The 72,089-nt window shown below is 34.2% G+C and overlaps 1 long non-coding RNA gene across 4 annotated transcripts; it reads right to left on the minus strand.

Annotated features, from left to right (window-relative positions):
- Positions 1-16,226: 16,226 nt before the first annotated feature.
- Positions 16,227-48,749, minus strand: LOC128076144 (uncharacterized). 4 transcript variants are annotated; one of them, XR_008204264.1, is made up of 6 exons: positions 48,698-48,749; positions 48,301-48,394; positions 37,934-38,009; positions 37,125-37,210; positions 24,822-24,930; positions 16,227-18,508 (listed from the first exon to the last, which is right to left on the minus strand). It is a non-coding gene; the product is annotated as an uncharacterized LOC128076144 (long non-coding RNA). The 4 variants fall into 4 exon arrangements; XR_008204261.1 differs by having other exon boundaries at positions 37,876-38,009; XR_008204263.1 differs by lacking the exon at positions 37,125-37,210.
- Positions 48,750-72,089: the final 23,340 nt, after the last annotated feature.

Consider the following 72,089-nt stretch of genomic DNA (forward strand, 5'->3'; position numbering starts at 1 on the left):
TTAAGCATTGCGTGTTTGTACTTGAAAAATAATTCAAGGCAAGGATTTACCTTAAAAAATGACCTAATAGTGTTATGGGTAAGGTACTGCAAAATGTATCAAAGCTCCTATTTGTTCAGATAATTACTGATTTTGGCAATAAGTGAATCTAAAGGTTGGTGTTCATTGTTCAAATCACCCTTCCAAAATAATCGAGAACAAGCCAGAATCTTAGGGTAGAATTTTTGATGTAAACAATGCAGAGATATTCGGCAACATCTACAGTTTTTGCCATTTTAGATAAATAGCCTGAGACCTTTGACATATTAGTAGTCATGGAAACAAAAGTAAACATTCAGATAAGACAAAGAATAAAACTGACAACATATGCAGCCAAAATCAAACCTGGGATTGATATCCTTGATTTGCATAGAGAAAGATACAGCACAGAAAGAGACAGATACTTCATTGCTCTTTTATTTGTTGTTTTCAACAGCTCATTCTGTTGTCAGTCAGTAACTCCCTATTGTGGCATTCATGAATAAGAAAAGTCTAGAGCTGGAAGGGACCTTGGAAGGTCATCTGGCCATTTCCCTGGAGATTAGCTTTAACTAAGTTACAGATGTTTGTCTACCCCTTTCCTAAAAGTTGCCAGGAATAGTTAGGAAACTACAAGCTGGTGCTTCAGAATCTTTACTATGAATGCATTCCTTGAAGATATGAATGTCTTACTGCAATTAAACCCCATTATTATTTATCTGTGCAAGAAAAATGTGTTTATGAGAAAAAAATACTCAATGCAATGTTTTGCATTTGAAGACAATTATTGCATTCCTTCATATTTTAAGTGTTATGTGAGAGCTCCCATTACAAAAGAGAAAGTCCAGCAACTGGCCACAAAGGTGATTAAAGGATTGTATGTAAAACGAGTTCAGCTAAGAGAGCTGGGACAATTCACTCTCAAGGAGAAAAGCTCAGATGAATATTGTCAATATGCCTAATCATCTGATGGGGTAGTAAAGGCACCACAGCCAGACCCCCTTGAATGGTGATGGGCAAGAGATCATGGGCACAAACTGAAACACAGGAAACTGTACTCAAACATAACAAAAAGGTTGCTTCATTTTTCAAATTTCTGCTGTGAGAATGTTCAAACAGCCACAGGCTGCCAAGAAAACTTGTGGCGTTGCCAACCTTGGGGGTACACAAAACTCACCTAGAACAACCTGCTGTATGAGTAGGGGCAGTAATAGAGCTTGAAGAGTCCTCTAGGATTCAACTATTTTTTTTTTTAGTTCTTAGCTAGTTGATCGTTTTTATTAGCCTCTGAAATTGTCGCTCTCATTTCACAGAAGAATGCATTATGAGTATTTTTATTAATAATAAAATTTTTATCAGCACCAATTTTGGCTGAGTATAGTCAAAGATATTGCAATTAAAGATAGCCATGAAATTGTTACTTTTTTGATGATCAGTAATATCTGTAATTAATGTTCTGTTCAGATATTAGGTATGACCCAGGCTCACAAAAAAAAAAAAAACAACAAAAACCAACAAGTCACAGCCCAAACAAAAAAATTTCAAGTAGCTGAAAAGCAAGAATTTAACTTCCATTATTAAGTAGTTTCTTGTTAATTTTGCTTAAAGTTTTATATTCCTTTATGCACACCTAATTTTACTGCCAGTTAGAATTGTTGCAATTAATTCTTTAATGCAATATTCTTAGTTACCTTTTAAAATGTGCTTAAATAAAAAGTGAACAAAAACTTCCAGTACCTTAGATTAATGAAATGTATAAACTAAATCAGTATTTCATACTACTGGCAGGCACTACTGTACCCAGGCAGCAGGTCAGGGGAAGCCAATGTTGCTCTGTGCTCAACATGGCCCACAGTACAAGAGATGGACCAAGCTTAAGTGCCAGGGAGGGGATTTGGTGCAGGGCCTTATGGAAAGGTAAGACCAAGGGCATTCACTGCAGTTGTTTACTCCAAGATGAGAATGGCCTTCTACATAAAATAGAATAAACTAGAAGAATCTACTGACAGTCAGCCAAAGAACAGAGAATCTTAGAGAAGACAGAAAGGAGACTACTCTGACATGCACAGCACAACTCAAGAGGTGATAGTGACCATTCACCTCTTGGGCACTGCATGGTAGGGCTGCAGGAAATGGAAAACATGAGCAGCAGAGCCATGGCTTGAAGTGCTCATGTATAACATCTGCTTCTGGAGTTTTGAGAGCTTGTCCAAAGAAGGTCCCGAGTAACTGGAATTTTCTTTTTCATGTTTATAAATATAAATTGCCTGTGCATATATTTATTTAAAATTAAACTTAATATTTAGTTCTGGTTTGAGGAGTCTAAAATGAGGGACCTCTTACAGGTCACCCTGATCTATTTTTCAGCTACATGATCCTTCTTAGTTATTTCTGGAATATTGAAGTCTGTGCTGTTTTTGAGATTTCTCTCCAAATCTGTCATTTTATAGTTCTCTTCCTGTTTTGAAGCATTTGCATAGATATTAGTGCATATCTTATATTCTTTCTAAGCTACATTCTTCCATATCATATCTCACCAGGGCCATTGTATTTAAATATAGCACAATCTTTTTCTTTTAAAAGACTTAAAAATATTTATGCGTACTTCTTTAAAACTTCTCCTCCCCTACTCCTTTATTCCTGATAAAATGAGCAAGAACCATAATTTCAGGTCTTTTTACTTTGCTTTTCAAGTATAATGCATCATTTAGAAAGGAAATATAATTCTAAAACTTGCTGTTGAGGATCATAAAACAGAGAAATAATATGTAGTTCCTTTGCAAGGTTTTTATCTTAGCAGCATTACTAACTGTGACATTTATCCTGCTTAACCTCACCAAACGTACCCTAGGGAAATGTCAACAGAGTCTTATGGTTTTAATACAAATGAATTATCAAAGAGTTTGAATAATGTAATCATCTTAATGTATTCAGATTTTATAATGAACATCTGTTATGGGGATACAGAACGAAAGTGACTGGTTAATGTAACAATTAAATAAACAATTAAATGAAAAAAATTGATAAAATTGATATCACAATTTTAACTATTTAGAGTAATAACAAAGTAATTGTCATTGAATTATTCCTCATTTCCATTATTCTTGGTATATAAAATATTTTTTAAATGGAATTCATATATGCTTTATAGATGCTTGTTATGGGTATAATCCTGTTTACAAAGACAGCTTGTTCCCTGGATAGAAATCTTCTCCCTTGAGTGATGCATATTTGTGTTCTCAAAGTTCCTGCCAAATCTCTCATTTTACATGCCTATGCCAATAATCCTTTTGCAGTGTATTTTCTGTCAACTCCGTTTATTAAGTGGGTTGTTTTCAAACATCCTGCTAGCATACATTATAATAATTCTATTCTCATGAGAATATATTCTCTAATTATTGAGATAGTCTAACAAACGCTTCTGATATTTACTTCCATTATATTTTCTTCTGGCATTATACTTTTTAACCTAAATACAAATTGTGAAAATTTACATCAATGATACATAGCTTTACAGAAAAAACTCTTTTAAACTACATAAGAAAACAATGAATCTTTTTATTAGAGGAAATCATACCATTATTTGCAATTCAGAAAATAAATATTCTTAGTTCTATCAGAGTTTCTGAGTGACATTTCATTCAATTTCCATGCTCTGAGCCTTGTTCATACACTGTAAGCAGTTTGTTCATTTGCTCCTGAAATGCAGAAATTTGAATACATTTTAGGTGCATTTGTCAGCATGTCATCACACATCCATATAGATAGGACATTTTAAGTTCTGAGTATGCAAATCTGGTAGATTGAAATTATACTCTCAGACACCCCTTGCTAGGCTGATTCAAGCCTTGATTCATCTGCTTTTGTCTGATGCCATGTGCTTGACAGCTACCATTTCCTATTCACAATTTGTTAGATACTGGCAATGCAAATACTTCAGAGTAATATTACAAGAAAGCAAAAGTTATCACACGATTAAAGTTCTTAATTACTTCTAGAGTAACTATAGAATTACAGTACCAGAGAGGAGTCAAGTTTTCGAAAGTTTTTTTTACGGCTTTGCTCAGAATTGCAGCTGCAGTTAAACATAGGGTATTTTCTGATGCTACTTTTATTTCCTCACTGAAATCCAATACCTTGATGTAAATAACTGTATTTGTTACGTCATTTCAAGGAGGGTTATATTCCTCAGGATAGTATTCATATCATTTATAGGAAAAAATATCAGCAAAATTGTCACATCTAAACTTTGAAGGAAAATGGGTTTGCGGATGAAAGATTTTCACACTATGCTCAGGTCTTCTTTGAGTTCAGGATTCATTGCTTGCACTCAGAATTCATATTTTACAACTAGTGCTTGAGTAATCACCCATCTCTTTATTTAACAAGAATGAGTCTGGCAACATACTTCCTATCTAGAATCTAGAAATGATGGGATTTTCTCCTCCTTTATAAAAAATTGGTAGTCAAAACACAGCAGATACAGTAGGTAGGTTCAAATCTGATTTAAATTCATATTTCTACTTATTCTAGAGAGTACTTTACCCCAACCCAAGACTCTATCTATTGAAAATACAACACAAGAAAGTGAAGATTCAAGAAATCATAATTAGGCAGAGCGAGTATGATAACTACTTCTGTAAATCACTGGAGAAGGCACTTGGAAGTGAGGAATCCTGGCTTTACTGCTTGCTCACCCTTCAACAGCCAAGGGAATAACTGTGTCTCATACATGTCAACTCTGAAACACAGGCACACAGGCAAGTTTTCTCACAGGCAAAATCAGTCACTTCAGTCAAGAGATAATACAAAAGTTACTGCTGTCAAAATCACAAGAACATATGCATAATTTTCACTCTTGCATTCTCGTTCATCATTATTAAGAAGCATGTTGTGCAACCAAAACAAATTCCTGTGACTCTGAATTCAAGTTGACACTTCACTGTACTTGATTACTATTGAGGACACTTTTACCTGCTGGCTAGCACATAGTTTTCTTTCACTTTACTGCATGGTCATCTCCTTTGCTTACCCAACTGTTAGGTCACAACCCTACCAGACTGAATAACTGAAGCCCTTTCAACCTAAACTGTTTTCCCTAAGGGAAACTTCATTGGAAGGGAAGTACCCCCCTTAGGGAAACTTCCTTTATTTTGTTCTAATATTTGCTTACCTTCCCATTTAAACATGACTTTTCATAAAGAAATTCTTAGCTGTACACCATAGTAATTCTAACAAATTTCCCTAACATCCAAAGGATGCACATAATCTGTACTATTATTATTTTTGCTATATTCCCTCCTTTGATCTTAGTAAATTTTACATGGTCAGTTCTAAGCATAAATTAATAACTACTATTTCTTATGTCCTCCAGCATTAGCAGTCACAAATAAATAATTGCTCAACTTTTTTTCCCCCCATTATTTTTCACTTCCCAAAGATTTCACATGCTCTGTATCCCAGAGTTTCATTTTGCATGCCAGAAACTAAGATTCCTTCCACAAAAATACTATTTTTCCAAATCTTGCTACTGCAGGGCTCCTTAAGTTACCCATTTTCATTTATATTACTATTTTTATGAATCAGCACACTAGATTTCAGTAACATAGAAAATCACAAGTGGTATTACACACTTAGCTTTCACATTCTGTTTACATCTTCTCTTCCACACAACTACTTTAACACATTAAGTCCCATTTTTCTTCTAATCTAATTTCTTTCCCTAATAGTAAACTTCTGAGTAAGGTGCAAGTTTTACCCTGGTGCTCCTGGAATGCTGCTCCCCTCCATCTTCCCTTCTTCCTCAAAACCGGTCTTGAAGTTCATCAAGATTTACGAAGACCTTAAAGGAGACTGCTGTACAGAAAAGACTTTTTTTTTGCTGGAGATGAAAATTTGGCCTGCTAAGTTCTGTACCTTGCTGGAGGAGGAATGGATCTCCAAGATTGTGACAATGACAACTATATCCATTAAAGATGAATTAAATTATTTTAATGCTTGAAAATTAAAAAGAATCCAATATTTTAGGTAATATTTAAAATAATAACTTGGTGATAATATTCAGTATAATGGATTGTAAGATATATATTGAATAATGACAAAATTTAATAAGTCTATCTGCAATAATGAGTCTGTAGCTTTAACTGACATTCAAATCTTGTTTAAACATTAGCCTATTGAACTGTAAGTCTCCCTATTTAATTGAATTTAATGCTAAAATAGAAAAGATATTTTAATTTTAGATGTAACCACTAAAAAAACCTAAATTAAAGTGATAAAATCTGAAATCTCAGGGAATTTAGAACCATAATTTTCCTTAACCCAGTAAAAGAAATAAAGACTATATTAACTGGAAATGATTTTTACTATTGTATTTTACACACTTTCTACTACAATAGGTTTATTTTTTTCCCCTCCTTTCTTGAAAACAGAGATGAATTTACTATCCAAAATCATGGAAGAAGTTGATATGAATTGTCAAAAATATTACAAAGAAGTAATTTGCTTTAGAACTGCCAAGGCCAAAAAAGAGGACAAGCTCGACTACAGACTTTTCATCATTCTTTCAATAAGAGCTAAAAATGAAGATCGAGAGAAGAAATAGGTTTATTTTTCTACAGAGTTTACCTTATAAATATATATTTTTAAACTTAGAGTTAGGCAAAATTCAATATTTTTAACAAGCCCTTCATATAAAAGTATTTGCCACTCTCTAAACTATTCAGCATAATAAAAAGACACATGCTTTTAGGTTGTATGCAAGCTCTTCCTCACAAATAAGGTATCATAGAAAAGCACTCTAAAGAATCAGAATATGTATAAATCACTACTATTCAATAAATGGTCTGGAAAATGTTCTTTAAAATAGAGTACAATTTTTGTACAGTGTTAGATAAAAGAAGGTAAAACATTTGGCAAACCTTTTTCCCCTTTCATTGTCAATAAAGCTGTTTCATTATCATATAATAAGTCACTAATAAGTTCTATGGATATATATATTATTTTCTTAAAAGCAACATCTAAGAAGGCCATGTATTCTGTGTTTTCCACAGAAAGGTTTATTTCATTCCAAGACCTTCTCTTCTCAGTCTCTGTTTGTTGAGTTTTTGTTTGTTTGTTTGTTTGAAAGTATTTTCTAGAATACATGTGAAACATTACAGAAACCTGCTTTACAGCTGAAATCGCTCTGTTCCCCATTTTGATGACCTTTCCCAGTATACCTCAAAATCTAATTAGTCATAGCAACAGTTTTGGATGCAGAATGGCAGACTCTGGTTTTGAAAGTTTTTGTTTATTTGCTGTTTTCATCTCCTAAAACAAACAAACAAACAAATTAAAGCATATTTGTTTACAAGTAGGTAATTCTATTCAGTTATTCTGTTTACCGAAGTCGCTGCACAGCAGTTTGTCTCAACTTTTGATACATTTTTCTTAAAACTAGAAAGGTTAAAATGATAATTAGCCTTTGGGTTCTGTTTTCTTCCTTTTAAAATGGGAATCTGTCAGAAAGATCTAATGTAACTGTTAGATTTGGCACTTTGGAGATTTATAATTGACTTGAATGAAACTCAGACTCTTAAGTCATCAACAGCTCATTCTTACTGGGAAAATTCACTAGTATTAGAGTATTTCAACTCTCCCATAAAACTGGAAAATATTGAAAAGGATTACTGTGTTTTTCTGCATGCAGTGCCTACTAGAAAAGCAAATAAGAAAACCTAACCAATTGACTGACCAAGAAACCACAAAAGAGAGAGAAATCTCCCAAATTCAGTAAGCCTGTGGCTATGTCTATAAGAAGACCAGAAGATCAAGGAAAACCCTTCCTCCCAACACTGAAGTCTTACTTGCTAAAGAATTAATCATAGCTCCTACGTAGAAATAAATTTGTGATATGTACACCCACAAAACTTCTGTAGATTTCAGAGCCTGTTTTTTAAGAACACTGAAGAGTATTTTTCTGATCATCACTAAAATGAAAGCAAATTAAATGTGCATAATTATGTATTCTAATCTAATAAATAATAATTCCCATTCACAACACCAAATGCTCTTTTGTTCCTAAAACTCAAAGTTTGTGAGTCCAGAGAAAAAAAATTCCTTCTCAATTGCTGATGAACAGATCATTAGAAGCAAACTAAGCTTGAAATTAGATTATATACTTTTACAAGAGGCTGTATACCTAAAGAATGCTAAACTAATTGCAGGGGCAAAAATGAGGTAGGCTTTAATTTGTTGAAACACAGGATGAGGCAAACTTCAAGAGACTAAGCTTGAAATGAGAGCCTTTTGTAGTACAAAAACACGATGAGACAGCCTTTCATAGCATTTAAAGCTTCTCCACACTGTATTGTCATTGCAGCCAAAGAGCCCATCATATATGATAATTTTAACACAGTTTTGAATAAGCACCTCAAACAGATCAAAACAAACTTTGAAGTTGCTTTGTAGTCTGCAAATATATTTAGAAATTACTTTGTATCATAAACAATAGCACTCTAAGCACATCAAAAGGAAATGTGTTTGTTATATCGCCTAATGAAAGAAATGTTATTTACTGAGAATAGATTACAACAGTTAGGGTGGATAGAAACATTTATGTAAACAGGAAAATACAGGAATGACTTTGTAAAGCATACTTGTACTACAACATCCATATTGATTACACTTACTGCTGAATTTTCCATTTCACAGCTTTCAGTTCTCTCAATATACTGAAAAAAATGTTTGAGTTGTCTCAGCCCAGGGAACATGGGACTTCTTAAATATTTGAAAATAAGTATTAGACTGCACAAATCTAATAATTTAAGGAAAAAAACTCACAACAAACGTTCTTGATGATGTTATTCACTATAGTCACAAAAGCTGCACTCTGCAGTTAAATGTACAAGTTGGCAGTGAAATATATGTTGCAGAAGATGAACACCTCACAGGTAGTGCACATAAGGAAGGTAAAGCCAAGGAGGACACCAAGGGAGTTAGCATCAAATTAAAATTGTACATATGCTAACCTTATAATCTTTATCACATCTATACAGGGAGGTTTCATTCATTTTAAATCATACAGATCCCAAAACAATAATCCAAAAAGCAGACTGAGTTCCCTCAGAAGCTCAATACTCAGATTATTTTCTCTAAATCTCTAAGGCCATTAGCAGAAAATTGATAAAATGAGAAATATTGCTGAACAAAAAAAAAGTTAACGTAAAACTGTAATTTCATTTATAGATTTTTAAAATATTTTACGCTTTTAATAGCACCAAGACTGAGTCATACTGCATTATACTACTTTGATTCAAATAGTTGACCGCTTTTCATTTACTTAATGGAAAACATTCTTCTTATGTGAACACTATTATCGTTGTTTTTTTCTAGCTTTCATAGTTCAACAATATGTACGTAAACAACACTTCTACTTTTGCCATTTTGGATAATGGTGGATGTTGTTGGATATTCCATCAATCACATTGACAAGTCAAAATCTGCAATTACAGTAGATTACATGCATCAAAGAATAATTACATATTCTCAGTTTGTTGTGTACACACACAACATATTCCAAATGAATGAAAACAAAAATCAAAATAAACATCTCCTCCAAGTTCTTGCAAAATCCTTCCAGTGTAAAACAAATATCTACCAGCAGCAGCACAAAAACTTCAAGGAAGTTCATTTAGCATAACTTTTTAATAGTCATTTGTGAAACATGTTCTCCTCTGTACACACATCCCTGTCCCCAGGGGATATCAAGCTACACAACAGCTTTCTTGCTATACTCAAATATTTCTTTCCTTTTTACTAGGTGGCACTTTAGTATTTTCTCTGATTCTCTCTCCCATCTCAGACAAGAGATGATGGCAAATAACTGTTTCCATAGGCTTGGAAGCAGCTGCTGAAGCTGGCCTGTGCCCAGTCAGTGTAAACCAGGTAGTTTACAGGATTAAGTACATAAATGACTGAAGAAATATCTTTCATCATCAGTGGAGGACTCTATGTGCCCAAACATTTCAGTTTTTTGCTGTCTACTGTTTCCTCTGCTCAACATCTTTAGCCTGGTCTCATTTGTTGATTTTCTCCTTTGAAACAGGGACATCCATGTTTTGAAAACACATAAAAAATTACATAGAAAACATAGAAAGATATAAAAATTAGTAATTTAATTTATAAGTAGATACATTTTTTTCCTAATATTTTCTCTATTTTAGTGCCTTTCTAATCATGAAAACAAACACACAAACATGTCTTTTTTAAAAATAAGATTTATTGGTCAAATATGGATCAACAAAATGCATGTTTGTTCCTTCTGCATCATAGCCCTAGTAATTAAGAGTTGGACAATGTTTAATTAGCTGGTCATGTCCAAACAAGTTCTTACATATGTTTTTTTCTTCAAAGGAACTGTATGAAAATTTTAATACGTCTTTTCACAGACTGAACCTTCCAATTGAAAACAAATGACTTTATTCCTTTTGGAAACATGAATCTTGTCCTAAATCCCATGCAATATAAATAATACCTCCTGGACACAGACAGCTCAAACATGAAAAGCCTAAGCCTTAATCCTCATCCCCAGACAATGCAAGCAACTTCAGAAAGCAAATGTACCATGTGCATGAGAAAGGCTGGTTCTGCACTGAAGTCAGCAATACAGAATTATCATTGAATATTACTGCTGCTGTCATACCAGTTATACCTTGATTTTACAAAATGATAATTGCATTCTCTGACAATGGTGTCTTTTTAACAGAAATACAAGTGCTTTATAAATATGAATTACATTTAAGATACCGAATTAAGCTGAGAAAGTGCTATTTTTACATTTTTCCACATTTATTTACTACTTGGGCTTGGATACAAATGCATGCATACACACAAACTCTTCATGTGACCTAACACTTCTTTTTGAAGAAAAATGTGCTGCATACATTTTCAGCAGGAAGAGCTGAACTTTCAAGTGATTTTAGCATCTGAAAAGCTTTATTAAAACCCCATTAAGGAAAGTAGCAACAATTCCTGACTAACACCATACTGGAAATGAAGAATATTACTGTCTAGATGTGAATTAATCATGTGTAGGGATTTTAGAGATGCTGTAGAAATGCAGGACTTTTTTTGTTGTCGTTTGAGGTTTTTTTTTTTTGTTTGTACTTGGCATGATCTTCCAATGTTTTTCCATTCCATGTCCCATTCTCCAGTAAGACAATGAATAATTTTACTAAAAAAGCAATTACAAATCTGCAATTTCAGCTCTTACATTTCTTTCAATTAGAGAAAGTACCAAGAGCAGAAAACACAGGCAAGCTCCAATTGTTGCTTAGAGTAGGTGAGAACTGTATTAACTGATTTGAAACTCTAAACCTCACCACCTACACCACACGCATCAGCTGCCTAATTAGATTATATGTTTTATAGATGTCAAACATATTTTTATTTCTCCATATGTGTAAGGTCTTTCTCTCTTTTGGTACCATAAACAAGATCAACAAGCATCCATTCAGCAGTTCTCATGTTTCTACTTTCCTAAAAAACAAATTTTAAAAAGCTGATCCAAACACCAGCTTTTGAGAGCAGCTTCCCACACTGTAGGATTAGGTCTATCCCTGTCTCTACCTATGCACCCTGTTTCTCTTCAAGAAGAAATGCAGACATTAGGGTTTACTCCCAGGTCCACACTGCCAATTTTTACCTTAATAGCAATCTGGACTCAAAGTAATTTTCAGAATACAATACAACAGCATTTTAACTGGGAAAGGTAACAATCAATTTCAGAAACGTGCTACCATGAATTCACAGAGTTTTGGATCTTCTAACTTTGTCTTGTCTACTTGTAGCTGAAGTATTTTGTGACAATGTGCTTGTGAATGTATGAATTCTAAACTGTTCTTTTTATTTTTTTCTATATTAAGTATTACTTAAGATGGTGTGACCCTATGTAATACAACATGATCTAGCACTTTCTTTAAAATGATTTGTTAGACAGACCAAAGTAAATGCAGTTACTAGCAAAAATAATTGCTTTTTTTTTTTTCTCCAAATCTTTCACAGAGCTTCTTAAGTTTCAGAGCAAATGGCAGTCCTACTTTTATGTTTTAACATTCCATATTATAGAACAAAAAATAACAGGAAGATAATATTTCAAAATTTTTTTTCTTATGGTGATTTCTTACCATACTGTATGTGGCAATTCAGAGCTTCTAGAATAAAAACGAGATGCTACTTTTGTAAAATCTTTCTGTACAGGCTTACATTTAGTTTAATATATATATATTTAAACGTAGAAAGTAATGTTTCTTAATATGCTGTCATTTTCAAACCTCCCACATTTCTTTGTGGCAATTATGGGCACTCTTTCTAAAGCAGAAAGATCTGCTGCCTGCTTACCACCTATCTCTTCCCCATTTGAGAAAATTGCAAAAACACTGTATACTAAAAATTTAAGTTCTCATCTAGTGATGAGATTCACCTTAAGTGAAGCACTGTTGAAATTAATAATTTCAACTGTTAATATTAAGCAATATTTAAATACAGCAAGAATATTAATATTAAAAAAAGAATATTAGGTCAAGGAAAAACAAGTTCTATAAGTAAGAGAACAAAGCACCAAAAAGCAGAATTCTTAAATAGCAGTAGAACTAAGGAGATTCAGTTTATAAACTAGATTGTTATTAATAAACTAGATTATAAACTAGACTGAATAGCTGTCCTTTTGTTATAACATTACCAGTAATTGAATTTTCCTCACTCTTGTGCTATCACAAGTGATTCCTTGGAATTAATATCTTAAAAGTGGAATTATCTAAATACCACATGAACTTAATCAGTGACCACATCAGAACACCGGACTGAGTTAAAACCTCAAAGTCATGTAGTGCCAGAAAAAGCCAAGCAGTTACAGACCACTCCCATCTTAGATCAAACCTGGGTGCCAGCAGAACAACATGAATGCTGGGGATTTCACGGGGACAACTGAATTGTGTGAACAGTGGATACTGTTAGCAACTGATTGCATTGGGTATCTAAAAATGCAGGTAGAAGATAAAGGACACAAAACCAAAGACTGGCCTGTTACCTGCTACAGAAATATTCCTAAACTTGCTCTTAGGAAATCTGATCTGAGGAAAAATTTTAACAACATAATCCAAAAGCTTGAATGTTATTGTTGCCTGCTCTTTAGCAGTTTATCTGTTATCTAGTTTCTCTATCTATGATTTTCTCTCTCTGTCAGTCATGCCAGACATAAAAAAGCAACAATACCAAACCAGTGTGATAATCCCATAACTAACTACTATCTCAGAAAATAAAGCTGATTTTGGAGGACAGTGAATGCCAGGATGCTCTGACAGCTCTGTTGTGATACTACTGCTACAAACAACACTACAAACATGCAACAAACTTATCAGCACAGCTCCTGATAGGCTATGTCTATTTTACTCTGGAGGTTGCTTAATACACTTCGGTAGATAAGATACTGTTTTTTATTTCCTAAGGCCTCACTTGTATTATGGTAAGCAATTAAATAGATTTATATTTCAAAGTTATAGTTGATTAGATTTCTGAGTAATGTCACAACATTGCACTATGCAAACAAGAACACAGAAATGGTGACAATCTCTTTTATTTAGGATACATTTAATGCAGTCCATCATTTCATTTCTTTAAGATTTGATACCAAACAGACTTCTTATTTATAATTAACTGTTGTCTCCTGTCTTAAAGTATCAAGAAGGTATTGCACGTATCTTTTCCCACACAACTGAAATTTCCTGCTCAGAAATATACCTGCTTTGTAGCAGAGATAGATCTGAAAAACAAGCTTAAGCAGCAATTGGAAACATTAGATTAATCTCCATATACAAGAAAGCAATGATTTGTATTGCACAACTTTTCCTAACACATAAAAAATACACTTTTTAAATTAAATGACCTTGTCAAGCTGAAACATAAATCCACATCATATTTGCCCTACCAGTGTTTCTGTGCACTCATATATGAAGGATATCCTCTCCACTGGCCTTGATGTTAAGTGGCGAAAATCCTAAAGCTTAAATATTTCTTTCATTGCAAAGCTCAAAGTCAATAAGCCTTTCTCTTAACGTGTTATATGGATATACAGTGTTTGTATGGATATTTTATATTATAACTTACATTATTTCAACAAGCAAGACACTGGATATCATCACGCATGCAATATATAAAGAAAATGTTGCACAGTTACTTCTCACATCACATTTCTGCACACAAACATTCAAGAAGCAACTTTCATACAAAAACTGAGTGGAATACTTGGCTCCTTTGTTTCCAGTGGTTACTTCATATTCCACAAACAACACATTTCCTGAGTGAGACCCTTACAAATCTGCACTTGGGATCTCAATTACAAGAGCTGGCTGTTGACTTCAACTTTCTTCTAGCCACTTATTGGTCTATAGCAGGACATTCTTTTTATTTCAACGGTTTTCTTACTTCCTTTACCACCAAATGTTGAAATTCTCTTGGAAATAATAGCAACTATGAGAAAACAGGTTGCCTTTATTTCTGTGCTTACAGAGAACCCCAGATGGCTGCCAACGCAGGACTCTACTTTAGAAACGCCATGTTGCTCTTCCCCATTAAATTGTGTTTGTGCAGATATCGATTTCATCCTTTACAAAATCCTCTAAAATAATGTGCTTATATAGGTGTTTACATTTTTTCTATACTTCTTCCCAAAATCTTTGTAAAGGTTTCTTCCACATTCATGTCAACCTCCAGATTTAGGCATGTCCTTCTTGCCTTCTCTTTATTTGCCAACATACAGATTCTTTTTCATAGGAAAACAGTATTTATTATCACTCAGCTTTTAATATCAGTAAAAGGAGTGTTATGAATATGTTCTTAGATAAATTGTTAAGAGAAAGGTTAAACACATACATCCAAACACCCATTCAAAATGTAATTCTGCTAAGCCACTTGAATTCAACAAATCTATTGTATTAATTTCTCTCTGATATTACTAACAGGCCACTTTACAAGAACTGAAAAACAAGCCTATGAATGGTACAGTAGGAAACACCTCCTATTTTGTTCACATCCCACACTGTTAGCTTTGAGAGTGAACTCTTCAGAAAGATAGGTAAATTTCTGCCATAAAAAGACATATATATATATTTCTGATTATATTTCAGTTTCTAATCAGAGGGAGAGGAGGAAATTACGTGCTCAAGTTCTTAGTGTAGTTTGAAAAGGTATGAAAATCAATTTCTGCTTCCAAAAAATCAAGGTCAATCATGTGCAGAAGCACTGCTCCTGCTTCTTTGATGCTTCCTATGTCTTCTTTTCCATTAAAAAAGCATTACTAGAGGGGGTCTCATCACTACTGTTCACATCTGCCTGTAAAATCCTCTCATTAAAGGGTTACTTAGGTTTACACCGTGTGGAATAAATTATCAAACTTCCTTCAGTCAAAAAATGAACAGGTTCCATGGGAAAATAGATCAGAGTTTCAGGCCTGAGATGTAACCAATTTTGAAGTTTCTTCATCTCTCCTGAAGGAAAATTATGCAGCAGGATTGCATTGGCAGGATTGGCCTACAGTTCAGTATATGATATATAATACTCTTTTTGTGATTAACAGTACTCCTATAAAGCATAGAATTCACATTATTATCTAATGATGTGCTTTAGTTTTCTGTGGTAATATTTTATAATTAAAATAGCACTTCCTTCAAGGTAACAAGCCAACGGTAGGGAAACTAAATTATTTATTTTTTCCCCTGAATGATGCTCTCTACTACAGCTATTCTCAAAATATAAACAAACACAAATATTGAACAAAGATTTTTTATCTGCATTATACAAACATTAATTCTATGTGTGGTATAAATATAGGGAAACTCCAGTATATGCAATTAATTCTTTTAAACAATAAAACAACTGTAACTCATCCAAGTTAAAAGCCATATCATGAATATTAATTGCCTAAAGAATGACAGCAAAGCAGGTTTTATGCTCAAGGTTGAGAGTTAAGATATGCATAAATTGGTGGTGCCGTTCCATGACGCATATTGAATTTACAGAACAAGACTCAGTGGTCCACACTTAATTCACTAGCATAGAGCTGTACTCTTCATAAGTGGATTCTCACAACAGGAAAAATAAGCTATCAAATCAAATAAGTAATTTGATTACTAAATAATTTTAAGCTATGAGATATTTCAAAGTTCTGAGCATTTCAAATTCACTGAGCATTTTATTTTCATGTGTTTTTATCAAACTTGAGATGACTTTAAGTTGAATAAGAGAACGCTTTTTATCTTTCAAACTTTTACAATCATGCCATCAGATTCAAAAAGCTCCTATTAAAAAAAATATAATTAGAAAAACATTCCAGCCAATTGAGCTTATTTTATAATTATTTACATAATTAAGGTTCCCAAAAGTATTTCAGTAATTAATTAGCAGGGAACATGTTGTAAAGGGTATTAGATATGGGGTAGTCTCTTTTTTTTCCTGATACACTATAGGTTATTTGTTCCTAAAATTGAGAGGAATGCCAGATAAAAACTGGTAATTATATGTCTACAACAAACATACACACAAACTAACAAGCTACCAAAAAAACCCCAACAAACAGATTTCAGACACATATCAGTTATTCTTCAAAATACACAGAATTGTACACATGTTAAAAACTCTGGAATTGCTTACTTGAAACTGATGTTAGTACTAGATAAAAGCCTCTACTGGCCTGTGGTATTTCAGACACTGAAGGAAGATGACCTGTACAATACTGTCTGAAAATTACCTGCTGATAAGCAGCAAACTTATATCAGAAGTAAATTAGACAGAAGAAAATTCAGAAGTAGAATAGTCAAAGAGACCCACTAAAGATAAAGCTGTACAGGATGTGAGCAAGACATTAGGAAGATGCAAAAGTTCTTACTCTGCAAACTGCCAGTGCCATCAAAAAGAGCTGAAGTTTTGACAGTAGTTGCTTTTAGGGGACATAATGCTTTGATGATTATGAAGAAGAAAGAATACCTGAAGAAATGATACGCACTGAACATAACACAGAAATTTTGATTAGAGATTATAAGAAATGAAAGATTTTTATCAAAAAGTCACTAGTCTTGAATTATAAGGTAGCCTGTGGTAATAGGTGTTGAACACTTCATGTTGTGTCCACAGCTAGATCCTAAAGGAATTTGTCAGTAATAATTTCACCAGACCAACCATGCCAAGTCTCACCAGTTAGCAACCCAAGCTGGTTTTGTCTGAAATCTGGCTCAAATCCAGGACAGTGTCCCTCCAGGATAAGGCCAGTGGAGCTCCATCCATACAAATGAGTTTTGTGAAGGGTTACACAAGGCTGCAATCATTCTGAAATCAAAGACTGACTGAACAGACTTTCTGTCAAATTTCTTCCAAAGATCAAGTATATCATGAAAGCTTCCTTCACTTTTCACAGATTAAAATCAGATTGAGCTCACAGATTAAGATCACAAACTAGCCTTCAATCCTTCTCTGAGTGCAAGCTGTAGCAATGCTTTTGTATGTGTAGTAATGCACTCACTGGAGCCTTGTAAATGCAAACCGCAACCTGCTCTGGGAAAAAGATGTCACTCATACATCGAGAAATCACAGTAGAAACTAGTGACGTTTTTAACAAGTGATATAGGAAGCAGAGCACAGTGCTACTGAAATTTGAAGGCAAATTAATCCTAGAGTATTCTTGGATAGCTATGTGTTTTCACATCCCCTTTGCCTGCCTCTTCTTTTTGAATTTTGTCTTTCTTTGTCCAGCGATTTTGGCATAGTTGGTCTTGATTTTCTCAGAGAGAAAACCACTATTTACTATTATTTACTTATTTACTATTACTTAGCTATTAATAAGTACTATTATTATTAATAAAGCACCAATATTTACTTATTAAGCCTTAGCTCCATGAAAATAATCCTTAATCTGACACCAATGCAAATGAAAACAGAAGTGAGTAAGCAGTGAAATGTGTTATCTTAACATCTCTGACTTTGGCCACTGCCTCCTCTGTTTCACTGTCACTGTTTTTGAGAACCCTTTAAAACTACAAGCACAGGCCCAGAGAGGAAAATAGACAATCTAGAAAGGAGAAGCATGACTCCCTCAGGCAGAACGTAAAATGTGTCCTTTTCTTTTTTGAGAAACATAATTTATTCACAGACAAAACTAATTAGATACTTTTTAACAGAAACTTTTACTTCTTTTCTTTGAGAATAAAAGCCATGCACTCTGTTTGCAAAGCTGTCATAATGTTTCACTAAAGCCAAAGGAAACTTGAGTCTTTAAGAAGCTCTTTCAGGCAGGGAGAGTTAGGCACTAGGTCTAAGAATTACTAAATGGCTCCTGTTGGAGCTTCTCATGACAAACTGCTCTGGAGAACAACTGAGGGTTCAGAGAGGAATCGAAGAATCTGTCTGACAAAATGCTTCTAAGTGGAAGAATGAAGGACAAGATGAACATTCGCTGTATTTCCTAGAAGGCAAAAATTCCTCAGTCAGGTAAAGCTTCTACCACAGCCATTTCTGGCAAGACTAACAGCACAAAGCACAACAAATATTAAAAAATGAATGCACTTATTTTTGGTTGAAGAGAATGAAATTATGAAATTAGAAAACTACAAGTGAAACCATTCTTAGTGGGATTTTAAAAGGATCCAGAAGACCGTTGTTCTTCACTGTATCTCACAGAAGTCAACTGTTCCTTCCATTGTAATGCACTGAGGGATAATCCATGTGTAGCTGAGGATTCTGGCACTAGGACAGGGGATGGAAATCTATTTTAGCATCAGCTATTGAATGTGAAATAATAAGCATTATGGAAATGCTGGGATAAGGACAGCAGATGTCAGCCTTCCAAACATTCAGAATGGAATCAGACACTACCTAATAAGAAGTTAAGCTTTAGGGAAATAAAATCAGGAAAGAAAAACATTCTGGAAGACAAAAGAAAAATATTTGCTGAATCATTATAATTTTTCTATTCATCATATTCTGCTGTAAGATATTCAGAATACATTTTATAGCAAAGAAATCATGAAGTGCTGATGTCTCCTTTAACAGAAATAAATTGTGGGTAGTTATTTAAATTTGACAGATAAAAGCTGAGTGATTAATTATCAACTCATTTCAAAATGTACATTTTACAATAAAACAGCTGACCTGGGATCAGTCTGCATTCCTTGAAGATCTGCCCTGAATCTGATTCTGAGAAGTGAATAAATCATTATTCTGCCAACTTTCAGGCATTCAACATGCCTAAGAGATAGTGCACTTTGGAAGGCTTCCCATAAGACTTCTGAAATTAATTTCCAAAATAGTTAAACTAAGAAATTCTGAATTTGGAAAACACAGGCTTTAAATGTGGATAATTCACAAGGAATCACATTGGTCTGCTTTCTATGAAGATGAAAATGAAAAGTCCACATTTACTGGGAAAAGAATGAGATTGTTATAAATGGAAGCCAAATTTTCTATAAGATAACTAAAAACAAAAACAAAAAAAAAAAAGATGATATGAAGAAAATTGTTCTTCGTCTTAATATGAGTTTATCCCATATGTATTATTAAACACAGTATTTGGAAGACTAGAATGAAAGCTTAAGGTATGTTCAAGATTGCGTACTGGGATAATTAGAAAACACTATAACTTGAAGAAAATGGAAAGAGTCTACCTATGAGCATATATTACCCCTTACATCATTACACCTTTTCTTCCATAATCTCCAGTCAAGCTGTATTGCTCTCTTCAAGGTATTTCATAGTATAATTCAGTAACCAACTAAACTTTTCGACGGATTACAGTGCTACTAATTCTGCTTTGTATGAAATGTAATATTAGATACATATCACTCTCTAATATATGCCTCCTATTTTGTTAGGTTGCTCCATGATGTGAAAGGCAGATGTTGATGGTATGGCAGTAGAGATTCAACCTTCCCGCAAATATTCCATTACATTTTGTTGCCATCCGACAGATGGCAGCAGAGGGGCAGTCTGACAGAATAGTGTCTGATGGGGAAGTATATCTGAAGCAAAAGTGTGTCACTGAATGCCTCCTCAAGGAAAAGCTTGTCGTTGTTAGTCATCAACATTTGCTGAACATTTCTGGAGATCAAGCAGGTGTGAGCACAGCAAGGCGGTGGTTGGTGCATTTCAGCAATAGTGATAGCAGGATACCTCCACTGGTGCAGATTTTTATAAGTGTGGCATGTAGGCTTATTTATTGCTGTCAAAAATGCATAGCTAATGATGGTGACTACATAAAGTAGTGTTTTGTAGCTGAGAATTCGGTCTATCAAATTGTGTTATTGTGTTTTTTATATCTGTTGTAATTTCCACAGAAATAAAAAGGAGGAATTACTTCCAGAGCAACCTACATGCATCATCACTGCAGTACTACAACATAAAAATGGTTCTTTGCATCTTGGAAATAATTTAAAATTAAATAAAAATCACTAAATTTCCAAGAATCATATCGGTTGGACAGAAAACTTACAAAACTCAAGTCTTTTTTTTTTTTAACCAGCAATTAAGATTTGTTGTTTATAAATTATTAATGTGCTGATTTCTTTAAATTACTCCATTTTTTTCTTTTTATGATATGGATTTCATAACTAAAGCTAGAATAGGGCATACTACTAAGATGTAACCAAAATTTTATGAAAATAATCTTAACTTTGAAAAAGATTAACTACCAAATTTATGGTTCATGTCGGCAACTAAGTGTTTACTGTAAAAGGAACACACTGGTATTAGCACAGTAGTTCCTGTTTTCTGTGGGTTTGGCAACCCTAGCAAACAATCTGGACTCAAATAAATCCAGGGTACGTATATTCTTTTTGAAAACGTATGATCTGAAGGCAAGTCTCCTAATATTTGTGCTCAATCCTTTTGTATGGCAGCCTTCCTTAAGGAAATAGGCCTTTCTTAATATCAAAATTAATCAATTTCTGCACTCTGTTGTACAGTTCTTTTTAAGTATTGTATCTGTCATCTTTATGTTAAGGTCAGGATCAAGAAAACTGAAACATCACTAAGAATTCTTGTATTAGGACCTCCTGAGACTTCAAGATAATAGAGACTAGTTTTGTAGCTTTACTTTACTGTGAAATTCAGACTTGACTACTAGAAAAGTTCAAGAAACAGTAGGAGGCAGTTTTAAAGATACACAATGTCCCTGTGAGATAAAGACATTTCTGAAAGAATTAAGAAGCATGAACTAAGAAGTCCAAAATAAGAACAGTAATAAAAATACTGCCCAGTCAAAAAATAAAAAAATACTAAAATCCTAAGCATCATAAATAGCTGAAATAGAGCATCCTCTTATTGCGAAGAAATCAAAGAACATAACGATTTCTGATGTTAAAGCCTGTTAAAGTAACTTCTGAGTTGAAGCTGTACAGGGTTTCTGCCATACGTTTATCTTTGACAGATACAATCTCCAGGTCTTATTATCATCTTAGGGTTCCTTAAACTTCCTGGAAAAAAGTCAGAAAGGAAAGCTTTCATGAAGAAGCTAAATCCATTTGGGGAGTTTCTTAACTCTGAATCTGCAAAGATCAAAGTTTCTTTCATACTGTTTTCATTCCTAGTCAGCTACAATGCTTAGACTGAAAGATGATATGCTGCTGAATTAATATGTCCCTTTGTGAGCACAACTGAAGTTATGTCATTTGAACACTTTATTAAATAGGGAGATAACCTAAAATACTTCAGTTTATTATCTAAAGCACACTACGTCTGAAATGAAAGGATTATTTTCTACTACTCCTATACACCACAAAGGAGCTAATTACATCTTATTTGTAGTTCAAGATTTATCTGTATATTTATTTGTTTTCCTTTAGTATTTTTGGTTTTGTCTACCCCACCCAGCATACCCACAGCCCTGGAAGGACTATAAAAATCCAAAAGCAGGATTGCATGCTTCATATATTGTCCCACTGATGTGTAAACATCCCAGTATTATCAGAATAAATTTAAAATAACTGCTTCCAGCTTTCCAAACTCAAAATCTATACAGAGTTTTATTAATGATTTATCATATTTTTATATATTTTAGTATAGCATTAAGTCTCTTACGACCTTAATTCATGCAAACATTTTTACATAACATAGTTTAGCTTTATCTGAAGGAAACATTTAAAAATACAAGTTTTTAAATGAAAAACTGAATATTATTGTCACTTTGTCTATCAAAGTGAAATGAAATTAAGCATACTGATAGGCCTTGAGTGGTAGGAAAGAGAGTAAAGGAATGGAAATTAAGTTCTGTTGCTTCCAGCTTTCTACTCATGGAAGAAAATTTGAGAAACTAGTGTAGATAGAGGCTATATTTTTCTTGGAAGTACTGTCCTGTTCACTCAATAGAAGGGTTATATTGCTACATTTACTGTAGGAGGTAAGCCTAACATTTAAGTCATTAAAGAAAAAGGGTCAATTTGATAAGATTAAAGATGTGAAGTCTGATAGTAAGCATTTAGTTTTTCATCCACTAGATATTATTTTATATAGCAACAATTCCTTTCAAAGAATTACTTCTCTTTGTATTCCAATGTTGCAGTTGCATCCGAATTAAGATCAAGATTATTGTCCCATCATATTAAAAGATATGCAGGCACAAACTCAGCTACCTTTTATGTCATATTCTGAAAAATTACTGTTCCAAAAGTTGATTTTTCCATCACCATATTCTGAAATGGGATTTATATTTCACTTCTAATATGCTATGAAATGCTCTTCAATCTTCATAGAAATTTGACACCTTTTAACCAGATTCTATAAGTAAACTGTACAAATTGTTCTCTTATCACCAATTATTCATAATTAATTTAATCAAATTTGTTAGGGACAAAGAGCAAGCATCCCCTCAAACCTTTCCCCTTGTTGAGTGTAGCTAGTAGTCGGAGCAGTTTATGCACTGTTCGCATGTTCAGGTCTCTCTTGAGATACACAGTAAAGCAAATTACTGCAATTGTATCAGCGATGAGAGCACATTTTCCTCCTTAACTTTGCCATCTACTATATTACTCCTAAGTGAAATAAGCAATAGAGAAGATCTGACAAAAGTTAGATACCTCAATTTTTGAATGAGTTTGAATATACATGTGCAAAAGGACATCAGTAATTTTCTCACATTTCCCTAATCTTCCCTGATGGATTCAGGCCATGCTTTTCATTTACTCCAGATGTGATACCCGAACTGTCAGCTATGTTTCAGCTTTTCCTTTAATCTTTCCCTGGAGCAAATAATAAAAGATTAGTAATTGACAGTGGTTGCTAGGCTAAGGGTAATGCTTATTTTAAACATGGGAAGCAAGAGCTGTATTCTTTGAAGGGATAATTTGTGGGAGGCCAGAAAATTGGATTTCTTTGTTATCTGTTGTGTAAATGACAAAGATATTCAGTGTCCTTATAATGTCAAGGCAAGTTTAATTAAAAATTTACTACCTAATTTGGAGGTGGGGAAAGAGGAAGAAAGGGAGAAAATGAAGTCATGTTTACAGGTAATTTAGAAACTTCACAGGAAGCATATAATGATAATGAAGGCTACAAAAATATGTGAAAGGATACAGCTGTACATAAATGTACAGTCAAGATTTGAAACATTCAGACAATATTTGAAAGGAAAACTTATCCATTTTGATCAGAAGGTAAGCCTATACAGTCTTTTATCAACTAGACATTAATGACCTTATTACTTTAAAGGTCTAGAACTGCAAATGAGAGAAAATACTTAGAACAACAAGCTTCCTTAGAAAGAAATTTCAACAACCACATCCATACTAAAGCTATCTGCACAGACATGAATTTCACTTTAACTGTGAAGTCACTTAATTACACAGCATACTACCACGCCAAATAACATGACACTTTTTCTACATTTACATGGAGAGTTCATCTTTGTTTCCTTTGAAATGTGAGGGAGATTACATAGAAAACATTAATATTTTCGGACAGGTGCTGTTATAAGCAGCACAGCTGAGCTTGATTCTACTACACTATGTAGACATTCATTAACTACCCAAATTGGATACAGGAAATTTGAATTGAAATGTTAATGAAAAATTTCATTGGTATGGCTCAAACTTAGAAATGCTTTGGCTGGAATGCTGCTACTAATAGTAGACAACAAAACATGGATTTGCAAAAATAAGGTACACAGTTGATGTTAAGATCAACAGATTTTGAAAATGAAAGTACAGTAAGAATTGTGTGGGTTTTTTTAATGATAAAGTTTCTCATAAAGTCAATTATATAGAAACTGCTATTATATTCCTTTTTCTTATTGCTGCTGTTTATTAATTTGGTTTAAGTTATGCAGATATTTCTATATCTTTCTATAAAACAGACATTTGTATAGATATTTAAGGCAAAAACTACTCATACAGCAGATGTTAATGATTACTGACAGCAAAAATGGAAATATGCTACAATCTTTACATGCACTACTTGTGGATGCATTTCTGGAATATGCGAAGTACCAGGCCTTACCACCTGGGAGCATAGTCAACTGTGTCACTATCCTCTTGAGTTAAATTTGAATCTCTGTATAATTTATCTTTGTATAATTTAACCTTTCTATTAGTAGTGTCTACCATCTTATCTTGGTCACATAACCACTCTTCATGCAACTGAGGAAATATTTACTGCAAAATAAGAAAGCAGAATACAATCCACTGCTGAGATCTTTTGTAGATTACACAGATGACAAGCACCATAGTAAAATTGAAATGAACAAGTAACCTTGGAAACCAAAAAGATAAAATTGGCTTCAAAATTCCTACCTTATTCTGTTTATAAACATTATAGCTTCATAGAAAAATGCTTCAGGTATTGACCCGATTCAATACCGAGGAACCTCATCAGAATCATCTGAATTTGGCCTGTGACTTTCTGAAGATGCAAAATGACAGTTTACAAATTAGATTCAAACACTATTTGGGTAAGAAATATACTGCTATGAACTTCATACATACCGTTCTTGAAGCCAAGCATGCAAGGAAGAAGACTTACTGTATTAAAATGTATAGATGTATCTTTGGATGTATTAATTAAAACTTCCATCTAGTTTCACAGTCATTTTCAATTCCACTGTCAATGACTGAAAGCCCAGTTTTCTACCTCACACAGTACACCACTGGTCAACGAGGAGACTCGGTAGCTTTTGAAATAAAGTGACCAGTCTCAATCTGAAAGCAGTATTCATAGAGTTGTGTTGTGTACTTGTAGTAGATAGATATGTGTATTCTGTGATCTCTTATTAATAGATAGAATTACGGTATCACTAAGAATATGTAAAGACAACAGTACTGTTAAAATTTAGGAGAAGACAACATGCTGAAAAGTAATGATTTCTTACTTTAAACAGTCTCATTTTCAAAAACATTTGGTACTTGTAGTTACAAAAGCTCTTTCAGTTTTGTATCTGATTAAAAAAAAAAGTTATTCTAAGTTAAGCCCCAGAATAAGTAGGAAATGGGATGGTATCTTTCTATAAGTATTGCTATAATGGTATCAGGTTCAATCAATTCAGAATGGAGCTCAACAATACACACAGACTGGTGAGCTAGATTTGACTAAAAGCCTGAATTAAGTAACTACCTGCTTCACTATTTGTGAAAGAATCTAAAGGTCATGTAACTCAGCAGTGGGATAAATTTTCCCAGGGCAGGTAAGTGGAACAATAAAATGCTTTTTATGGTTACAAATCAGCTGATAATTTGAATATTTGAACCTTTAAGAGTGGATAAAGTGTTACAGCTGGATAATTCACGAGCTTTTACAAAGAGTGAAGGAAACACAGGAACATTTTCATAGTGACTCAGAGTCTACAGACCGATGAATCAATGTAGTACATCAGAAAAAGAAACAGCTAGAATTCATGTAACCAGATATATTAATCCCTAAATTAAATGGAAACCATTGATCAAGTTGGCAAATATCTGAAATTATCAATAACTGTAGAGTAAGACGAAAAATAAATTAGAATAAAATTATGTATCAAGCATATTCAAAAATCAGTGCTTTATTTTATTCCTTTTATATATTTACAGATATATTTACTATTTCTCTAAAATTATTTTTAGTTTCCTAAAAAAAAAAAATAATATATATATATATATATATATATATATATATATATATATATATATATATACCTGGACCTATGCTAGATATGATCAATAGTTTCTGATGTTACATCCAAAAAAGAACATGGAGCATGTCTGAGTCACAGGTTGCTCCACAATATAGTGATATATTAATTAATATGTTGTCAGGATATTCTTTCAGGAAAGGAGAAATTAAATTTTTTTTTCTTGTTTTATGACAACTCCTTCTAAGTGGCACCTAAGCCACTTTCTTCTATACATTGAAATGACAAAAGATGCAGGAGATGTAAAAAAAAAAAAAAAAAGTTGTACTAGACAGGACATGCGTATGGGAATGGGTATTCTGTAATTGAAGTTCACTTGTAAAAATTATCTTTCTAAAATGTGAGAAGGGCTGCAGCCTATTTTTGCTACACAGGGTTTGCAACAGGATGAAGCCCCTACAGCAGGGCTGCTGTGTACTCACACCCAGTCTGTCTGAAGCACTCACAGCAACTACAAAGCTGGGAAACAGATTGAGTAAAATAGGTCAAAATATTTAAGAGAGCAAAGGAAGTTACTGGTCACACACGGAAGTTTCCGCATGTGACTGCCTGACTGACAAATAATTCATGTGTTGCACAGCAAAATCTCAGACTTGGCAGGCCAAAAGGAGACTAAGAAGGCTTTCCTACAGAATGAAACAACATCAACAGGAAGAGGATGCTCCCAAGACAGCTAGATACGTGAAGACAGTGAGAGACCCCCTCACTAAAAGAACTAAAAAGTGAATCAGCTGCAGTTCTGACAAACCCATGGGCCATGAGGTAGAGCTAATTTATTTTAAACTTAAAAACAAACAAACAAACCCCCCACTAAAAATAGATATCACAAACTAAAACTGAGATGTTATGTGTTCTCACTGAAATTTATAACTTGAAGTTACTGTGAAGGTACAGGAAAAGCATGTTAAAACTCCATAGTTCAGTTGGTTAAAATTCCCATATCTAATGAAAAGAACTGTAAATCTGGAGCGCAAAGACTACAGCTTCACTTAGCCATGACAAGAAAAAAAGGAGTCTATGTGCTAACATCTGTGAAATACAGAGTAATTCTAACTGTCCAACAAATGACTCACTGAAAGAGGCAGTAAACGATAAAATTATGTTTTGGCAGCCTGAATTAATTTGCATCCTTTTGCTTTCCCAAATATAGAAAACTATTTCCTTTCTGCAAAAATAAAACACTGCAGTGGTTATCTGGACTTAGGGGTTCTGGCAGATGAAAAATGTAGCATGAGCCAGTTCAGTGCTCTTGCAGCCCAGAAGGTATCCAGGGCCATCAGAAGAGGGATGGCAGCAGAGTGAGGGAGGTGATTCTCTCTCTACTCTGCTCTTATGAGGCTGCATCTGGAGAACTGCATCTAAGTCAAGGGTCCCCAACACAGGAAATGTGTCAGGCTTTTGGAGAAAGTCCAGAGAAGGCCACAGTACTGGAGCATCTCTCCTATGAAAACATGCTGAAGGAGCTGGACTTGTTCAGTCTGGAGAAGAGAAGGCTCCAGGGAGATCTCATTATGACCTTCCAACATTCAAAGGAAGAATTAAAAACTTTAAATCAACATCAGGGCACTAACTAAAGAATGATTACATTTAAGAATAACATGCAAAGCATGTACAGATACTGGTCCTTCTTAATGAATCATCTGTAAGTTTTGCATATAAAGCTGGAGAGTAAGGAATTCTCCATCCCTCAAAACATGGAGACTACTAAGAGGACAATAACAAATCATAGATTTTTCTGATATTAAAACAGATATTGTATAATCAATGGATATCAAGATGTTACAATATAATTAAGAGAGTTAGGCAAAGTGGACAATGATAACAAAAGAGAATAAAATGGGAGGCTTACCCTTCAGCTGGGCTCACCACAAAACACCAATAGAGGTGATCTCCAGAAGAGATCCTTCCCCACTGGCAGCCAGCTCTTGAATAGGTCTAGGAGGGCTGGAGCCTGACTCCACCCCTTCCGGCAGCACAGGTGAATTGCCTTCACCTGTGCTCCTCTGCCTGACTCATGGCTTGCCTCAGGTGATCAATCAGAGGTTCAGGCCGTGACTCAGTAGTTCCCATACACTGATATTAAAACAGCTAGCCTTTCTGATCAAGCACATTCTTTTGCAACAATAGCAAATATATTTCTTCAGTGCAAATGTTATAGCACCGTACAATATAGCATCTATTCTAAAATAATATATTGTTATAAATTTCTTATAGGCTATAATTTTAAACAGGAAGTGTTTGAAAAACATCAATTGTTTCACATGAATAACTCAGTTTTGAAAATGGCATTTTATCGTCTTCCCCCACCCCCACAAGTTCAAATACCACATATACAGGAATAGAAAGACCTGTTTGATTTTCATGCTAGCCCAGGGATTGCTCGTAAGGCTTCTGAGCAAGATGTAAAAAGCTAAATTATAAGGAATGATTGGTTTGAATCAACTGCAAATTTTGAACAAAGAAAGTTATTTTTAAGGACCAAGATCAGTGAGACATCTCATAGTTTAAAAGACTGCATGACATACTGGATAGCTACACAAGGCATAGATTTTCAACCCCCACAAAAAAAAGTTTTGTGTTGAATATCAAAATGTGCCACTGTAATTTATTCCTTCCCATGCATTTAAAGATCACTGGTAATAGCAAAGTATATGACCAGTACATACACCATTCAATTTTTCAATTCACCAGTATTTACAAGTACTAATTCACAACAGATGAAGATTTGTATTAATTCACCTGCTAGGACTAATTGCTTCTGTTGTATGCCCCCCTTCAAATTCCTTTTGTAAAAAATTATCCTGGGAGACATTCTTTAAGAACATCAGGTTAAAAATACAATGACTACCTCAAATTGCTACAATTCATCAGAAGGTGTTTTATTTACACCAGTAATTAACTTATAACCTAGCCAGGACAGATGAGACTGACTAAGAGGACTGGAGTACAATGTACAACCATGACAAAGCACTCTGGAGGTCAGCCAGTTTTCCCAGTTAACACTGATAGGACAAGTAGTAATAAATGGCCTTAAATTGTGCCATGGGAGGTTTGGTTTGGATATTAGGAAAAATCTCTCTGAAAGATTGGCAAGGCATTGGAATAGGTTGCCCAGGGAGATGGTGGAGACAGTTCCTGGAGGTTTTCAAGAAAAGAATAGATGTCATACTGAGTGGCATGGTCTAAAGCAGTCATGGGTTGATGGTTGGACTAGTTGGGCTAGATGACCCTATTGGTCTTTCCAACCTTAGTGATTCCATGGTTCTAAATTTCTAACTAAAGACTTCACATGGCAATACTGACCCTTCCAGTTTCCATCTACTACTCCCCAAGAGAGGTGCTGAATTTGGGGCTGCTCACTGGGAATATTTTTAAAGCATTTTGAAGATTACATCATAAAACATGGCAATAATATAGTGCAGAAGAACATGAAAGTAGAAGAAACTTTAGATTACTCAATCAGAATTCAATTTCTTTTGATGGAAGATGACGAAGTATGTGTTCTGTATTTCAGAATGTGCAGATGAAAGTGTCTGCAGTCCAGTTTGATTATAAACACATAAAAACATGTTGCTTCTTTCTTGAAAATATCCTGACTGTGAGTATTTATGTAGATTCTGCATCTCGACTGTAATTAAGATAACCATAAAAAAAAGGCTGTCCTTTGAGAGGGCAAGATGACAAGAGAGTCAAGAGAATAATGACAATAAGCGTTAGCATCTTTCACTTTGATAGAAGGCAAATTAGTTCTGTTCAAAGAATGTCTTGGTAATCATGATGATAAAATACAGGTAAAAGTTGTATACAATATTAACAGATGGACAAACATCTCCCTTCTGACCACTCTCCCCCAAAAACAACAACAAACAGTCTGAGGAAATTAAGAAATTTAGAAATAGAGGAGCTGTATTGCTATTAACCCTATGATTCTTTAATAGAAAAAAACTACTGTTTTCTGTTTTTTTTTTTTTTTTTTTTTTTTTTTTTTTTTTTTTTTGATGTTACTTTATTTCATCTTGAAGATTATTTTTCTACTGTCAAAGTAATCTTATCTTGAATCAGTTATTTGTTTTCAGTACTGTCTTATCACTTCGTATTACCTTTAAACATGAATATGCATGTGTGTTATTTATCTACATCAAATGCTTTAACATGCTTTCATCAGAAAGCCTTGTGAGTTTTTCAAAGTTCTTTGTTACAAGGTTGTCAGAATGGTAACTCTTTCATATAGCAAAGTCTTTACAAAGTTAATATCTTTAGTATAATGAAGTTTTGATGATGAAAGATAAAATCCCTGAAGGTTTAGAATCTTGAAAGTATTTTCAAAGAAATATTCTTCTGTTCCTCACTGCAATTATTAGGAATACACACCAGATAAGAAGAACACTCTGCTAAAATTTTTAACCAGACATAAAGCCATCTTGTTTCAGAATATATTCTCATTTTACTATTATTTAAGGAGTTTTATTGTTGTTTTCTAGTGACAGAAAGAATAAGTTGAAATCACTTCATTTATGTTGTGCCCAGATGTGTGTTAAGCCTTAAATGAACAATCATTTGGCCTATAAATCACTTATTAGATACAAAGCGGAAACAAAGAAGAGAGTTCCTGAATAAACCAAATTAATTAAAACTCAGTTGAGTGAGATACCTGCCTAAACTGCATAATGATAGAAATGAATATCTTACAGAAACTTTTATGTATATTCTGTGGGAGAAGAAAGAAAACACAGTACCGATAGAAGTAAAGTTCATTGCTGGTATTTGACTTTACAGAGTGACAGAATAAGGTCCTTCTTCACTGATTCAGAAATATGTATAGGGGATTCTATACGGGGAATTGCATTTGGTGCAATGGAAATCCTTTCTGAGATGTAAGACTCTCAAATCAACACAACTTTGTGTGGATATTTGATGGCTCCAATTTTACCTTTTTGCCTTAAGGCGTTTTCTATCATGCTTATTATTAATACATGCTATTGTAAAACAAGATTAGCTTCAGTTAATTTCATTGCAGCAAGATATGAGCATCTTCTAGTAGAAATTTTTCTACAACATCCTGAGGAAGTTACTCAAATTCAGAAATAATCTCTAGAATTATCCCATTCATTCTGAAAAATACTAATTATTTTTTAACAAAGGACTAGTCAGATATTATGATGATGGCTACTAATCAACAATAAAGAGATCTTTAGTCATAGCAGATGACTGCATAAATTGTTTCTCAGATGAAATTTTAAAAATGCATTTCCTTATATAAAGGCTGAACAATGAATATGTTTACTTCACTTTTTCAGTATAACTTCAACTGAGTGGTTAAAAAAAACCAACCAACCAAACAACAACAACAACAAAAAAACAACAACAAAGCACATAAACAATTTGGTAATGGAAACTGGTGTGCAGTTCTAACCAGTAAGGATTTTAAGCCTGTTAACATGTCAGAACACAAGCAATAGTGGTAAAACCAGCAAAAACTTGAAAATGAACACAATTTACAGACACGTTTCCATGATCTGCTTGCCTCCAATAATGAAACAGAGCTCTATGATCCAAGAAGTCTCAATGCACACCTTGTCCTTTATTAACTTGTATTTATTCAGGCATACCCTTCTAAAAGGAGCTGAGAATCAACAAACAGAAAGTGGAGTGGTACAAAATGCCCATAGCCAGGTTAAAAAAAAGAAATGAAAACCTGTGTAATTTATGGGTATCTAGGGAAATCACAGCTCAAGTTCTAAGCTAAAATATAACAATTTAATTTGAAATACCACTTGTGCAGTTTCAGGTGGTAAAAAGGCAAATTTTGCATTTTTTCATTATTTGGCTTCACAAATTATACCTACTTGTATAATGGGAATGGGATAATTATACAGAACAAACATGTTCAAAAGAATTCTGAAGTCTTTATGAGATACTAGCTTTTTCAGAGAAATTTGCAAACTAGCTCTGTACAGGATCTTTAATTAGACAGCTGCACAGTCCTAGATAGGTGTATATGTAGTACATCAGTGTGCAAATTGTTTTTATATGTTGAAGTACCTGTTTTTCTTTAACCATCTCAAAGACATGAAGCTTTTGAGGCTCTACATAATGCTACTAATAGATGCTTGATAGCATCAGTGAACTGTACTGTATTTCATATTTTTCATACATTTCATATGCATAAGAAATTGAGAATCAGAAATAAGATTTTGACCAGCTGACAACTAACAGAGGGAAAGAGGTGGTGACAGCTCCAGCTGTTCATTTCTTACGTGCTATTTAAGTGAATGTCAGTTTGCAATGAAAAAAATGTGGAAATGAAGTCATTCTACATCTATTCCATTAACTAAAATTACAATTTCATTACTTCACTGGATTTATCCTAATTAAGAAAGTAGATAATTGATTATCTTATTTCACCTTTTGGTTAATGCTTTTATTTTTCACCATAACTTTATTTTCTGTGTTCCTAATTTTTCTGTGAAGATAGTTAATAGCAACAACAAGAAAAAAAAAAGTACAACCTCAATTCATAAAGCATCTTCAGTAAGCCACAGAAATACTTAAGGATCTGAATTTTCAAGCTTTGCTCTTTAGATTTTAAAGGAGTGTCCAAAAATTGACTCAAGTAACCCTTCTCTGCATACTATTAATAAAACCCCGTAGTGATAATTTTTCTTCAGTTAGATATTTCAGTCCACATGTTCCTTTCTCTGGGTACATCAGAAGTGAGGGAGATCACCGACATCTCCACTTTCCTCTCAGGTGCAGTGAATTTTTCTTCATAATATTATAATAAATATTTAGTATTTTGAGAACATACTTCCAGAAAATAGTACATCACAAGATCTTAAGAACAGATGCAAGAGTTCTTATGTTTACTAACTTTTAAGAATCAGTTACCTAACTAGGTCTTGAATATCACCATTTTTTAGATCCTTTGCATTTTAAAGGTACAGCTTAAACTATGTGGACAAAGATTTGGCTCCTCTCAATCTCTCACATTGTGTACTTTCCAGTGAATCATACATAACCAAGATACATCCAGAAAGCATTACTTTTTATTCCATATTCATTCTTAATTTCATGTTGAGAATCTGATGAGATACAGATCTGAATTTCTACAATATGACCTTTCATGTATTTGATTTACTAAAGCCTTGTATGTGATAGTTCACATTTGCACGCTTTGTTTTATATGGATGACATTTTCTCTCTGAACATTAATCTGCCATTTTATTGTCTACCAACTACTTTCAATATGTTTCATAGATAGAGCAATTTTGACTTGTCACAGAAAGAAAACTGTTCGGCAAAAATTTAGCTCCAGTAAAGAACACAGGTTTTAGGTTTGTTTTTTTTTCCCCCTTCTGAGAGTATAGATTTACATTAAGCCTCTTATCATTTTTTAAATAGAACACATAACACTTTTATAGATTGCTTTTCTCCCGGGCCTTTCATATAGCACTGCATCTCATCAGTAGCCTCTAAGGTATTATTTATAGAAATACACCTTAAAGAAATTATTATGCAACCCTATTGTTAAAATCACGCAATCTCTGTGAATCAATGCACATGAACCAACTCCTCAGCCATATTTGTTACTTCTCACAGTACATGGCTTTTATCTGCCCAGAAAAAAACCCACACAGTAAAATCAAAGACTAAGCTCCAGATGATAATTCCTTTTGCATCATCACTAGCAAGAACACTGAGCTATTGCAGAATAAATGATGATGCCAGCAGGTCATCCAACAGTTCTTGTCTTTCAGAAAAAGTGCTGCAAAGCCATACCCAGCCACTGCTGTCAGTGCATGGGGCATATGAGACCAATGGGAAACCCACTGACATCAGCACTAAGGCATCTGCCAGTGGGAATAAGCATGTTTCCTATTACAATGAGCTTCTGATTGTATCCTTCTGGTTCTCTGCTCATACATCACTGATAGCTACAGATAGCTCTTTTTTCAGAATTTCAGATTCTTAAGGCAAATCATTAATCTCCGCTATAGCTGTGCTGCTTAATTACTCCACAACATGCAGCCAAAAGTTTGGTGTTTTTTTGCCAAAATTAAAAATAAAATGAAGACTATTGAAATACTACATTAATAGCACCTATTATTTTGGTCTAGTAGTCTTCCCGTTTTTAAAACAAGGGTGGACAAAGTTTAACAAAATATCTGTAAAAAACATTTGAAATTCACTATAGAACATTTATTTTTAGTATAATTAAGATGTTTTTTTTCTACAATATATTATGAATATTTTAAAAAGCTACCTTCAGTGTGCTACCAAGCTTGAAAACTAAAATGCTCAGCATCTTAAGGCATCTTGACTCCTCTGCCCTTAACAGATTTGCATGAAAACCAGCATAAAATGTACATTTCCCTGCACACTAAGTACCAAGCCAAACGACTCCCCAGAGCTCAGCATTCTTTCTGTTACCTCAGTTGCCAAATTTCTATTAAAAGTTACTACAAAAAGGCCAGAAGGAAAGTTTCAAACTGTGGCTAATCTATATCCCACGTAATCACACATTATAGTAAATAAATATGATCGATGAACAGGCTTCTTATTCTAATAATGGAGTTACAGAATATAGAAGAGGTGAATTAGAAGATATCATCACTATAATAAAAGAAAAACATGAAATCCATGAAAAGAAGGAAAAACTGGTTTTAAAGTTCTCCTGAAATATTTTCAGCTTGCTACTTTGGAGAGATGGTACTAAAAATTTATTGAGGAGGCAAGGTTCATCCCTGGTGCATTTGGGTCTGAAACTGCCAAAGTGCCCAGGAGAGCTGCAACTTGTCCCAAGAGCCTTTCCCTGTACCTCTGAAACTCTCATTTCTGATTGACTGACAACAGCATTGCTGCTGTTTTATATTATTAAAAACATTAACTACAGCAATGAACTATGCCATCTTAGAAAGCTCTATAATCCAAAGTTTTACTTCTTAAGAAAATCAGTTTAAAGTCCTGCAATTGCAATAAGCTAAAATAAGAAAAAGTCGTCTTTAATACTGAATTGAATAAAAAAAATTTTGGCGTGAGAATTCCCTTCACCTCTCTGGCCTTACTATTCATCCATTAAACACAAAAAACTCCAACAATAGAAACACGATGAAGATATACGCAGTTGAAGTCACTGCCTAAATGACAGTAGAGGACTGTATTTTTTACTTTTCTTATTTAACAAGTCTGTCCTTTAGTGTCAAGAGAATGGAAATTATTATCTTGCTTCCTGCTGAACATACATCTTGGTGTCCTCATGTTCATCACCAGTTTTCAAAATTAAGTGCTAAATTTTCATCCGTGTGAAACACCCAGCTGTTGGATGAGGAAAATTGCTTTTCAAATCCATGGAGAAGCAAATTCCAAGCTCAAGAATAGAGAACTACAAATGGAGACTTGTACTGAAACAAAAATATTTTAAATAAAACACAGCAAAGGAGATAAACCCTTCTATTTTCCTACACCTCTTTCTACTCAAAGCCATGCAATACAATGCCAATGCCAGTAACTGCTTAACTGAAAAATATTTACACTATGCCTAACTCCCTAAACATTCATCATGCCACAAAGCCACAAAAAGAAGGTATAAGGTCTGGCAGCACTGCTCTTGCCACCACAGAACTAGATTTTCGATATACACTTTCTTCAGCATTGATGGTGACAATATACATGAATTTTCATTCAGCTCCATAGACGTTTCAGGAATGTCAGGATATTTATCAAAACAAGGCACTGGCAAGGCTAAAAAAAACCCGTAATATTTTCAGTAGAAATAGCAAAATTAAATAAGAGTGTGTTCAGATCAGGTGGCTTAAACAGAGAAAATGTGAGAAGTAACTTCTGAGAAGTGAGGAAAAAAAAGTGGAAAAAAATCTGTCCGATTCTAAGGAACTGCATGTCAGATGCTTTATACCTGGAAAACATACGATTAGATAGAAATACGGTTGAGAAAGTTCATTATACATATGTGTGTGTGCATGTGCGTATAAAGATGAAAAAGAAATACTGCCAAACATGTAAAAGGACTGATAGTGACATTTGCGGATTTTTCAGCATTCCTCTAGAGATAATGGCTCAAAAATGTGATTCTGACTTTCTTTTTTGTGAGTGTGGTTGACAGAATTTTTTTCCATTGAGGAAAAAAAGTCTCTAGCTCACCATGATGAGCTGCAATATTATGCAGGAAATGAGCTGGTAAGGCTGCATGATTTAGGGTATCTTGCCCAGCTAATAGAGAGTCTCCTGCCAGAGGCAACAAATTTCACAGGGAAATATTGACAACAACTACAAATGTCACCACTGACTTTGAACTACCTGCAGCCTGGGGATGAGCCATCTGAGCACCATTCCCTTACAGAAAGAGGAACCATCCTATCTGCTGCTTTTCAGCAACTCTCTTCCACCACCTCCACCCCAGTGCATGGGAACTTCCATCAGTAAAATCAGCAGCATTTCTGTGCTCTTCAGTGTAAGCAATTCCTCTTGTAAATACCCATCACTGTAAAACCATCCTTTAATGGATTAGGAAATACAAAAAGCACATGGACCTGAGTAGAAATCTTGGGCATCAGGGCTGTTTCCAAATCAGAAAGTGTGTGATTTTTTTTTTTCCCCCCCCCATTTCCCTCTATGCTTTTTGCACTGTTGCTTTTGAGTAGGGCGACCAGTTGCTGCAGGCACACTTTTTTATTTTTTTTTAAATTTCCCAGATGGCACTGTATTGCTCATGTAGCTCTGCAAAATTACAGTGTACACTATTTTGCTTCTCCAAAACTCCGGAAACAGACTTGTAAAAAAACCAAAGTATTTCAGATTTCCTGACCATGAATTTTCACTATGTAAACTCCTTTCACTCTTTACACACTATGCATGTGGATATGCATGTAAGTATCCCCAGTATCCCCACATTTCCCCACTCCCCAGTCTACCCCACCTTTTATGGTCCTCGAGACCAGCAGCAAATATCACTGTTACCCTCTGTTGTGATGAAAGTTTCAGAATGTCCATTAGCATTTAGCACTGAAACATGACAGAATAAGGGCCAGTTGTTCTAAAGGTTATTCAAGAAACATAAAGACATTCAGAAGATTTTATATTCAAAAGTACGGGATGGGGGGGAAGGGCTGTTATAATTGCTTAATCAGCAACACTTTAATTTCCCTGCAATAGCTGATACAGCTGAATTAGTGAAATGATCTTTATTCAAAGATCATTCTAGCAACTTAGAGTGATTAAACTTCTGTGTGCTCGTCTATTACTTCTGTATTCCCATTTATTTTTACTGAAATCCTAAAAAAAATTACAGCCAAAAATATAGCTGTTTTATTCCTCATAATAATCTAGATTGATTTTCCCACTATAATATTTAAATGCATTTCATTTCCTAAGGCATTAAATGCAGTTTACAGTTAGTTGCAATAGAGTGCCTCACATCAAAAATGTTGGGTACTTAGCTGAGACAAAAAGATTGTGGTTTATCTGTGTAATTATTTTCTATTTTCTCTCTTTCCTGCTCTAATTCAGCTTATATATACACATAGGAAATGTGATGACAACTGAAAGCATGCAATGTTATTAATCCATTGATTTTCACACATATATGTCTAGAATTCAGTAATAATATAATAATACTGATCTTTCATAAATAACTGGATTTAGAATAGGCCAGTGCATTAAAACCTTACCTGGAGAAATCCTACCAGCCAACTGATTTGATTTTTCCCCTCAGCCTGTCATACTTACAGGAGCTCGGGGACAATAGTTGGGAAGCTCAGCACAAAGTAATTCCAACAGCCTAAAATTCTGGGTCTGGATTGTGCTAAAAAAAGTACAAAGTATCACACAAGTAGGTGTCATCGCATTCTGAGGTTCAAAACAGTTCTGCTTCTTATTCAGGTAATTCAAAGATCAGTACTCCATGAGGACATTGCATTTCCAAAAGATAGAAAAAGGAATGAGATTTATTGTTGTGCATTCTGAAACCGAAATGTAAAGAATTATTCACAAAATTTATATCGAATTCTGAATGTGAACACTGCCTGGTTTATGGGATCAAACACCAGCTTTGTTGAAAAACGCTTTACATGATATGAAAAACCAAAAAGAGATGTTTCCTTGTAATTACAAGGTCAGACCGGACAGGCTCTGAGCAACCTGATCGAGACATTCCTGTTCATTGCTGGGGGGTTGGACTGGATGACCTTTCAAGGTCCCTTCCAATTCAAGTGATTATTTGATTCTATGATTACCTAATCTCACAACAGCTGTGTTCCTTATAGTTGGACCAATTATTCATATGAATTTTATAAACTATTGCATTTGAGTTTCATTTCTGCTATGCAAAACAATGTCAGCGTAATAATTACATGGAAAGGAAGATGTCACAACTTTTAACGTGAGCATATGCTCTGAAACACCTTTTAGAAGTGCCACAGTTCTTTAAAAGAAATGAAATTTGCACAACAGTAGCATTATTTTTCTTCAAAAAAGAGCATGCTCTTCTAATATTAAGAATTTCCTAATTAACATACGTTAAAGATGTAAAAGTGTCCAGTTTTTTTTTCCTCTGTTCCTATGAAGTGCCTGGCACATTGCATTTAGAATAAATTATAAAGGGTCGGCATTTTAATGTGATCCTTTACGCTGAATTATTTACAAAGTTCTTGAAGTCTACATAACACAAGGGTTAATATTATTAGAAAAATTAATCTACATTATATTAAAATAAAATAACAACCAGATTTTATATTGTAAAAAAACTGGAAGGAGAAAAAGCCTTCAAAAGGAGAAAAAAATTGCTTAGAAAATTTAACAAAACTAGTTTGCTCTCAAGAGCTCTGTTACAGAAAGCAGCAACACCAATGAAGGAAAAAAAAACATTTTTTATGCTCCTGTACTCTGAAGGTCACCACCATACTGACCAGCTGGCATCTTCTTACACAGAAAGAAAGAAAAGGGAAGAAAGAAGTACTTTACCCTTTACATTTGTAATGATGCTCTGTTTGTTACAAGACTTAAACACTTTTTTCTGTGATATAAGCATAAGCATCAGGTTGGCTGAGACGTTTGAGATTTTCCTCATACTTTTTGGTTACTCACTAATTACTTCAGTGAAAGGCTCCCTGACATCTATTATGTTCCAAGAGCAAGTAATGGCCTGGATGTATAATAATTAGAGAAAAAAAAAGTGTGGGCTTGAAATAGGTATTTTAAGCATTGCTATTTATTCGGTCCTCTTCATTGCAGAAAAGACTTTATTTATTTAAAACATACACTGTGAGAAAGCTTTTCAAGAGTTATATCCTCCACTTGTTAGCTAACACATGTCCACTGAGATGGTATTCACACTGTCAATGATCACAATCCTTTTCACTATAAAGCAGAATATGTAATGTAAGCCACCCCTGAAGGAAACGTAACCTGCTTCACCTTATTTTAAGAGGAAACAGAAACATCCACAAATAACCCATATGTCTAGAAAAGAAACATGCATGACTTAAGTAGTAACAGTTGTACCCTGTTATACATGCTGGCCCACATCTTCTGTAATTCACAAACTACCACTTAATTTAGACTACTATAATTCTAATAATATCTATCATCTTTAGCAAGACAATGTGCAAAATAACCCATAAATTCTAGCATGGACTTGTGAGGAGAACAAAATCTACCAGATTCCTGTTCTATGAGTTCATAATCCAAAACAATTTGTACTCTTACTGAACATAAACTGACTGACGTCTCCTCCATGGGAAAGTAAATAAATTCATCTGAAAGAGGTCTTGATCTCCTAGTGTCATCTTTCATAGGTAGAACAGTACTGCTCAGAAAATATGTTCTGTAAGACATGCTGCCTCTATATAACCTGTACCTTCCTTTCTAGGTTGGACTGTCCCTGGCTAAGTGTTGGAAAAAATGACCTCAAGCAACAGCGCCACCGGGATTTATCATCACTTGACTAAGATCTAATAAAATTTCTATCTAAGGCAAATTTTCATTAATTTTATGGCCCCTAGAAGATTAATATAACGCATACAACTTTTAAGCTTACACCTATACTTGCTGAGCTAAATCTTTAATTCTAGCCCAAATCAGCCAGGCACTGAAAGAGATACTTTATTTTTGAGCACTTAATTCTACCGACATTGATGGTGCTGCATAGGTGCTTTTAACATCAGGGGCCTCCTCCAGGGTTTTGTGGGATTTACATTCAGCTGTGCTTAGTGCCTTTAAGATCTCTTTTCTCCTGATTGTGTGTGTTTGTATATAAAGAAAAAAAAATGTTGAGCTAAAATATCTTACATGTAAAATTAAATTAAAAATATGAAAAACTTTCTTGCCTTTCTGAAAGTATAGTGTTGGTGTTGTGAAGTTGCTGGATACTTTCTCCTTGTACTTTCCAGTTGATACAACCTAGACTTTACTTCTGAAGTAATCAGCTTTTAATTAAACCAATGAGTTTTTCATATTACCCTAATGCATGTAATAATTGTTATGATTCTATTATTTTCTTTGTTAAATATATTTGTAGTTTTAAATGACAGGAAATCAAGCCAGTAATTTGTAAAGATGTGTGAATAAGGAAATTGCTCTATTCATACATTCATAATGAACAGGGAGATAACATAATAATGCTTTGTATTCTCACACCCTCTAACAAGAAAAGAAAAAGAAAGCAAAGGAGCTGGCCTGGATAATTTCCTGCAACCCTTCCTTTGTTCTCCAGTCTTTTTATAAGTATTTATTTGAGGTATGCAAAGAAAAAAAATCATCCAAACCAAGCTTTGAACAGTGCTTTAGTGACACAGCTTCGAAGAACAAGAAGAAGCTCATTCATTAGAATAAAAAGCTGGAAAGATGCCAGCGCACAACCAAGCACATTACTGCAGTCATTCAGTACAACATCATACCAGTACTGCTCCATTTCAAATACCACAACTGAAATATATACAAACGTAAGTTGTTCCAGCCTTAAACTACACCTTATGTCAAGATCTCCTGTTATGTCACCACTATAAATAAAAACCATTCTGGACATTTTACCATTCAATAAACTCACTGTCTAGTTAAATAGAGAGGAAGCAAAGGACACAGACGTTACTGAGAAAATAATTCAATTGCTTTTTTCCTTTGATTTTTCAGACTTCAGAGTTAGACCTGTCAAAGGACAAGGAAGTAAGGAGAGAGCCTAGTGATGCTGGCACTGGCTTCTCACCCTTCTCAGCTCCAGAGCAGGCTGCATACCTACCATCAAAGAAAGGGTTCAGCTGTTCCACTGTCCTAAGGTACTTTCTGCCTCATTTTCCACAGATCCCTGAAACTCCACTGAAAGGATTGTTTTAGAGGAGGAATGGGAATAATAAAAAAGAGAAAAAAAAAAAAATCACTTTTTGGTAAGCAGTTTTGTCAAATATTTGAAGCCTAGTTGTCAGAGATTTTATAACGGCATATTGCTATCCAGCCCAAGTTCCTTGAATTTTTCCTCTCTGTTCATGAATAAACTTTAATGCTCAAGCACTGCTACTAATTATGTATAAAATTCTGAGCAGCAGACACACAAACACATATCCATGCCAATTTGCTCACTTCAAGTTATCTTTTAAATTCTGTTAAAATCTCTATTTGAATGTGAAGAAATTTTTGAAAGATCCTACATTAAAGGGATAAGATTATAAATCAGTTTTATTACAGAATCACAGAACGGTTGAAATGGGGAGCAGGGTCCATTTAGTCCAGGCCCCCTGCTCAACAAGGGACACCAATAGCAGGGTGCCCCAGGGTCAAATTCATCTCCCCGTTTCTAGAGTGAAAACTCCTTGTCTAGAGGTACCTTGAACAAACAAACCAGCAAGTTCAAGGATTTTACTATTAGTTTAGCTAGCAGAGTGAAGTAAAAAAAAAAAAAAAAAAGTTTGGTTTTTCTACATCTTCATTTTTTCCCTGTATTTCTTTCTCTATCCTACAGTGAAAAAAATGCAAGGAAATACACTGCTGATATTGTGATAGCTATCGCCATATTTTTACTTTAATTAAAACGGTCTTTTCTTGTATGCTAATATCTTTAGCTTCTCTTAAGTTTCACCTACGTAAACAATTTTTCCACTTAGCATAGTAAATATAAGGTGGTATGTTTGACCTTAGCAAAAGTAACTAAAAAGTACAATAGAAATACACTACATGTTATGAAGTCAAGAGATATTTATTCATAAAACTGTTATTAAAATCATCATTTTCCTTTATACTTTATTTGGAAATTACATGTTCTCTGGCAACATATTAGCCCTCCTTTGGCAAGTGCTGCATATTTTCTGCTTTAAGACTGCAGCAGTAAGATCCATACCCAACTTGTCCTGAAATATCCCTTGAGTGTTCAAAGTATGATGTAGCCACAGGCATAAACTGTACCGATACAGTTTATTTACTTTCTTGGAGGTCTTAGAAAAGACAAGGATGTCCCAGTAGACACTTGAAGTCAGCACAACCATTTAAACTGTTGGTGACTTACTTTAATCAAATATTTCATTCTTGAATTCAATTTCAGAACCCAAAAAAGTCAGCACCGTGAGCCTCATCAACAAGCTGGCCGAAGCGTTCAAAACCCTACGTAGATAAAATGAGCACTACCACTGAGCCAGTATATTCAAATGTAAAAAAAAAATCTTCTGAAGATTACAAGCTAGCAAATACTTTACAGGTGAGCTTAAGTTTAATATTTGACTAAATTCACTGATCTATGGCTACTGTTATATTTTGTATATTTTGTTACATTTTTTTTATTAATACTTTGTCAAGTATTGGCCCTTGACATCATAAACTTACAGATTTTGTATTTCTAAGTATTTAGATAGTTGTCCTTACTTCAGTAGCTCAATATTTCCACACAATATAAAAATCCTCCATAACTACCTTGTCAACTAAGAGAACAGATAGATTTCAAGAGTATTTATTCTATACAGAACCCACAGTCAACACTGACTGGACCTAATGACTTCACAAAGCATTGTGCAAAAATCTTGCAAAAATACCAGCTTGGCATATGAACTAGAGATGCTTTTTCTAAAGATCAGGTTGTACCGTACGGTCACTCAGGAAGGACTGACACTGCTTTGCATATGACCATCCTACATTTATCTGTGGTACAGCAACAGGCTGAGTTGCAAGCTAAATCCCACAGGCAACCATTTTTTCAACAGTGCACAGAGATGAACTTGTGGTCAGAACCACAAATGTAAACAGCTGAGACATTTGAAGCTGTTTATGAAAATACATTCCAAATTTACAGCACATTTATCTAATGCCTATCATTTTGAAACACAGGTTGGCACTTGGCTTCAGTTAAGGCAGCAGCGTTAAAAAAAAAAAAAATATTGCCCCACCCAGTAAGGACAGGGAACTTTCCCAGCAGTGGCAATGCTTGGGACCCCCCATATGCCACCTGAAAAATGGAGGAGGTGATGGCAAGATCTCTTCTTCCTGCTTGAGCTGTCTCTGCAGACCCAGAAAAGCTGAGGTTTTATGCCTTTATCGTTATTGCTACATTGTAAAATAAGTTTAAAAATTCACATCACATTAGGACAGAATCATTTCTGATAACTGATCCGAATACAGAAGAGCTACACCAGCACAGGGTTGAAGAGAGTTTATAAATCTTGTTTTGACTGAAATGCTCTTGTCCACTGATAGATATTCAGGACTAACTCCTGCAGGAAATAAGACCTGAGATTCTTGTCATTATACACAGAGTGAAAGCAAAATGTTCAGATCGAGTTTAGTATTCTCTGTGCTCCTTTATAGGAGGGACAGAATTAAAAGGGATTAAGGCCCAGCAGCAAACTAAGAACATCTGCCTATTTATTACTTCTATAGTGAAATCCCTCTTACCTGCTCTGGACATAATTAAATTTCTGGTATCCTAGAGATACCAATATAAATATCTTTTCCTATTGTTGAGTTAGTTGGCTGGTGATCCACACACAAGCCTATACCTCTAAGTACATCTTATTCATCTTCACATTTGAATTCACCACTTTCAATCATTGAGGACATACCTCAATTTACAAGCAATATTTCCTTTTACATATGGATTTTTTAATATATTTCATTTTATAGCTTTACAAAAGTCATTTAGATTTCCATATTAATCGTGTTCTGTTCCCAGCAGCAATTCCCATAAGCAGGAGTCTACTGGCGGCCCACTTTAAATAACAGAACTCAAATTCTTATGTCCAATCCTGTAATAAAGCAAACAGAGAATAGCTTCAGTTGAAAGGTTTTTTAAAGACCACCTACATCAAATCCCCTGCTGTGGGCTGGTTGCCCCCACTAGATTAGGTTCCCCAGGGCCTCATCCACCATGGCTTCATGTGCCACCAGCTTTGTAGCATCCGCAGCTTTCCAGGCAGCCTGTCCCAGTGTCTAACTTCCAAGTAAATAATTCCTTCCTAACCTAAATCTCACCTCTATTAGTTTAAAACCATTCCTTCTTGTTCTAACTCCAGACGACCATGTAAAAAGATCCCCATCATGCCTCAAATACTGAAAGGATCCAGAGCCTTCTCTTCTTCAGGCCAAATCAGTCCATCCCCCCCAGTCTTTCTCCAAGCAAATAAATTCAAAGCTTAATAAAGGTTTATTGGTCTAGAACTAGAACTCGCATTCTGCAGCATCTACACTCAGTCTGAAATGTGCAGTGTTTAACATTTCTTAAACTTCGTAACAACTTACACACAAAGGAACTACAGCCTTGTATGTTTTCTTCTTGCTAGTGTTCTGTTACTCCAGATACAAAGTGGTATCTCATAGCTAATTTATCTAATTTCTCTCTCAGCTTCCTTGTATCTATATTTATATCCAGAGTCCTACTTCAGCTAGTCACTTAAATGGTAAAAGGTAAGTAAAACATATATGCAGATATATTATGTAAGTTGCATCTGTAGTGCCATTGGGGCATGAACCCACAACAGAGAAAAATCATCACTTAGTTTAGTCGTTGCATATTCTCTCCTCATGTTATCAATCCTACATAACAGGAAACTAGCACTACTCAAGAAATATTTCCATCTCTTGCTTTCCTATATCCCAAGAGATCTTTACATTTTAACTTATTATTAGTAGAACCAGACTATATTTCTTACATTGCAAACAAACATAGAATCACAGAATCAGTTTGGTTGGAAAAGATCTTCAAGATTATCAAACCCAAGCATCATCTAACACAAGTCCATTGCTAAATCATGTCCTTAATCTACACTCTTGAAGACCTATCCCTTGAATACCTCCAGGGATAGTGACTGTTCTACCTCCTTGTGCAGCCTGTTCCAATGCCTAGCATCAATTCTGTGAAATTCTATGCAGTCAATTCCAACTGGGGTTGCATCAGCTTTTCAATAATTTAAAAAACAGACACATATTTAATACAGTTCTAGTCAGAAAAGCACTGTTATTTTAATGGTAGGCACCAAACAAAAGTAGTTTATAGCTAACTTACAATCAAGACGTATTATAATTCCTGGAGTTTCAACAGGTGTATGAATCAACATCATGGAAATCACATAGGATAGTATGTATTTGTCAGCATATATACTGAAACGCAGCATCATCTTTTACCAGCTCCATCCTATGGCAATCATAATAGTAACCTATTACTTCACTGACTTCTCTCAGTGTTAGCCCACGACAACGTACATTTTTCACGCCTGATGATTCATTGCAGAAATGTCAGAGTATGTGGAAAGACTATGTTTACAAAAAGCCACACTGACTGGATCATGAATCATAACTACATTTCTGCAGAAGAAAGAATTGTGTTAGATTTAAAGATAGACTAAAACCAAGGCTTTCCTTTGTTCTAACTGCTTTCTCATCAGCTTGGATTATACTGTTAAGATGAAAACTACAAAACTTGATAAGCAACGTCAAAAATACAATACAAACAGATCCTCTCTCTGTGGAAAGCATTCTAATTTTTGCAGTGGTAAGCATCTTTGGAGGTAGTCTTGCCAAAATAAGAAGTCTGGTTTGTGATTTGTTCTGAGAAGGATTTCCTCACTAGAAATTTTTTCTAATATGTGAAAGGTACTTTATTTGCATTTCCATACCATTACAATCAAAACAAATCTTTACTAAAATACATTTTAACTGCAAAACTGCTAAGAAATTCAAATTTCCAAATTTGAAATGTAGAAACAATCTATTTCATCACTTATCTTGCCTTAATTCCTGTAATTTTCAATGATTTCTGATGTAATGTCTACAGGAGAGCTGAACTAAATGAACAACATCTTCCTACTAAAGGGCAGTTCTAGGCCTTAAAATTATTATTTCTCAAATGAAAATAGCTCTCTGCATATATATAAAGAAAAAACCCTGAAAACTACATTTTTAAAGCCCAGTTCTTTAGAACTCACTGCTAATACTATGAATGAAAACAGGATGTCTACACCAAGGTTACAAATAAAATACAAGTCTGTTAGATTTGTTTGCAGTATTTTGTAGATCTGTACCACTTTACAACCGTCAGGTTGGTTACGAGAATGCAATGGATAACAGGCATATTCATCACCAGACAAACTGATGAGTGTACTTAGGTTAATATCCTGCTCCATCTCCTACAGTACATTTGTGAGAGAACCAAGAGAAAGAACTCTTACTATATATAACATAATGAACAGAATGCATGGACTATATCACATCCACTAAAATATCCTATGCACTTTTCCTACAGTGTCAACATTAAACATATGCTTACTTGAAGTGCAGTCATGAACTTTTTTTTAAAAAAAAGAAAAAAAAAACAAACAACAGAAGTCCCAACATAGCGTCTAACAGAATGAAGATTGCTAACAGGCATTACGGGTACTGCAGAGAGAAAATGAGTTTGGAATAACCAGAAGAGGGCAGCATTTTACCATGTTTTAAAAACTGTAGCAGCTTCACTTCCTAAAGCTGAGACACTAACAGGCATACTTTTTTGAATGCTAATTTTGTTCAAAGATGACCTACATTCGTTAAAAATTTCCCTTTGTTAATGCGCAATATATCACCTTGCTAGTTAGGCATTTTAGAAAGTTCTCTGTAAGCTAATTGCTAATAACAGGTGATAGTGTTTGCAAAAGCAAAGGAACTTATCACTATGAATCCAACCACTGCTTCCATTTTACTTTGGTAAGAATGAAATTTCTATAGAGAAGCAGCAGAAACAGTACTTAAGCTTGAAAACAGACCTGAAATAAAGCAACAGATCTGAATGCACCAAAGATTATTAGCCAGCTATTATGCACTAGGACCATATATACTAAGTATCACAACAATTATACTGAAATACTTCTGTGAAATGCTACCTAAATTCTGCTTATGTACTCCTAGGAAACAAGAGATTTGAGTTCATAAATAACACATCTCCTTATATTTATTATAAGCTGCATGAAAAGGTGTTGAAATAAGCTTTGTTAATCATTGATAAAAGGATTGTCAAGAAGCAACAGAATCTCGAAGAACGGTTTAGAGAAGCAATAATATCTGACATATTTTTCTGAAGATAAACATCTATCAGTCTCCTAAGCTTTTTAAAGACTGCATCCACTGTTGTGCTCCTGTATGAGAATGTTCATTAAGCATCTCTGGAAAAATATCTCATCTCATTTTCTTTGCCCGATTCACGTGCTCATAGCTGTATCACAATAGGAATACATTTAGCAAAAAAATATTTCAGCAATTGTAGTAAATAAATTTATAATAACCGTGTCACAGATTACTCACAGTACTTCAACACTCTTGTAGAAACTCTAAGAAAAATTAGACTTCATTAAAAAAGGCATTACTTGTAAGATTCTGCCATAAACATATGGCCATTTTGCCCAGTAGAAAGCATTAAAAAAAGTGGTGAAAACATAAACTGATGCTTTGCCTTACTATTCTGGAACAGGGCTGGCAATGTGACGCACTAGAAGACTTAGTCCTAGTCACTACCCTCCTTAGCACCTAAAAGTAATTTTAATCTGTCAGTCAAGAGGAAATCAGAAATGAAAAACTGGGATATCCTTAGGCAAGAATATTAACTTTAGTGTTAATATTCAATTTAAAAAACTAATTAAGCTAAATAAATAACGTACCTCAAATACAGCTTTTGCAAATGCTAACTTTAGATATGTAATCCCTTAAACACTGTCTTCTCCAATTTCTTCATATTGCTCAGATGAGGAATGGCTCCAAGACAAGGTAGGAAAAAATAGTTTCTGTTAAGATATATTACGTATCCAGAAGGTAGCCCTAAATAAATTTCTAACTTTATAATGGAAGGCTTTGAATGCGTGTCTGTGCTAACAATATACGACTACATGCTTTTCAGGAAGAATATTGAGTACTTTTTCTGAATCTTTTTCTAGGGTAAACTATGGTGAACTGTGTAATCAATGAATTGACAGATATTATAATTAAGAAATATACAGGAAAGTTAAGCTAAACAGGTTATCTAAAAAGAATATAAAAAAGAATGGATAGAAAGCTTACCCTTGTACTGGGTCACTGAGAAGACTCCAAGAGAAATAATCTCCAAAAAAAAAAAAACCCACACACCTTTACCCCCAAGTAATTAGCTCTTAAATGGGGTCTAGGAGAGGTGGAGGCAGGCTCCACCCTTTCCAGTAGCACAGGAGAATTGTCTTCACCTGTGCTCCCAGGTCTGACTCATTGCTTGCCCCAGGTGGTCAATCAGAGGTTCAGGCCATGATTCAGCAGTTCCCATAAGACTAAAAGTAACGCCTCCTATTTTATTATGTTGGCCTATGATGTCAGAGGAGGATGTTGGTAGGATGGCAGTAGAGGTTGAGTCTTTCCACCAACATCTCACTACATTCTGTTGCCATGCAACAAATGGCAGCAGAGGGGCAGTCCGAGAAATTGTTGGAAGTGTGTATGAAGCCAAGGGATGGAACTGGATTCCTCCATGCAGAAAAAATGGCACTCACTGTCATTCATTAATGTTTGCAGAATATTTTTGGAGGCCAAATAGTGGATGTGAGCACAGTGTGGCAGTGGGTGGTGCGTTTCAGCAGTGGTGATGGCAACAGTGGATAACTAGCACTGGTACAGATTTTTACAAGCATGGCATGCAGGCCATGGTGTTTTGTAGCCAATAGTTTGGTCTATCAAACAGTGTTATTATGCTTTTTGCATCTGTTGCCACTTCTATGGAAAGAAATAGGAGGCATTACTTTCAGAACAATGTATGTATTTGTGAATAGAAAGTACAATAAAGCTGCAGAGAAAATCAAAGTTCTATATCTTTGCCATTCAAATTTGTAGTCTATTTTTCAGAAGCAATCAGTTCTGTATCAAACAGCTTCACATCAAACTAATGAAGAGACTGCAAGATGAGAACAAGCATAATGTCTATGGGGAATATTTCACATTAATATTATATTTACTTAGACCCTACACCTACCTCACTTTTATCTCTGCCTGCTCACTGTTTCTAGAACTTTTAAAATTCATTGCATTAAAAAAGCCCACCTGATTTTTTTTTTCTTCAGAAATTATTTGGCTTTTCTATACAACAGAGATGGAAAACCATTATAAAAACATAGCATTAGTCTGTTTAAACACAACACTAATATCTTGTTAGCTGACTGTCATAATATTTAAGTACATTCACTCCTTCTTGGCATTAGATGAAAAAAAATTATACATCAGCCCATGACGTATATCATATGCCATCTGCAAACCACAGCATAATGCATTTGTATTTTCCTTAGACAATAAATTAAGAATCTCTGAGTCAGACTATATGGCCTCACAGCCCAGTTCGCTCCTGAAATGGCAGAGAAGTAACAACAGGGACCTGAGCTCATGAACTCAGGCTGTGCCCATGGAACTTTCCAGGCCCATTCTCAAGAGCTAACCAGCAGAACTTGCCTCCTCCTTCCATCCCAGCAAAACGGATGAAAGTTTAAGGTGTTTCAAGTCCAAACCTCACCAGAAGTTAGGCACCAGTATCTTCTGCTTAGCTTCTTTACTATTCCTGCCTTCTCCACACAATGACTTTACCTCTGTTTTCTCAGCATGTTTGGAATTTCCTTCTTCATATTGCTCTTCCAAAGGTAAAATTGGAGTCTGAAGTCTCTTTTGTCCCTTCATACCTAAACAGTTTCCTTTAAGGCCCAAATGACTGTAAAAGTGTTCAGAATCAATTTTTGCAGTGCCTGCTGGGAAAATCTCCAGAAAGATGGACTGGCAGAGGGTGAGTTGCACACAACCAAGTGCACTTATGTCAGCAGAGGCTGACACAATCCTTTATGTGATTTCTGTAGAGAACAACATGGCTCTGCTGGTGAGCGTCCTGTAACAGCTTGCCCAAGGCTCTTTTACATCTTTTTTTTTTAAAAAAAAAAAAAAAAAAACTTAATATTTAAGCAATTTTAAGGTAAATGGAATCCATTATTAGTTTTGTTTGGGCTTTTTTTTTTTTAAAGTTTATTTGACCAAGTTATCCACTATGAATCACTTTACTTTCTTCTGACATTCATCTTTAAGATGCTTCTTCTCTAATCAAATAACCAGCAAAGACACAAATCTTAGAATAACCACAGACACTGAAAATAAAACTAATTAAAGCAGAAATACAATTGGAACATGAGGTAACACATAATGCAAATTATAAGCTGTTACTTTTTCTACACACGTGCAAAAGACTAAATTTTTAGAAAAACAGAAAAAACACCATTCTGTATAGCATTTCTTTTTAGCAGTGCATTCATAGTAAGGAATAATTAATTGTTTCAAGAAGCAAAAACTTAAAAGTAATGAAGATGTGACATTCTTTTTACTTTTTTTTTTTTTTTTTTTTTTTTTAGTTTTGTCTGCTGAAGAGTTATTTTTATTGAGAAACAACCATCCGATATTTCCATTACAGTAAAACATGATATTAAAAACTTCTTTGTAATTCAAAAACATTGATCTTTACAGACAGGTGGTCTTGGAAGATACGAATTTATCTTATGATTCCATATTTGGAAGCAAGGTAGAAACAGGTGGTTTCCATAACGAACTACCTTATTATCTATTATTCATTTATTCTATGCCAAAATACTTACATCTATCATTTGCTTGGTTTGTGGTATCCTTGCACATTATAAATTTCTGCTAACAATACGGTTCTCTCCTATTTCATGTAGAAGAAAAGCTGTGCGCTGCTTTTTGTATGTAAAACAGATCTACATAATATAAATAAGAAACTAGATCTGTTCATTTTTTGACTATATTTAAACTTATTTCGCAAAGCTTTAAGAAGTATCAGATAGTCTTGAATGTTGTCAATGTACTGTGACAAATAAAAAATCCTTTCCATTCAGTTCCAGTCACGAAACCACTTCAGACACTTAGCAGCCAGAGAACTCATTATCACAGTATTTAATAGCTACATTAATGCTATGTGATGACTGGCCTGGGCCAGCAGTTCCAGTGCCATTTGAGGGTTATTCCCAGAAGACAGATTTTATAAAGGGCTCAGTTGGGATGAAATAGGAAAATACTGCTCCTATGGACCCACGGGCAAGTTTGAAAATGGAAACTAAAGGATCGGAGAGGGATGTACATACAAATTCCAAGGGCCTGTACTGCCAATAACCATGACATGGTTCTGTATTGGAAATGTGCTGATTTTACCCATTGGCACTGAGAATTCAGTATATGGTAAAAGCCTATTTATTACTGTTGACAAAAGCATTTTCTGACCTAGTTTTTTCTTGTTAATTGCAATTTCTTTTATATTTTAGTTTAGTTCCAATTTGATAGCATAAAATTTATAATTTTGTCACAGCAATGATTAAAATAGGGCCATTTTAGTTCTTAATGCACCTCTTGCTAGAGGCAGCATATATACTTTTTTCATATTTTACTTATTTTATTTTTGATGTGCCTGGTAGCTATTATGGTTAGAATTAAAAAAATTAAATGTTAAGCAGGGAGCGAGGATAAAAAGCAGCTTAATTAAAATAAAGGAAAGAAAACAGTATTTTAAGATGATTATAGATTCTAGTAGGTTTATAAATTATGATATAACTGGTAATTACATCTGCTATAAGCTCTTGGTTAGAGTTAAAATCTATTGAAAAAAGCCCTGTGGCTCTACACTGAAATACAGTGCAATTCCCAGTTACCCCAGGAAAAAACAGGAAGTTTAAAGGCATATCATATACATGTTTTGTTTTGTTTTTAAAATCAGTTGTTCTGCCCAAGAATGATATACCTCGGAACACAAAGTTACCACAAAACTCAAAGCATAAGAAGCAGATTAAAAAAGATATAAAACACTTTCTAGTTTTTCATTTCACTGCTAAAATGACTCCTAAAAGCACAAGAAACAGAAATAAAACCCTGCAACATTAATAAGAATCAGTTAATGGGATCTCATCTCATTAAAAATATTCTAGATCATGCACATCGTTCTAGATTCCTATTTGCAGAAGTGCAGTATTTATCAGGGCTTGTAGTTTCCCATTTTCAAGCACCACAAGAACACCAAATCTGCATCATCTATGATTTTCATACTACGAATTGTCTCTGTTTGAATGAGTTTTATTTGGGATAAATTAACAAGAGACTCTGAAGTCAATGTGGCAAATAAACATTCTTTTCTCACCAATATTGCATGGTAGGAAATTGTTGTCAGATGGCTTTTTACTGTAGTATCAGTTTTTAAATCTTTAATGATATTACCCTTACAAGCATCCTGTAAAACTGCGAAGTGTTATCTATTCCATTTGAGTAACTGAGATACTAAAACCTAAATGACTTAGAGAAAACCTGGTGAAAAAAAAGGCTTAAGCTGAAAATTCTTAAGCCCCAGTCTAGTGGCATACTCACCATGTTTTTGCTGAGAAATGTGATAAAATAAAATAAAATAATAAAGAAAAATCAATAAAGGCTTAGGTTTGCCAGATAAAATACAATAGCTTGAAAGTCCACTGACAAGAATTCAGGGCACAATGCCAAGATTTTTAAACTACTTTGAGTGGATCACTTAATAGCATGAAAACAACATAATAAGGAGAAAATTAGACATCTGCTTTAGGTATGGCAGTGAGATATGTCCTCAAGGACTTCACTTGTATTTCTCCTGGTACTAAGTGCACACACTGAATTCCTGACCCCATTAACTTGAAGATGAAGCTCCCTTTATTTCAAAGGAACTGCAGGTTCACCCAAACTCAGGCTGGGGTGATATACTTAACAGAAAACTCAGAACTCATCAGCAAATGCATATCTCAGTGATGTGAGATGGTCTCTGCTGCTAGTTATAAATGCTAAAAAGTGAGAAAGTTTGACCACTAAAAATTTGGGCTCCACAAAGGCCCCTAATGCAATATTGAAAACATAGAGTGGCAAACTTTTGAGGAAACAGCAGATAAACTAAATGTGCAGTTCTAGAGACATTAATTCATCTCTACAAAATTTAGCCAATCTTTCCCAATAGGTTTATTAAAAATATATTTTCATATTAAAAATGCATATATTTATACAAGGCTGCTACAGTTTTTTGTTCAGAAGTTTACTTTTCATTTCAAACCACTCTGGCATTAAGAAATAACTTACGTTGAAAGTAGTTAAGAGAAAACAATTGTTTTATTTCAACTAAATATTTCAAGTTATTCCCAAATACTTCTTTCTGGTTTGTGTTTCACTGCTAATCTTTAGCTTATGAAGCCAAAAAAATCAATTTTCAGACTTGCTTTTTACAAAAAGATCATGCAAAAGATGGTATATACATAGCTTGTAAATCTAGAACATCAGCAGGAAATGACATGATGAGTAGCTTCTGCCATGTTAGATAGGAAACAAGGTCAGCTAACTTTCAGAAGCGAGGTGAAAAGAATAGGTACTTTTTCACTGAGGAAAGATGCATTAGACTTATTGCTGTTAAGAGGAAAATCAGCCAGTAATATTATGGAAGAAAATGTAGTCTAGATAATTTAACTTCTCTTTTTGTGCGTGAGCACCGTGGATTAGAGGATTGGCTCTCTTGCTTACATTTTTAGCACTGGTTGCTGACAGTATCTTTTGTAAAAAAAAAAATAATCCTGTAACTACAGTAATACTATTGACAAATGTATTATGTACCTTTTGAATTCTCACAGTATACCTTTGTTCCCTTTTGGATAAAAACATCTGGTGTCTTCTAGACCATTATAGTAACCTAATAATTGTTCAGAACTAGTAACTAGAGACTACAATGATGTCTATTTCACATATCGTTAGTAAATAAAAATTTCATAATCATTGGTTTTCTGCAACTAGTAAGTTTTTTGTGTTTATGTTTCTGGGTGTTTTTTGTTGTTTGTTTTTTAAAATGTAACACTCGGGTTGTAATTAGTTTAGATTTAATTAATTTTAATTTATAGCTATTCATAACCATTTCCACTTAGACTAGGAACTATGAATCAATTTGCAAGAATAACAAATCTCTTTTATTTAAATTTATATTCATACATATATATGTACCTTTATTACACAGTAGCATTATGTTAAGGAAAGAACAAACCAATTGGAGTCATTTTCGTTAGAGAGAAGATGACAATTACACATGAACTGAATCCCCCACAGTATAAAAAGAGTATTAGTAATAGCTTAATGCACAAGCTGTGTAATGATTAAAGATAAAATCTGAAAGAGTATAAGAATTTGCTATCCTATAATCCTCTCTACTAATTCCTGTATCCATGTAATATTACAAATTACTTGCAGAGAATGAGCCAGGATTGATTGCTCATCACGTCTTCAGATAGAAGAATAAGCTGTCGGCAAAAGTAGTTAGTAGATGGCCAATTCTGAGCAGATAAAATTCACATGAAGTATAGTTTAGCTGCAGACTGCCTTGTCACAAAATGTGATGGACACAAAACATTAACCTCTCTGTTCTCTAGCTCAAAGCCTGTAAATGGGAGGTAAACCCACTGGGGGCTACTGTATAAACCAGAGTTACCTCTGGCTCAGGAAATCTCTGCTCCACAAATTCTTACATGTCCCTTGACATCCACTTTTGGCCACTGTCAGAATCTAGTACAATCACTTTTTTGCTTTCCTTAGGCTCAAGCAACACATTTATATTGAGGAATCAATCATGTATATGTACTCACTTATGACAACCTCGTAAAATGGTCTCTTTTCTTAAATTATTTCCAACCTTTGCTTCAGGACTACAATGTATGCCAGAAAAGTCAGAAACTATCTTTATAGGATCAAAAAAAGTTACCTAGAATAGAATATTTCAGTTGGAAGAGATCTACCTGGATCATCAAGTCCAACTCCACCTTCAGGGCTAACTCAAAGCTAAAGTGTATTACTGAAGGCATCATTTATATGCCTGTTCAACACTGAAGGCATGGGGCATCTTCATCCTCACAGGGAATATGTTTTTCCTAATGTCCAATCTGAACTTCACCTGGTACAGCTTTGTGCTGATCCTGCATGCACTATCCTCAGTTCTCCAGGAGCAGAGACCAGCATCTCCCTCACCACTTCTCTTCATAAGGAAGTTTCAAAGAGCAATGAAGACACTTCCTTTACTGCAGATAAGTGTCCTCAGCCTGTCCATATTTCTTCAGTCAGATATTTCATTTAACATATCACAGACTTAGTCAAAACACAGTTGAATTCCAAAAGGTGCCCTAACCAAACTAACGCTGTGTGTGTTAGCTTGATGCATTACACTGCATTTCATCTGGTTACATTGCAGCTAGATCTCTGCACTTGATTGGTTATTATAGAAAACACAGAACAGCATTTAGACTTCTAACATGCTGTTGCTATGGCCTACTTTAAGAAAGCATAACGCATCAGCCAAGGCACATTCTGACCTCCTGTAACAGCCAGCTATTTTAGACCCAGACAAACAATGACATACAAATTTATAACGTTGGTTGTAGTTTTTTGTTTGTTCGTTTTGCTTTTTTTTTTTCTTTTTTCTTTTTGAAGTACAGCTTCATTTCAATTACTGTGAAGGTGTCCAACTAACAGTGTAGACAGCGGTTTACACACTTCCCCTTTTTATAAACTCCCCTAAGATTTTTTAAGCGTATTCATATACTTGAAATGAATTGTACTTATTAACTTATTTTTTGTCAGTTAGCTTTTGAGGACTTACAGAAGTAGACTACTACTGCAGAGTTGAAAAAATCACCATATAAACTGTGTGGAATCAGGCTATATAGCCCAAGCATTTTTGCAAAACGTGGATTCACTAAAGTTTGTAGATAGATATGGATATGAAGGGATCCAAATACATATAGCATTATCTAAATATTTTTATGATATCTTAAGTGACAAGGCAATTGCAATGTCATTTAAACAACATTAGAATAAGTACTTAAAAGTAAAAAAAAAAAAAGAACAAAGAACCTTAAGACGTTCTCAAAGATATGAGTATATAGATGCTTATTACATATGTAAGCTACAGTGCCATACATTCTTGCTACCGATGTCAGCAGCACATGTTTGTATTTGATTTATCTGCACCAGGATGATACATGAAGTTAACAACCATTGGAGTAAAAGTTCAGCTATCCTATTTTGTTATGACTGCTGATACTTATTAACAAGCAGAGCCCTGACACCCTCTTACATCACAATTATAAGCACAGGATAAAGCTGATTTTCTGTCTTATATCACATTTACAACTTAAATTTCATAGTTCTTGCCACAGTTGAAAAGGTTGACATTCTGCTTGCCTCAAAGTGAGGCAAAGAGTAAGCACATATCCAGTTTTCTATTTTAAAGAAAAACAATGTGACATTTAGTCAGATGGTAAGAACAAGCTTAAGAATAATTAGTCTGTATGCCACATTTCATTCAGGTGCTCTGTCTAGAAAAAAATAATAGGATAAGTACAATCATCAGCCTGCTGACTTACAATTCATGTTTTTCAGCTATTAAAAAGGGTCAACACTTGATTTTCTCATTCATCATGAAATTTTAAGTTCATCTTACTTAAAATGTTAAAGCAAAGCACTACAAAAGCTTGATTTAGAATTAACCTTGAAGACAAAAACAGTACTTTTTACAAAACTGCCCTGTCACTTTTTGATCAATGCCATTCTGCATTCTAACTAAATAAACTGAACGTCAGCATTACACATATATGATGAGTATGAATTTCTAAAATAAAAAATAAAAAAGATTTATAAATGACCAGCTATTGTTGACAATTCAGTTTTCTCTATTGGTTCTTCTTTCTAGCAAAAGAGTCCAAATTAGCTTTATTGCTATTTTAACATATTATTTTTATACACTCAGACTTGCCTAATACAGAAAATAGCTTTATAGAAAAATAAATTTATTTTCAAAAGTAAACCATCAAATTAGATATTCTCTTTCTGGTTTTGCATATCCTTTACACAATTTCTCACTTATTTCCCAAGATTTATAACATGTTTTGCAATAAACTGTGTTAGCCCAGAACATATTTTCAACTGTTTCATGGAACATGCATTACACTTCTCCATTAAACCTTCCTTTATACAGGAAAATATTCCTTTTCAAATCTGGCCAGGCTTTCAAATCATTTACTAACTTAAGTTTATATCACCATGCACACAACTTTCACTAAAGAGTGTATTAAACAATCCTCACAGCTTCTTTCTGCATTCATTTAGGTAAAAAATCACTGGTTATTTGTCAAAATTTGTCTTTGCATATTTTTCGTTGTATGCTTCGGGTTAAGATTCTTTTTGAGATCTTGAAAAACAAGCAAACAAACAAAAAAAAAAACCAAGGGAAAAAAAGAAAAAGAAAACAAGGTTCCTATGTCCTAAACATCTACAAAAGTCATTGGGCTGGTTTTGTATGAAATAGAGTTAGCTTTCTTCATAGTAGCTCATCTAGTGATATGCTTTGGATGTGTGATGAAAACTTCATTGATAACACACCACTGTTTTACTTGTTGCCTAGCAGCTCTTACACCAAGTCAAGCACTTTTCTGGCAGACATTCAGATGCACTGTACTTACATGATATCAACAAACAGAAATTATTGCTTCAGTCCAGTCTGAAAGTACTGATAAACTTGAAAGACACAATGAAATCTCCAAGCTATTTCAGTGATGAAATATAAGCAAAAGAAAACTCTAATGTAGAATATTAACTTTGTAATTCCAATGCATTATTTTCCTGTACATAGAAAATTAAAACCATTAAGATCAGGCTAATATATCTGGACACTGATTTCTAATGCTGTAGTAAATCATAGCTTCAATGACTATAAGGAGAGCTGAAAAGTTAGAAAAACACTTTTTTCTTTGCAGTCCATAAAAATTTCAGATTGCAATTTAAACACAAATTTTTCATTGATGTTTATTGATTGCACCTAGGTTTAAAGATTGTGATTTAATGTCTTTTCTACAGCGCTGTAAATGTAAATTTATCACAGTTATTTTATTGGCTATCTCAGTTAAGGTTAACAGCTTATTTTATGAGGACTTGGATGAAAGTAAAAACATTAGATATTAGAATGCATGCCATACAACGTAGTTATACAAGCCATTATTTTAATATATTCTGAACACTGTATGCCATCATTTACAGTAGCATTTCTGAAACAACCCGGGTAGGCATTCCTAGAAACTGAGTTTGAATGTAAGTTCCTCTCAAATCATTTGGGGTGGAAATGAGGTAGAGAGGAATGGTGTACTGACTGCAAATTTTACATAATCATCTACAGTCATCTAAAAACTCTTTAAAGAATGTATTTGTTTTATAATTGCTTTTTATTCTTCTAGGCCAAAAGTACTTTTTCAATGTGCTCAAACTTCAATAGAGGATACATTTGAGTAAAGTAAAGGTATCAGTGTAATAAGGCATACGGTAATGTAGTTAGACTGGAAGAATTGTTTAGCTGTACTTGAGAGATGAAGTGGCTCTAAACAATATCTATGTTGCTTTAGTGAAGTATGAAAAATGTGGATAATTGAGGAGCTGACAAATATATCCATTCAAAGTTAATACCAAGACCAGATAAAAAAGCTAAAAAAATAGGAGGTCATTTTCATAGCATTTTCTTTAACTTTGATTCCATGGTAAAACTAATTGAACAACTCACAGATTTGAAATCAAGTTTATTTTTCTTTCAATTTATTATCTTCCTAATTATTCATTTAATAAGTTTCCGGGAAAAAAAAAAGAAAAAAAGAATAAGATGAAATCTTAAGAATGAAAAACTTGCTAGATATGTTTTATTAAAAAAGCAATTTCTGTGGTTTTAAAAAGAAAAGGTGTAAACTTCGACACGTTCTACAGTTTTTATGAGGCAAGTTAACCTCAGAGAGACAGGAAATAGAAGCAAAAAGCCTAATTTTAAGAAATCTACCAACAATCTTATCTCCCAAAATAGACACACGATAATTAATCTGGTATAAACACCCAATCTTTTGTTAATATCAACTACAAGTTACATAATTGGCCGATTTTCTGAACTGAATGTACAACTGGCATTCTGAATTTAATGTCCAATTCTACTCACTGATATACAGATTAACACACTCAAATTAAACAGATTTGAAGCCATAAGTACCAATTAATGTACAGGATAAGTTCATTTACGAAGCATGTCATTCAATTCACAAGTAAATATGTGCCAAACAGGATTGTGCTAATTCGATAGACCATATTTTAAAAGTCTTATTTACTGTGCTTTGCTAATCTGACTGCCTTGAAATATTACACTTTATTAAAATCTCATCATCTCATTAATAGGAGTAAAATATTTGTCAGGTTACGTACATTGAATGTGGTTTGTTTAATCGCTAATCACCAATGCAGTTTATTTGTAAACCAGTAATTGTGCTTTAAAACATAAGAATAATGTTCCAAAATTGAAGGTTTGTAGTATAAGTAGAGTAATATAAATCCCAACACGTCCAAGAAATAATAGGAGAAGTAATGTAATTTAAGATTCACATAGGGTGAAAAGTTACCATTCTCGATTGTGAACACTTGCTTGGATGTGGAAGATGGCAAAAGTCAAGAGAACTAACTGAAACTGAACAAACATGACATATACAAATTAACTGCATTTAAGACTAGGAAGATTTGTTCTGACACAGTGACCTTTTAAAACTGTCAATAGAGAATTAAGATTGCACTTTTACAGATGTGTCAACATCTATACAACAAGTTATTAGTCACTGTATTTCAAGTTATAAGATATCATTTAAGGGGAGGTTATATTTATATATTTTATAAAAATGAAAAATATAGCCAATCTTTAAAATAATGAGGATTCCTACACTGGGAATAATTGCTGGACAGAACTTCTTGCACAACAGCATTCCTTGTCCTGAATTAAACTTTCAGTTCACTGCACTGTCTGCAGAAACGCACTTAAACATATTCACACTAATAACATCACATCATATTGCATGACATCAGAGGTTATTACATGCGTAAGAATTTAGATGAAGTAAAATACTATAATCCACTTGTTTATTTTTAAACAGATGGGTTTCGATTTCTGGAGAATCTTGTCTCAGTATTTTTCATCTAAGTTTGAAGTATTTGCTATATACTGAAAAAAACATGAGCTAGACCACATAACGATATGAAATAGTGTGAAAGAACAGATGGAAGATACAAAGTGGAAAAAAAGCAATTCTTTATCACCTGGAATGTTCCTGTTATGGAAGAGGAAGCAAAGCTGGTGCTTGTTATTTGAAATTACCTAATTAAGTCTTCTTTCCTGTCATTTATGCAGATGATTCTGATATTACTAGTGAATGGCCATACCTTAACATAAACTAAGCACTAATCCTTCTGCTCTTCCATTTTCTTGCCTTGATACCATTCAGGATTTGATTCCATACTGGAAGCCTTTTAGACCTAAAAGTGGAAACATCCTTAAAAGTAAAGAAAACCTGTAAATTTTTTTGGAAACGAACCATTGTGTTTGATAAAGCAAATTATTCAAGAAACAATTTGACAGAAAAGGGAAACAGAACATAACTAATTTTAAAAATCTGCATGAGCCAGACTCAAGGTAAGAAGATGATTGAAGGCTGTTCAGAGTACCATGGGAGACTGGCTGCTTGAGAGTCAATACAAATTACTTTGTTTTCCTAACATGGAATTTTTTGTTAAAATCAGAAAGCTAAGCTTTTTATAGTGCAGTACTCCATTGTGTCGCCCTGAGCAATTGCTGGGTTTGCTGTAATAGTTCAAGAGCCCTTGTAATTATAAACCTGCATGTTATCATTAACACGCCACATATTTGGAATAAGTTTACAAAGTAAAAACCAAAAGCAAGCTCACTGCTACTGGAGGGGGAAAGGATACCCCCAGAAGTCATTCCTGAATGTAAGGTGTTTTAGTCCAGAACTGCTCTCTTTCTCCAAATGAGTCTGAGAAGGTATAGAGAATACAAATTAAATAATTACAGGGCAGGCTGTTGTTGCTCAACAATACACAATCACTTGCCTGCAGCCTCATCTCAAAAAGCAAAAGCCTGACAGTGGCAAGACTATAAAAGAAAGTCTACTTGGTGCTACTGGATTTCTGGCATTTAAAACAATGCCTTAACATCTGTATAAGAGCAGTAACAAGAATAAAGAGAATATTCCTTCAGGTGTAAGCATCTGTCAGAGGTAGAAACTTATGGTAGATAGTATAGTACTATAGTATTATAAATCATAAAATGTTATATTTGTTTGGTTTTAGCTTCCTAGGTAAGTCCTGTGTGCTTTGTTAGAAAGGAGGTTTCTAGGCTGCATAGAGGGAAGTTGTCAGATTTCCACTAGCAGGTATACACAGTCTGAAGTCTTTTGACTTGCTAAGTATGTCCAACAAGCAGAAGCTTCTGGAATAAAGAACACTACAGGAAGAGAGAGAATTATGTACAGAATCCACAGAGGTTGTGTGTATGTATGTCTTAGAGGCTAAGAGAACAGCTATAACCTGGGAAGAGGTCCTAAGCTTCTGAGTAAAAACAAGGCAATGACAAAATAATAAAAATAAAATATTAATTAAACATGAAACTTTACTCGTATATCACACAACTCCACACAGAAATGCACATCAGTGATTTTCTCTTCATTTTTTATATTTAGTTATACACAAAATACTGGCCAGTATTACCTTTAGGTATTGAATTTTTTTAGTGACTTGGATTAAAAATATAGGTGTCTGAATATGGCACTAAATTAAATTAAATTAAAATTACTTTCATAATTACAATTTCTACATTTTGTATTGCCTTGTATTAATTAATTAATTCAATTGAAAAATGATTTTTTCTTTCTTTCAAATAATCTTTTTGACTTTCAGGACTTGCAAAAATTTATACTCATGAGTGTTTCTTAAAAAAAATAAAAAATAAAAAAGTCCAAGGAGTCAAACAAACAACCTTAAGATATAATGCAGTTTTAGACCAAAACTGCTTGAACATTCATACTCACAACCACGGTATGCGACAAATTCTTTGGTTGAAAGCTGAAATCAGTTTCCCAGAGTTACAAATCTCTGTGTGTAATCTCATAACTCCTTGCTTTAAGAAGAAAAAAAAAATTGCCCACTGACTTCAAAAATGAGAATCTGTTTACTCCTACAAGTTTGAGCCTGAAGCAAGAAACAGCATTAAAAAAGCACACCAGTTAAACACCACCTCTTAAAACTTTGCTCTTGGAACCACCTCACTATTCATGAGTTTTTTTCTTCCTTTCAACATTTAAAAAAGCTAACTGATCCCATTTTCTTGAGCTTCCACTATTTTAAGGGCACATTAAAGCTTACTCAAAAATTCAGTTTTTGCCTCTTAGCCATTTATGCATTTAATCTGGTTTCTTCATGCATAAGAAAATACAGTTTTGTCTCTTACAAGAGATATCCCCTTACTAATACTTCCCAGTTAAGAATCCCATTTACATAGTAACCTTAAGAGAAATTAAAACCTTTCCCTTTGTTCATTCCTTTTCTTCAAACTCCACAGGCTATGAAGGGCCCATGCTCCACTCTAGAGAAAGAACATGATTTTCTACATAAATCAAGGACAGTGTCTAAAATGGCTATATTCCTTTCTTCATAAATGTTCCAGGCAATGTTCATGGCTTTCTAACATATAAATCTGATCAATTCCAAGCTATTAATTTTCATAACTCTTTGTTGTAGAGATGGCTAGTAGAAGAAATTGCAGCAAAGACAAAATATGGAAGTACATATTGATTTTTAATTTCTTTTTTCCTTTTGCAGACAACACAAAACTGGAAGAGAGTGGTTGATAGCTCAGATGTGAGGCCATTTAGAAGGACATCAACAGGCTGGAAAAAACAGCAAATGGAAATCACATGAAGCTCAACACATAAGTGTGCAACGTGAGAAGGAATAACCCCATGCATCAACTAGAGTTGGGGATGACTAGCTGCAAAGCAGTTTTGAACAGAAGGACCTGGTGTTCCTTGTGCCCACACCAAGATGACCATGACTGATGCATTGCTGTGGTCAAGGCAGCCAACGGCAGGAGGCTGCTGGCATAATGTTGCTAGCACATGGAGAGAGGTGACCCTTTCCCTCTCCTCAGCTCTGGGCAGACAATAGTAGTGCAATGTCCAGCACAGGGCCCAGTAAAAAGGGACATGATAGAGAGATGCAACTTCAGCAAATGAAGTCAATGCCTCGAGTACAACAAAAGGATTTGACTATTCTGGGTAAAACTCACCAAAAGGATTTGACCACTCAGAAGTGGTTTAACTGGCAAGTATTTGGAGAACAGAGAAAACCAGTGTTCAATATCTGAAATTCCAGAATGTGTTTCATTTCCGTAAGCCCATTATTAATCAACTGAATGTAAAAGACACCTTTGATGCTTCTTGAGTACATGGAAGAGCAGTGAAAAGCTTCAACTGCAACAGAGGTATCATATTTTGTAAAAAGTCATATTAATACAAGATTTATCTGCAGAAATCATAGTAATATTTCTAATGTTTGCATTATCAATAGCAGTACAGATAAATTTATAATTAATGCTGTTATAATTTCATAGTAAATTAGAAATTCTACATTCATTTGATTAGATTTGCTTATTTTCATCTGCAGAAGTCTGATAAATGAGTACAACTGCCTGTCACAACTGAGTGGTAATTTTTTCAGTATAACATATTTTCATTATGTGTAATTAAATAGGACAAATAAAATAAGGATTTTTGGGGGGGGGGATGGCAATTATGGGGTTTTATTTTTTCCTGAGCTGAACTGCAGCTTGGATTTAACTGTGAACAGCGCTCACACTATTGGACAGTTTCCTAAGTAGGAAAAGTAATATCAAACTATCAACAAATTTTGCGAGAATTAAAATTGGACTGCAGAAGACTAAATAAGTGCATAGAACAAAAGGTCACAAAATACATTATGAATATTCTGAACTTAATTTAAAGATCATAAAACTGTGAAAAGAGATATAGGTCTAGAACGGAATGCAAAAGATTATTTGTCCGTATTCTCATTATTATATTTAATCAGTTCTTAAAGACACACTGGCAGTAAAACCACAACTTTTCAAAGTAACATATTCTAACACTAATCTTCTCAGAGGTATAAGAACTTTCCTAATCACTATTCTAAATGTCATTTAATGTAAATTAATCCTATCCTTGAAGGTCATGAAGAGTACTTGATTCTCCTTCTTTAGTAAAACACTTTAGCGGCTTGGAAGACTTATTAGCCTACTTTTTTATCTTGTGTTTTCTACACTAAATATACACAGCTATTCAAAACTCTACTTACAGTGCTCAAGACTAGCATATCTTTTCAAGATATAGCTAAGCACAGTATTCATAGCTGACACGGATTCAGTTTATGACTTACCGACTCCTACATTTAGTTTAGTGTTGCCTACTCAATACTCCCTCATGTTGCATTTGTGCTTTTCATTTCTCCTTGCCAGCTGTGGTACTTTGCACTTCTATTTACTGAATGTTATCTGTGTGGTTCCTATCATTTTTTCAATTTATGAAGGTTAATTTAAATTGTAACCTTGTCCTCCAAATTTTTTGCAGGCCCTTCCAGGCCATTGTCATACACAGATTTGGTAAGTTTACTTTTTCCTCTTGTCATTCAAGGTTAAAAGTATGAAAGAAGTGAATATACAGTAACTCCCTCAGGGCTCTGTATAAAACTAAATGTGGAAATTTAGAGAAAAGTCATTCCAAATGAATGATTTTGTTTCAGTTCATAACATGCATGTAGTGCTAAAAACATTAAGTAAAGTAGCAAAATATTGCATTTCAGAAGCATTTCAAGAGTGTTGGCATTCCATTTTTTCCCCGACAAATGAAATTTTTGGAAAAACATCAAAATAATTATATGTCTTATTTTAACTGTGAAAGCCAAGCTTCCTGATTAAAAAGGGGATTCTGACAACTTTACAGTATTGTATTTACAATACAGCTAATTTAGTAACATCCTCAAAACAAGCTGTAAGAAGCCATGCACACATAAAAATTGTTCTGTGTTTTTCCCATTTTATACTGTAATCTCGCTGGGTTTTTGCTTTTGTTTTGTAAGCAGAAAATAGAAACATCTATTTAGGTATGCTATATTGATTTTTGAAAATCAAACTGTGGAAAATATACTTAATGGACATGAAAGGGTCTCAAAATGGTCATATTAGCAATATAGGAACCAATAAGTATTCAAGAGAACTGAGTACAAGGTAAATGTGGAAACTGAGAGGTAGACACAATATTCATTTCACTGGTCAGAAAAGGTATTTTCTTATTGAAAACTTAAAAACTAAATGAGAAACCGCTGAATCCTGATGTTTTTAGGCAAACTTCCCAGAGCTCCTTATTCTACTCCCTTCAAGCCTTTCTTTTGCATAGTTCACAGAGTCTCTCTAGAGAGCAATGAAGTAGATGTCAGTAGAGAAAAGGAAGTGAAAATTAAATCTAATTGTTTGGGAGCAATTTTTTTTTTTTAATTTTAGTTGCTAATGAAGGAAATGCTGTTACTAATGAATGGATTTCTGGATTGCTGAACTGATGAATAATTACTAGAGATATTCTAGAGTATTTCCAGAACACAACACAAGGCGAAAACAGATAACAGAAAATCTAGTATGTAAACATTGCAGTAACATTATAAATCTGATGATTTCTTTGTAGATTTCAGACTTAATTTACTAGATAGTAAAACAGTATAGATTCTCACCATTTCCTAAGACTTTCCACAATAAATTCAACAGATTATTATATTTCTTTTAAGATTTTTATTCTACATAATCTTATTACTCAACACTAATTAAGTCTTATCATGCTACCAAACAAGGGCAGCAGTTTAGTCTAAGAAATTTTATAATCTACCACATAGGAAAATTTTTTCAAGACATAATTTCAAAAACAAAAACCCACAATAAAACAAGCCACTATATTTATAGAGGATTTCTAATTATCTTGTCATTTTTTTATGCCATGATGCTATTCCTAACCCTGAAAATAAATTGATAATGAAAAGCACACTGGAATAAACAAAAATAATTTTTAAAAAGCAATATCAGGGGGTAAAAGGCATAGAGAAATTATTTTTAACATCATACAACCCTTGGATTTTGAGCTGTTGGTATGCAGCAGATTTCCCCCAGCACAAACACTTTCAAAATGTGGAAAACAATCCCCTTGATATTCCATGCTAAACTTCAGTGGTTGGTTTTGTTTATAAAAAAGAGTAAATGTGTTTAGATGAGTAGTCTGACATTCTAAGTACAGAACAGTTCTTTTCAAATGGAACTTTTAGAATTGGATTTCTTATTGTTGTTGTTCAGTGCAAATCTTTATAATCCCATGTAGATTTTTCCTTATTTTCTCCTTATTTTCTTTTCTCTGTAATGAGCTTCCTCACAATATTGAGAAGGCTTTTTCCCTTACTGTCTGTATTGTTCTTCAGTTATCTCAGTTCAGAGCAATGAAGCATGAGTACTGAGCATGCTGTCCTCATTACACTACTGTTCCTCTTTTGTAGCTTGTAACACTATTCAACCTTAATTTTCTTGCTTGGAAATGCAATGCAAAAGCAGAAAGCCTCCAAGGCTGCTCTTTTCCTTTAAAAATAACAATAAATAAATAAATAAATAAAAACCTTCCTATGCATTCCGTAGTCCACAACAAGAGCAATGCTTTATTACAAAGTTCCACTCCAGTTATTTTTTAATATCTTATTTTATTAATTTTGTCCAGGCCATTCGCATAAAGTCAAGTTACAAATAGGAAAAGTCATTTGAGGAATTACAATAACATTAACCCTTCAGAATTATTCATGTAGATTTTAATATTACTATGTTGAAATAAAAATAAAGAGAGGCATTTTTAATAATATTTTTTGGTAAAATGTTATGACTGGTGAGTTAGGGTATGATAAAATAGAATTGGAAAATATTAATTTTATTTTGTAGTACCTAAATATTACAGGGGCAAAATATCTAAAGGTCAAGTGTGCTTGTTGGTCAAGAAAGGAAACAAAGTACTTGAAAGAATTCCATTAAAATCATTAGAGTTTAAGGTCCTAAAATTTTGTTATTTGGTTGATGAATGAAACATTATCTACAGACACATATACATCAAAAGAAATTGGTTCATTGCTAATATCCTTTTTCCAGAGAAAATAAAGATTAGTAAAGAGTGTGCTTGAGCAAGATTACCATATCTCCTATTGTCTCCATTGCAACGGCTTCAAAGTGATCAGTGTTGATCTCCTAAAGTTAAACATTCTATAATTTGTCCTGCTAATGCCTGAAACAAATCCTGAGGACATGCTAAAGTATCCTAATGATTCCAGCAGTTGGGATAACGTGAAACTCCATCCTACTCACCAAACAGGTTAAGACAGTTTGAAGCAGTTTATATGAATGCAGGAATAATGCATACTCCTCTGATCCCTTCATAATTGTATAAGCTCAAGATCCAAAGAAAAATGTTTCACCTTTCACTAGCTACTGTTACAGATAACAATTCAGTTTTACTCTCGATGCCCAATTAGTCCATTTATCTTGCAGTACAATCTTGACTGCAAATTGCATTTTATGTTTCCATATTTTCTACAACATTTTTCAAAATGATCAAGATTTGTTACCACAAGAAAATAAATAGGTGAGTAAAGCAAACATACTCATTCTATCTCTACTGGGGGAATAAACTTTTTCTAGATAACAACTTATCTGCTGAAGAAGGGTGTATTAAAGATTTTTCCCTAAAGTAATAAATTTCAACAAGATCTTAGAGGAAATACCAACGCAATCAAACCTAAAGCACAATCATGCTGGAAATCTAGCTTCACTAGTTCTGCCTCAAAAATGCTTCCTTCTATGAAATTAATGCCTGTCAAATCTTGGCCACTTTCGTACACCAGAAATATTACCCTGATTATTATCCATTTTTATGTTTCGTCATTCATTGCAATATAGATTTAGGGAAGCAATGAGGTTGCTATTTAAAGGAATACATGTTCATATACAGTCCAAGAATGGGCCTGGCAGCAGATTTGGTTTCCAAAGGCTGGGACAGACCATAAGGTGAGTCAGGACTTGCAGGGATATACTTTGCATCTTTATGCTGCAATAACCAAGTAATCTGTGCCCCTGCCTGAGCTGCTCAACAACTCTTACAGTGAATTCCAGAAGATATGTGCCCTTTGACATCACAGGGATCCTCCCTCTCTACTAATGCTCACTTCAGTTCTCACTGTGGAGCTATCACAGCATGAATAAAAGCAGTAAGTGGTCCCTGGACCTAAGCTACAGACAGATCAACCAGTCAGAAAGTCTGAAAATTTCATTTGTGGCCTGAGAAAACCTTAGATCTAAATTCAAACTATTCCATCGCATTCTCTGCAGTGTAGACTGCATTACAGTCTCCCACTTTTGTAGCCCCTTCAGCTGCCCACTAGTCTTTAGGGTAAGAAGTCCTTTCAGTTTCACATTTAACAGAATATAGAATTAAGTTGAAAGAGACCGTGAAAGGTCACCTAATCCAACTCCCCTACAAGATCAGGGACAGTGAGCAAGGACGTATACAGCTAGATCAGGTCGCTCAGAGCCTGGTCCAGTCTGATCTTTAACGTCTCCAGGGATGGGGCATCCACCCATTTCTAGGCAATAAGAACAAATAGAATTCCAATTCTACTAATATGAACTAACTCCTATTCATAAGAATGAAAGAATGGCAACTAGGCGCGTGTGTTGAACAATTACATCCTTTGGGGAGCTGAGCAGAAAGGACTTCTCAGAGCAGTGACTAGGTATCAAGGATTGACTATGAAGCCTACTTCGAAAATGGATGAATGTTCTCTCTCAAGATCAGTTCTTTTACCCTGTGCCTGCTTTGACTTGTGGTAGAAAGGCTATCTATGTTTCTTTTCCATGGGTAAATATAGCTTGTATATTCACTGCACTTTACCATCCTTCAGAGAAAACAGATACCTATTCTCAAGCCTGGTCTGAGAAATAAACCCTTTGAGATGGTGCTATTCTATTGATGTTTTTCACTATGGTGTGAATGGTCACAGATTTTTATTACCCCTTTCTACATTAAATCTGCATTTAAATTCCAAATGGAGACAAATTGCTCTACCATCAAATATCCCGAAAACTATCTGTAGTAATCTTATTCCAGTTTTAACCTGTTACATACTTGATTGTGTATGTTCTGTTGATTTTTCCCTAGCATTATTATGAGCAATTAATTATACTTCATACAAAATAATCAAAACGCTTGCTCAAACATATGTCACACTGTGTTGATTAAAATATAAAATAAGAACGCTTGTAAAATAGATCTCAAATAAAATAGTTATGTGAGCAACTGGTATTGTCCAGTCTCCAGTTACTGCAGGATGGCAAACAATATGTGCCTCTATTTCTAATGCACCAACCGAACATATGTCTGTCAGAGAAAGACAGAAATACAATGAGGCTAGGATAATTTAAACAAACAGCTGTCACTTTATGCAAGATTGCCTTTGGTGAGCTTTGATTTGTGTGTGTACAAAAAAGGAAACGCAGAATTATAGAACTAAACAGAATTGAAAACCTAAAAGTAGGTAGGAAGGTCAGCATACTTGTCTCCCATTTTTTCTGTAAGCAACAAACAACTCCAAGCTACAACACTGCTTCATTATACTAGTCACTGTCAACAACTTCAGTACACTGCCCTAGGCCTATTAAGATTCATACAGAATTCATCTGAGAACTGGATTTGTGTTTTCAAGAGAGGAAAGAAAGACTTAAAATTACTTCTTTTTTTTTTAAGGTGAAACAGTCTTAAATTCAATTAGTTTTACATTGTTTACATAGTTCTTCTCCCTTTGGGGGGAGGGGGGAAACCGTTGCATTTATATATTTTGCATTTCGAAATGTACAAACAGTCACATAACAGGTTTGAAATATCTTTACTTTCCTTTTTTTTTCTTAATATTTTAAATCTTCTTGAATGATTCCACTAAATAAGGCTCAAAAATCTCTAAAAATGGAAGATTTTTCTGCACCAAACGTGTTATCTTTGAAGCTCACGTGACAAAAAAATGAATAAATAAAGTTGAAAACCAAGATTTCAGTCCCTTTATGATCTCAAAGCACAGGAGAGATTCTTTCTTTTAAGTATATATATATGCCTTGATGCGAACATAAATGTCAGATCCTGAAAAATGACTAACAACAATGTAAAAAGAAAGCAAGAAACATCCCCACAGGGAAGTACCTAAAAGGGGTCATCTCCACCTGGCAATGGAAATGAGAACATGTGCAAAATTCCAACATATTTAACTTTGAAAATGTTTCCTGAATGTAAATCCTCAGAGCAACAGATTCCTTTGGAATTGAGCAGCTGAGACAGAACGTAGTCTTTAAAAGACTTCAGGGTACATCTTTTTTTTTTATTCGGTGTTCCCCTCCCACTCCACTAACGGGGAAGAATAACATGAGGAGTTTGAAATCTTCTAAATTTTCATAAAATTCAGGTTCCTTTAAGGAAAACAGAAAGAATAGTGGCATAGGAACACATGGCTAAAGAACAATTTGAATCAGACACAAGATCTCTGAAAAGTGTCAGAAACAATTTTTTCCTCACCAAGAAAAGAAAGACCAAGAGGAGAGGTGTAAGAGTGGCTTCTTCTAATGATCTAATGATTTTACTATACCAACAGAAGTTTTTCTTCCCTACCAAGTCTTAATAATGAATCTACAATTGAAGTTGTAAAGAACTTCATATCAAATGTAATAAGCAAATGTTAATTACATTTTCTTAATATTTAAAACTATTTCACAGTTGTACAGTTTGTACTGAAGGAACTCACATTAAAGTTTAAACTAACTGTAATATGACTTATTCTGTTCTCTTTCTTCACATTTCTTTACATAATTCTTGTTTATATAGTTGGAGCTCAAGAATAACTTTTGGATTATTCTTTATTTTCAAACTATTCCATTCACCTTTATAGAAATATCAGACTTTTTTTTCTATCCAAGGCAGGAGGCTGCTTCACCTTGCACTTTCTGAGGCAGCTTATGAGCAGCTTCTTTTCACATACACAGCCGCTTACTGTGAGCAGGGAAATAGCCTTGTATGTACTGTGCTGTGTTGTCATAACAGCCCACGGGAGAGAGCTGTTGAAGGAGATACATCCTTTACTCATTAACAGTTTAGGAGAAGGCTCATGACACATTACAATATGCAATATTATAGCCTTCTTTCAACTGAAAAATCTCATTGTTTAGTAAGTAAAAGACTAAGTTGTATTAAAGGTGAAGGATAACCACTGAAGACACGTGACTAGAAAGAAAAATTAAAATAGTGTTTGCTGCCAGAGTTCAAAGCCTCAGTGAAGCACTGAATAATTGAGATACATTGATGTGAATACATTTATATCCCAAAGAGATTCAAGAATA

The sequence above is a fragment of the Tympanuchus pallidicinctus genome, unplaced genomic scaffold (assembly GCF_026119805.1).
Source record: "Tympanuchus pallidicinctus isolate F22 unplaced genomic scaffold, pur_lepc_1.0 scaffold13, whole genome shotgun sequence".
In the NCBI taxonomy this organism is placed as follows: Eukaryota; Metazoa; Chordata; class Aves; order Galliformes; family Phasianidae; genus Tympanuchus; species Tympanuchus pallidicinctus.